At 37.1% G+C, this 72089-nt stretch overlaps 4 pseudogenes; all 4 read right to left on the reverse strand.

Annotated features, from left to right (window-relative positions):
- Window positions 1–20266: 20266 nt before the first annotated feature.
- LOC129243337 (U2 spliceosomal RNA) lies at window positions 20267–20454 on the reverse strand (annotated as a pseudogene).
- Window positions 20455–20694: 240 nt separating this feature from the next.
- LOC129243218 (U2 spliceosomal RNA) lies at window positions 20695–20878 on the reverse strand (annotated as a pseudogene).
- Window positions 20879–29006: 8128 nt separating this feature from the next.
- Window positions 29007–29194, reverse strand: LOC129243338 (U2 spliceosomal RNA; annotated as a pseudogene).
- A 240-nt stretch (window positions 29195–29434) lies between these two features.
- Window positions 29435–29618, reverse strand: LOC129243219 (U2 spliceosomal RNA; annotated as a pseudogene).
- Window positions 29619–72089: the final 42471 nt, after the last annotated feature.

Here is a 72089-nt window from a genome sequence, read left to right on the forward strand (position 1 = left end):
TGAGTTTGTGTGCATGAAAAGCTCTTCACTAACTCAAGGTCAAGTTCAACTGTTGCTTAATGTCACGAATGGAGCGTGTGAATTACATACACACACATACATACATATATTCAATGTATGCGCTTAGGTATGAAAACCATTAGGACAATGAAAAGGGTTCGACCGCAAATCAAATTTCAAATGTTTGTTGGTTTGGCATGTAAATATATGGTACATTGGGGAAATTCCCGATCATAGCTGCTAAATACTCGTACGAACGTACGACAGTTCCTGTGAATGAGGTGTTATTATAGGTCATTAACTTTCTTAAATGCAAATAAGGTTTGCAGGGCACACATTCTTATTTTTCATTTCTCATTCATTGTTCAATCAATGTATGTATGTATTCCTCAGAACCTTTCAACACAATTTATTATTCATAATATTCAAATTAAAGTTAAAACCACTTTTGGAAAATATATTATGTTTATGAAATTTTAGTCAGTATGGAGAACTGCAGTGAAGTGATTCCTCCGTTGTTTGGAAACACGCGTACAAAATTCATTTTACGGGCCGTTTCCTCAATTACTTCTTGCATAATAATTCACTTTATCATAGCAACAAACTTATTTTCGTTCTCTCAAAAAAATTTTAAACTCTACATGTACTGAAAGATTAGTTGATGCCTTCATTAAAATTTACTAGCTATAAAATCAAGTATCGTCCAGTGATTGAATATTTATTTTTGGAAGGTTTAAAAGCAAAGGAAACTTATGAACGAATGCTGAAATTGTATAAGAACTTTTCGCCATCAGTTAGTATAGTAGAAATACGGGTTGCTGAACTAAAAGTGGTCGTAGAAAGTCTTGAAGACGATCCCCGTCGGGGCCGTCCAAAAACAGCAACAACACCAGAAATCGTAGGAAAAATACAGGAAAGGAAAAATACTGAAAGAGATTTAGAAGAAGCCCTAGGTATTTCATTAAGCAGTGTAAGCAATATTTTGACTAAAGTATTGGGTTTCAGAAAGTTGTAATCAAAAACACATTCCTATGCGACTTTCTCAGCAGGCGTGAATCCGGTTATTCGGCTACGAAATGAGTTCGTGTCCAGAATTCGGCCAAGAATGGGTTAGTATAAGAATTTTGGGGTTCGAAATTTTGTTGGGGGAATACTGCGAAAAAATACAAAGTTTGCATTTTGACAACGGCTAAAAAAATGAGGTCCATAACAGCTGTGGAAGCGTATTTTGCAGCCCTTTTAGATGCTCACTTCAGAAATGGAATTCATAAATTGGAATCTCTTTGTAACAAGTTTATTGATATTCAGGGAGGATATACTGAATAATAAAGTGTATTCCAAAGCATAAAATTGTGTTTCTCTTATCGAACTGCAAAACTTATTGAACAACTTAGTACAGTGTGAACAAAACATACCGTATTGCACTGATGGCTATTATTGACGCTAACAACTCTTGCGCTGGCAAATATTACATATTATGAATATTTATCATATTGAGCCTTATCCTTGCTATATTATCATCGAGCCCTTTCTTTTCGCCAAGACTTAGCAAGTAGCGAATAGATGAAGCAACTGGTAGAAATTAACATATGTCGGCAACGCGGGAAGAGAGCTGCTTTAAGGGGGTTTCAGCGAAAAAAAAACACTATTTTTGGGAATTTTTTTCTTAAATATGGATTGAGCAAATTTATTAAAACCTTTTGTACATTATTAAGCATACTTTTAAATATATTCTGTAATTTATTCAGGCGGAAATACTTAAAAATAAGCCGGTGGCAGACCATTTCCGGGAACGTCTTAAAAAAAAACATTTTGCAGTGATCACTGTATCTCGGTCGGAAATTATCTGAAACCAAAACCAAATCAAATTTAGTCAAAGTATCATTAAATGTTCCCCCCAACGTTTTCCGCTTATTTTTTTCTTCGTTTAAAAATTTTTGGCGGCGGTCTAAAGTGAAAATTTCTATTTTCAACGAAAATTTCCGCCAATTGTGGGCGGGAAACCCTCTTCATGTAAAAAAAAAATATAAACTAAACGCTGGGGGAGGCATTTTATATGAAGAAAATGTGTGCCAAGTTTGAAATGAATCGGTCAAGTAGTTTTTAAATGGCAGTGATCACCGACTTTCAAAAAGTAGTTTTGAGAAAAACGCGTTTCAAAGTTTGAGAGCCGCGCTGCCTTCCCGAACGCTCGCACCTGTCAGAGCTAAGACACGAGACTAATTGGACAATAACTCCAAAAGTTTTGCTCAGATCGGCTTAAAATTTTGGGAATATATTCTTGAAATGTTAAACAATAAGATAAGACACAAAAAAATCTATTTTTTGAAAGTGCAAACCCTGGGATTCATAAGAAAAGAGCACAGTTACCCAGCGTTTCACTGACCAATTGGTGTGAGCTAAGTGAATATGCTTTTATTGATTCCTTCGTTAAACAAATATCTTTTTAACTGCCGTATAACTTCTTAGTCCACCTGCACATGCTCAGCTTTGTATAGTTCTGCTGCTTTCTTTTAAGTTTGCTAATTCTTTCAGAATGCTTCTTTAATTCTAAAAGAATTCGTGAGTCTTCTTTTTATGTTGTAGGCTTACGATGCCCTTTCTCGATAATATGATTCCATGGCGTCATCTTTCCTGAACGTGCTTATTGCGAAACATGCTGCTTTTTTATGAAAATTTTTTGCTGATGTTTTTCTGAGACAAATCTTCCTTGTAACCGTTACAAATTTTTATAAAAATTTCACACTTTTCAGAATTTTTAGAAAAATTTCTGCTATGCAGTTTTACAGCACATTAAATTTCGGTATGATAATGCGAGTTTTTAGTGATTCGAAATTTGCGTTGATTTTTGATAATTTTTTTGCTAATGGTGTTGGGAGTTTTCTTCCATATAAAAAAATTTCGAGCAGTCGCTATAACGAGAAAGTGCATAAGATCGCCGCAAAAAAAACTTTTCAAATTCAACGGGCTTTTGGAGTCCTTTAAAAATTGCTTTACTTTATTATACTTACTATAAAACTGCACACTTAAAATTTTTCTAGAAATTCTGAAAAATGTGAAATTTTGATGATTTTGAAATTTTTATTTAAATTTGTACAAATTTGAAATTCGGATTTATATAATTAGTACACATAAAAAAGTAATTTTTCATGACCAAAATGTAATGCATATGTATATAAGTATGTGAAGTACTTAGGACCAACAACTTAATTCATGGAGAAGGGTTAATAACTTCGCTGAAGAAGCCGTTTACTTTCCTTCGCAGGCAGACAAAGTATGAAAGCGAGACCCTGGATTACGAGATTTCAAAACTACTCACAAATCTTATAGTTAGATTGGAAGATTTTATCATCTCTTCAAATAGAGTAATCTAATAAGCTGGACTGTTGACGGGGCACTACCCAATTTTCGCGCATGCTTCTAAACTGTGTGTGTGTTCATCGATTGGCAATCTACGAATTGGCGCTACCTAAGCCTGGAACCGAAACTTTTCAAGAGACCAAAATTAACATTCTGGTTCGCTAAGAAGATATCTGTGCTCTTGATTGAACTTGGCTATATACAGGTACATATGTGCTTGTTAACTTAGGTCTTTGGACTGCAATTAATTATTACCCAGCCAGCTCTCCCTCACCTAACCTATAAATAAAGTAACTACATTGCCTGTGCTTACTTCTATCGATTTCTTATCCCACTAACACTAAATCACTGAATACTTTTCCACTTTGAGCCGAAGTTAAATTTAATTAGTGTGAATATTTTCTTTCTCATTTTTAATTAAGATAAATACATTAAAATCACTCGTACATTGAAATATGACAGAAGAGTAAATAAATATAAAAATTTAATCAAGTCAATTTGGATTTTTCTGAGCGCATCTGTAGCAATTTTTTCCACATACCACTTTTTTCACCCCTTGCTTGACGCTTCTGCCCTCCGCTCTAACTCGCTCATACACTGACATAGCAAACCTTTAAGGTTTATGTGCAAGTAGTGATATAAATATATGTATGAATGCAATGCGTTGGATGCAATAGAAAAATTTATGTGTAGCGAAAAGAATGATTTCAAATAGTTAGAGAGAATTAAAAAGTTTGCATGTATTTGTACTTGTAGAGTGAAAGAAATATAGTAGAAGTGAAGAATGGAGAAAAAATTTAATTTGAAATTCCATTTCGTAGATTTAATTGAGTTGAAATCAAATTAAAAGCAATTTATTTTCAACCCTCATTTGTATGCATGCACATATTGTTGTTGTGTTGTGACTAGAGTCGAAGAGAAGGCGAATTTTTGCAATACACAAAAGTGCGTTTGCTACCTAACTAGACGCACGCACAGTACACCGAGTCAGATGAATTTGATTGCAAATACATACATACATATACACACATATACAGGGTTGGCCATATTAAACTGACCCATTGAGTAACCCTATAACTTTTTACTGTAATTTGAAATCTAAGGTTTACGTCAACAAGCCAAAGACACTAGGCGCACTTAAGGCCAATATCCGACGGGAAATAGCCGCCATATCGGCCGAGACGCTGGCCAAAACTATGGAAAACGCCGAAAAACGGGCACATTACGCTATACGAGCTAAGGGCGACCACTTGCGCGATATCATATTCAAAAAGTGATGTAAACGAATCTCCTTGAATTAAATTAAATGTTTTTCACAATGAAACACAAAAAAATGTTTCTTTTTCCATATTTTTTTAATAATCACATGGGTCAGTTTAAGATGGCCAACCCTGTACATATCCAAATATGTGCTAAGGGCGACCACTTGCGCGATATCATATTCAAAAAGTGATGTAAACGAATCTCCTTGAACTAAATTAAATGTTTTTCACAATGAAACACAAAAAAATGTTTCTTTTTCCATATTTTTTTAATAATCACATGGGTCAGTTTAAGATGGCCAACCCTGTACAAAACAGACTAGACTTATTTACGAACAAGCCGATGTAAAGCTTTTATATACCCACATACATGTGGCATATAGAGCATACATACATATAGTTTTTGCCTTGCAAAAACGTGCGCTTCTTTCTACAGATTTTTTCTTTAATTTGTGCTGCCATAAAAGTGCGTAACCAAAGACAGACATAGAAATTCAAAGAATTCAAAAGGATAATGCGCTGTTTTTATCTTCTGTATCTTTATTTGGTATGTGTTAGCTTTACTTGTCTGCGGCATACATTTTTTTTGTTTCTGGTCTGGTAGTATTTAGACTTGGTATGAACTGAAATAATCGCTAGACAAACTCTATACTTGCGATAAAATGTTAAAACTGGAAGCCCATGGCAGGAAAAGCGGGCATGAAAAAAAAGTACGCTTATAATGCCACAAAAAAATGGCGTACTCTATTGTATGTATTGTATATAGTTAGTTGCACGTATGCAGTGTACGTATGTGCCACACGTAAGTCACCACCATGGAAAGCACCCGCACAGGCAGATTAGTATTAATGGCAATCAATCGATGCAGACGGCAAGGATGCTGAAACTGATTGAAGGAAAAAAATAATAATTTTAAGCTATAAACTAAAGTAGAAATGCATGCGCATGTTTGTTTGCATGTGTGCATGCAGTTGTTGGCATGTGCTGGCGCATTTATTTGAATCGTTATTATTGGGTAAACTGTCGTTCAACGTTTGCGGCAATAAATTTCATACAATAGCAGCAATTGCCAAAAATGGCATGCAGTTGCCTTAAAATCTGCACATTTGGCTTTGTGTGAATTTCGATGATAAATATAGCAAGCGTGCGCATTCAGCTTGTTTTTCCATTGTATGCATTTGATATGAGCAAGGACATGAAGCAAAGAGCGCAAGAACCAAAATGAATAATAATAAAATCAACCCTAAAACCGTATTTTGATGAAAATTGTAGAAGCCGCTAAAAGAAATTAATTTGGAATTTGGAAAATGTCGACAGTTCTGGTGTTCTTTCATTAACACGCCTCGTTACATGTGTGGCTGGCGTTGGCATTAAGATAAATATTTCGAATACGTATATTGCCCGAAAATAATATAATGAATGAAGTACTAAGCACGCATACGCGTACAAAGGAAATGCTGCAGCAAATAATTATAATAAAATCCCAAGTAGGTGAATAAAGTGCGTTGAAGGGCATCAACAACGATGCATCCAGCTGCACCACATCAGGCGCATTTGCTTGCAACATATGTAGGTGCGGCTAACTGACAAGGACAAAGCTGGAGCAATGTTGTGCAATGCAGCATTAGGGCAGCGCTGAATGTACATAAGTGTAAGTTGGCTCAAAAACAGAAATTACAATTTTAGCATTTTTAAAAGTGTAAGCCTAAGAGGGGAGGAAAGCAGTGTTTGAATTCGGAAACACTATGAGCCAATAGTTACATACACATGTATGTACAAGTTGGTGCAAAATCAATCACCCTATAGGAAGATTTATACGCTTTGCAAATGGCATCTCACGCCAATCATATTTTCCATTACTACAAACAGAGGTAAAAATATAGATTCCTATCACTCAAAATTATTTTTTTTTATTTAAAAAAAAAAAACTTATCCATAAACGAAATTGGATGATTAAGTTTGCGCCACCTTGTATGTACGTAACATCACCAGCCAGCAGGATTTTTTTGAGCTCTTTTACTTTTTATTATATGACGAAATGACAAGTCCGTCTCTGAAAATGATTCAGCCAACAAAAATCCTTAATAAATTAATTTTTTTGTTGGAACCATTTGAAGAGTGAAGCGAGTATCTTTGGGAATTGATAATTCATAAGCCAGAAATGAGCCTAATTACCAAAGTTGATTTTAGAGTACATATAATAAAAAGGAGGGCCTATCACTTCAACTACTACGACAGCCGGAGTTTCCTCCACATATGGACGGGCAGAATATGCAGGAGCTCATGCGATGAGGAGAACGTTAGCCTGATATAGTAATTATTGATCCAAAGTATATTCCGCCCGGGCAACATATAATCATATTTATTATTTCCATCTTCATACAAGCAAAAATTCTACATTCTCCTTACGTAAAACAAAAGTTCTTACACATTTTTTTTTCTCTTGAATGGACAACGCTCCCATAACATTTTAGTTCTCTCATAAACTCTGTCTTTCTCTGTGTCTGTTGTCAAATTCGCTGCATTTACTACTGGAGCTAAACAAATTGCTTTCAACGACATTTTCAAACAAAGTTTCTTCAGAGGCATGCTCCGATATGTGATACTCCAACGAAATTATTGAGTAGGTCAGGCAAGCCAGTTTCTCTTTATTGATGTTAATTTATTTATTGATGTTAACAATAATAGGTATCAGTACTCAGATGATTAAATATATAAGAAAATAAAAATGTGTCATTCGGAGTCGGCTTAAAACTGTAAATCCGTTTGAGCAAAACATCAAGGTGCACACCACTAACAGGGGGAGGAGCTCGGCAAAAGAACAAAAAGGCTGTAAGCGCCAATTATATATATGTAAAGGGTCCTCCAAAAGTGACGCCTAGTAGTAAATAATTCTTAGACGTACCTTTCTTTTATGTCATCTTTTGCATTTGTCAAATAGACGGAAGTACAATTTTGCACAATAGAACAACGCGTTAAAACTATTCAAACTTATTATGAAAATAGTCGATCTTTAAGAACGCCAGATCGGAAAATTCTTTATTTTTTTTTATGGAAATAATCGTTCGGATGAGTTGAAAATTCAAAGGTAGGTGAAAAAAATGGCAAGAAAATGGTTTTGTGAAGCATAGGAAAGAGGACTGGTGGATCAAAAACTGCACGTTTTGTTCCAAGTTTTGCTGCTGTGGCGCAAAATGTAGCTGAACAACCTTCAACATCGATACCTCGACATTCTCAACCGTTGGCCCGCATGAGCCGACTATTTGGCGAATGTTACTTGTAGATTTGCTCATGATAGACATTTCAATGATGCCATTTTTCACATACAATTCATAAGATCCGTATTTTGAATAAAACAGTGAAACCTCAAAGAATCTTAATTCTTATTGTATATGTTTTCTTTTAGAACAACACCTAGACGCATCTTTTCCAGGACCCTTTATGTAAGTATGACCTACCCCACCACACCAATGCGTTGTTACAAATATGAGAATCTAATGATTCTCGAAACTATTTTGCTTAGTTTCCTTTATATAATATTTACGCCATTTCAATTAATTATTTATTTAATATTCATTGCGATTTTCAAAGATAATATCATCTTATACCAAACTGATACCAAAACATTGTTTTAACTACATACATACATACAAATACATTTGAAAATGCACAGCTTATAAATGAGAATATTGCTTCTCTCTGATATTTGTTGCTATCTTTGGTTACATTTACATCCATTTTACTGCTTCGCGTGGCCAACTATTATATTTGCACATAATGCTTGCAGCAACTCAAAGAACCATTGCGACACAATGCAAATTCAGTTATCTCTAAATTACCACACCACTGCATTATCCTACGTGTACAGAAGAAAACTCAAGTATTACAAAGCCTTCTCAGTTCGGAAAGGGAGAAAAAATGGTGGAAAACTTTTCTTTAATTTATGTAAAAATACGCGCGATGAGCAAATGCAAGCGTATAAAATTAATGCGCCAGCGATGTTTGCTACGAAGTCATCTCCGCACGCACCAAGCAAACGTTTGTAATGTGTGTACTGTATGTATGTATGTAATAAAGTTTCAGTTGAAATTATCCTTTCTCTTGCGCGCTTCACGCCTTCCCGCATCTTCGCTTTACACGATCTAACGAAATTTTATTTACTCTTTGTAGCAGCGCATGCGATATCACTACCACTACCACTACCACTACTACATATGTATATGTATATGTATATGCACATACATTCTCAACTCGAACGCCAATTACAATACTTGGCAGCTGCTGGCAGACGCGAAGGTGCACCGTTGCTTTGTTGAATGCCAAATGTTGCATCTACGTTTACACTGTGGTCCTGACAGTCAGCTCTGTGGCACTGTGGCACAACACCAACTCTCATACCGAACTGCAATAAACAAGTATATAGTATATACTCTTGAATTTACGCGCTCCTGCGCTTTCATTTCGTTCCGCACGTTCCATATCCAACTTTGCTTTGCACCGAACGCTGCTGTTTCACTTCTTTTTGTTAATTTGAGCGCGTCACACAACTGAACTCCTTTCCATACGAATGCGCTTTCTATTATGCATTTTTGCTTTACTATTTTATTCATCTTATTTTACACTTTTCCCTTAGACAAAAAAGTTATCATGCAAAAAAATGAAAAATAATACGACGAGAAGAAGCCAAAGTTAACTTGAAAAGTGGCTTTTGTACGTACATTGACCTACCAACACAAAAAAATGTGCTTTGTTCCACAAAAAGGATAAAGTAGAATGCAAAATAAAAGAAGCATTCACGTACTACAACGTAGCGGTATAACAGAAAAAAGTACGATAAACAAACAAACAAAAAATACGAAAAATAAGCACAGAAAACTGAAAACAGCAAAAGTATACAAAATAAAAGTAAACGAAAAAGGGAACACAAAAAGTGGAGTTGCAAAAGCAGAACGCCGAATGCACCGTACAGAATATGAAAGTGAAAGAGCGCATGAAATGGTTTCTAAAGTGGGTGGATAGGTGGCAAAGACAGAGTTCAGTAAAGTACATAACGAAACCCGAGTTGCAGTACAGTGGTGGCAAGTTCCAGCTGGTGTTCGAGTGGTTGCTGCAAGCGAATACCACCCTGACATCAAGTGAAGAAATTGCTATGCTTTCATGTATGCATGTGTATGTTAATGAAGGATGAAAACAGAAAAGAAATTGGCACAATCCTGCTTGCAGGCAGGAACTTTTTCATCACAGAATGAGAAAAATTTAAAGAAAAAATTAACGAGTGAATTGAAAACATTTTTCAGTAATAAATTTTATTATGGTAGTTGGAGTTGGTACAGGATTCAGTCTATTTATTGGTAAACTATTTGGTTCGATATGATTTATTCTGCAAAACTGCTGGACTTGGCGTCCGGAACTAAATGAAGAATTAAGCAATTTTTATCTGAAGCTATCCCTATCTGTCTTAAAAAAACCAGGTATCGTAATTTCACCAAAATTCGGGAAATCCCAAATCCCATTCATTCATATATCTCCTTCTTAATTGTATTTAAAAAAAATTATGAAAGAATTTCATCATCAATCGTGCATACTTTTAGTATTAAAACCCGTGTGGGAGAGAGAATTCATCAAAATTGGAAATAGATTTTCCAATGGAAGGTTTGCCTTCAGGACCCCTCTCATACTCCTTTTTTACTTAATCTATAAATATACCATATGTGCATATGTAGATAAGACTTTCTTATATTAAAACACAGTATTAGTTACCTTATATTAAAAATTAAAAAAAGTCATTATTTTACCACCAAAGCTGCTTTACTACTCATATCCACAGATTTTTCTTTTCTATACTAAAAGTCAAACGTAGGTAACAATAAATAAGATGTCGAGATGTCTCACGAATAAACAAAAACCATTTTATATGTCTAAGAAGCTTAGAAATGGTTTAGAAATGCAAGAATATGGTTTGTTAATAAAGGGTTTTTCAAAAGTGATGCGTAGATGCCTGTAATTAATAATTGAATTCAATGCAATTTTTAGGTCATCTCTGACATTTGTCAAGTATACATATGTATATACAATTTTACACAATGCAAATACACGTTTTAACTATTGAAACTTGTTATGAAAATAGTCGATCTTTAAGAGCGGCATATGGCAAAATTTGTAATATTTTTTGGTGGGAATAGACATCCAAATGAGTTCACAAATCAAAGGTTAGTTAAAAAATTTCAAGATACTGGTTTTATGAAGGATAGGAAAAAGGACCGGCAGATTAAAAACGGGACATTCTGTTCTAAATTTTGCTGCTGTAGCGCAAAATGTTGCTAAACAACCTTCAACATCTATATCTCGATGAACTTCAACAATTAGACATTCATGAATCAACTGTTTGGCGGATTTAATTAACACAAGAAATGAACCCAACAAATCATTATCAAGAACATGATGCTGGTTTTTCACACAAAATTATCTTTAATGTCGAAGCTCAATTCACACTGGATGGATTTGTCAACAAACGAAGTTTCCACATCTAGGCAGAGGAAAACCCTCGGGTCGATTAATTTTACGAAATGGTGGCATAAACCGGCCACCTAGATCACCTAACTAAAGATACTGGACTACTTTTTGTGGATTTTTTTTTTAAATAAAGTCTATATGAATAACCCAACAACGATTCAAGAGCTTAAACACAACATTCGGATCGGGATTGCTGCTGTCACTTCGATCATGTGTGAACGAGTCCTTGAACATTTTAATTCTCTAAACACGTTTTTTGAAACACCCTATGTAAACATATGTAGATATCCTCTCTGGTGGCTGCCGTAGCTGGATAGGTTGGTGCGCCACTATCAATTGGTAGTGCGTAGGTTCGAGTTTCCGTGCCTGAAACACCAAATATGGGTCGCCCCTCGGTAGGCAATGGCAAGCCTCTGAGTATATTTCTGCCATGAAAAAGTTTCTCATGAATAAATCCCTTCGGAGTCGGCATAAAACTGTAGGTCACTTCGTTTGTGGAACAGCATCAAGACGCACACCACAAATAGGAGGAGAAGCTCGGCCAAGTACCCATAATGTTGTAAGCGCCAATTTTGTTTATATCAGATATTTTTTTTATTTTAATTAAGCTTATACAATGTTAATAACTATTATACAAACTGGGTTGTCATGCGGCACTAGCATCAGAGGCTATTAGCTGTCCGGGAAGTATGAACGGTTTTAAATTCTTCGGAGTAGGTCAGCGTCGTTTAGGAATCCATACATTGTTCTTATGTTTTTTTCAGAAGGGTTCATAAGAAGTACGGTGGGGTCTGTTCCAGCGAAATCCTGTTGTCTTTTGGCATCGAGTCCTGGGCAGAAAGCAATTAGATGGAGAACGCTTATTGGGGCATTACAAAAGGGCCCCTTTCTAGGAGATGAGGATGTGTGAGTATGGTGTGTGCGATTCGGAGCCGTGTCAAAGGTGTGAGCATGTTTGTTGGTATGGATGAAGGGTAGTGAGGTTTGGTCCAGGTTGGGTTAATTGTGGAGTAATGATGGTTAAGAGTCAAGAGCCAGCTTGGTACGTCTTTTTTGGTTAACTAGGCGATATATGTCGCTCTTGATGAAGAGGCTGGATGTGACTGTCGGAACGAAAGTGGTGTCTTTAGACATTTTGTCTGCGTAGGTATTACCGTCGATGCCGGTGTAGCTTAGTACCCACATTATCTTTATCTTATTTGGGTGGGAGATGAGATTTATATCAGATATATTTTGTACGTATATATGCATGTATTTAACACACTTTTGTATGTACAATTGCCAGGTAGATATTATTATTTGCTATCGCGCCGGCTGGGAGCGTAAAGTGCTCATACAAATAAATTCCATTAGGGTCGATTTGCAGCTTTTGACTTTATCTGCGGCCAAGTGAGCGAGTTGTCAGATGTAATTCTTTATACAGGCCTCGTCTCCATGTTCTTTTCGGCCGCTCTCTTCGGCGAAAGCCTTGCGGATTCCAGTCTAGGGATATCCTGCTGATGTCAGTCCCAGGCTTACGAATTGTATGACCCATCCATTTCCACTTTCGTATGCGTATTTCTATCTGAACAGAACTTTGTTTGCTTTGAGCAAGGAGCTCGTCATTAGAGATCCAGTTATCGGGCCACCATATACGCAGTATAGTTCTTAAACAGCGGTTTATAAAAGCTTTTTTTGTTGTTGAAACCGCTACGGACTACGTTTTGCAGCCATACAGCAGCAGCATATTTCACATTCTAGTTGAGGTAGTTGAAATGGTGCTCGAAAAAAGGCAATTAATTTGTGACTTTTTTATATCATAGTGAAAACCGTTCCATTATTTATTGAAATGCTCTAAGGAGCCGATATATAAGGAATTTTCACCTCTACAATACTTTTCAAGGCTGCACAACTTCATACGTGCATGGAAAATGTAAAAAAAAAATAATTATGTAGCTCATTTGAACTTCTCTTCCAATTTGTGCTGAGCATCTTAAAATGATCCGAGAACTGCAAGTCCTCCAGTTTTAGAAGACTTAGAAAAATTTGTTTCTAACCTGTTTTCAAACTTAAGGCCTCCACATAGCGCTATATGAATATTACTTTCTTGCTCCTTATTCAATACTTTCAGTACCTTAGGTTAATTTCTGCGCTCTTTTTATCTCCTTACCCCTTTAACATGCACCAAACACCTAAAACTACATATACCAGCGCGAACTTGCTGACTCTGCCGACAGAAGAATATACGAGCACTACCACTATGGCGTTAGTGAAAACAACAACAACAAAAAATGATCACACCAAGAACCACTGTGACAAATAATGAGCTTTTTTGGCAGCACGTTTTCATTGCATCAAAAAAAACAAGCAACAAATACGAGTACTACAAGAAAATTTCTTGTAGCTGCATGGATTTCAGTTTCTGTGCCAGGAGCTCTTTATTATCATTGCTCCCATCTTCTGCATGCTTATCTACACAATTTTCTTCCTCTTGCAAGGACTTTGACAACTTTTGCATTACCAGCGAAAGAATGAAGTTTATGCTTGAGTAAGATGTTTGTACGTGCCACATTTCAGTGCTGTGCATAAGTCGCAAACTTTGGGGTTAGCAACTGATTGTTGCAAGTGCACAAGGGCATATGAAAATAGTTGTACATAAATACATGAATTTCGTATGCACCTATACATACATGACAAAATATAATATAAGCAAAGGTACATAAGCAGGAACTTGCACGAGGCGAGGAAGCTACTTAATGTTGCAGTTTGCCCGCTTCTCGGTAGAACGCTGTCATTGCCAATAGCACAAGTTGCTCGTAGTAGTGGTTGTTATTTATGCTTTTGTTTGCTGGTATACATATACTTATACTCTCATAGTGTGTATGTGCATACATACTTCATTCTTTGTTTGTACCAACAACGCCGCTTCTCTTTCTGCTAACGAAAATTACAACAATTTGCATGTTCCCTTTCTTGCTACACAGCGGAACTCCTACTTACATAAATTGATTCACGTCGAGTTCGTTGCCTGTCCCTGGCTTTGTGCTTGCATCTTGATACAGTTATTAAAAAAAATGAATTGCAACGTTCTTCACGACGAGTAAGTCGTTTCGAAATAGTTGCAACAGCTTCAAAAATGTGAAGTACTATTTTGATTATGTTTCTACTTTGCTTTCACTGTAGCTGCATTTTCGCATTTTCACGCTTCCTTAACAGTTTGAGACGCTTCCTTATCAGTTTGAGTTGAGTAATTTCGGCTATCTATTCGTTGTATTTGTACTTTTCGCAACAGTAATTTGATATGTCGATTTGCTCTGTGATCAATGGATGCAAAATATTTTTTTATAAATTGCATATGCATGACTTATTAATATTATTACAATCGGTAAATATATCGGTTTAGACAAAGGGAGAAAGGCGAGAGTGCTGCGGACTGGATACAGCACACTGTTTGTAAGTATGAAGCTTAACGATTTTTAAGCTATTTGTTAAAGAAAAGTCGCTACAGAGATAATAAAATCTATATGAAGCTGATCTGCTGTGAACATTCTAGAAAGGTGCATTATCCCAAAACAAATCGAGATCAAACTTCTAAGAGTTCCATTATTAGATGAAAAAAAAAATTGAAATTGAATTGAAAATGAACCCTATTTGAGATCTCTCTACCATTAACTATGTGGCCACTGAGTTGATAACTACACGGTGCGCCATCTTTTATGTCGGTATGTAAACACTGAATAACGTTGTCGTTTACCAACCGATCGACTTCAACATACAGGTTTTCGATACTTCAATTCAGTACTATTTCAACCATGGATCGCTTTACACCGAAACAACGCGAAATCGACGCTGTAAAATCCGAAATGCTTAAAAAGGTGATGATAATCGTGGCCACTTGATTGACATTGTATTCAAAAAATAGTTTTAATAAATTGTAAATAACCAAACCAAATACAAATCACTTGTTTTTTTTATTCAATGTACCGACTTAAAAGATGACACACCTTGTATAAAAGAGGCTGTGCTATGGGTCAGGGACCCGCCTGCTGTAACTCAACCGATCTGTAACTACTCTGAAAGTTAAGTGGGGTAAAATCTCTACAGTGATAGATAAAATACTTCATCCAACATAGGATCCGTAAGTAGAGCTATTCAAATCTGCCACGAACGTTGTCTGGGTCCCTGGACACCACCCCTTTATCGCCAAGCATGCTCTGGATCAGGTCAATCTACATCGCTGGCCCGCAGACCAGTAGATGGGCCACAAAGCCTACATGTGCCCATCATATTTCATCATTTATTAGAGAGATGTAGTGGTTTCACCACATTGGACATTAGAGGGTGAATTTAAGCCCAAATAAGGGTTGTTGCGGAACAACCATTCGGAATTCGGAGTTCGTCGGATCGAATCTCCGTAAAAAACCAAAATGAAAACAAAGATTTTCTAAAAACGATCGCCCCTAGTCAGGCAATGGCAAACCTCCGAATGTATTTCTGCCATGAAAGAGCTCCTCATAAAAAATGTTTGCCCTTCGAAGTCGGTTTAAAACTATAGGCCCAAATAGGAGGAGGAGCTCGGCCAAACAAGAGATAGTGCAAGTTTTACCAGGCCAGAAAAACTTTTATCGTTTGGTTTTAGTTGTCCGTGTGAAACAAATTTTCCACGTGTAAACATTCTAACTTTCTTGCATCTATCAACGTGTGAGCATATGTACCAAACAAAACATTTAAAGGAAATCTTGTTTTTATTTTTCTTTCCATAGGCGAGGAATGTTCTGAAAAAGCGAAAAAGTTCACAGACGAAGATTTAGAGCCAATAATTAGCGCCAAAAGCAAGCAGAGTTTGTAAAAGCATTGGGAGTGAGTAATCTCCAAGTTTCTGAAAGCATTGAGATTGAAGATGAAGACTTCCAGAACCTTAAGGCTATTTTACATATCACAAGCCCTTATTAAACGCTACAGAAGGAACATCTATCTTTTATGACAACCCCAAGTGCAGGAAGCTCGGTCAACGCGGCACATTAGTTTGGAAATTGAATATTCACGGTGCGAAAGTGATGTGGGATCAGAAATTAGTAGAAAAAATACTGGGAGCTATTAGAAGGCCATCATGAATTGATTCGTTTAAAAAAAAAGAGCATTGCCAGAACAACGAAGAAGTATTTGCTCCGAAATATAATAAAACATTGCAGTATAAGACAATGTGAAGAAATATTTATTCCAAAAAATAGGATCCTTTCACACCGGTGGTCTTTTGCACGACCTTTCCTTTAATTTACAAATCATTGCGGTTAAGAAAGAAATAGGCGCCAATGAAGTGGCTAGAGCTTTTGAAAAGGTTTCAACATCTCAGACGATAAAAATAAGGAGTACGGTGGACTTCGCAAAAGTGAATTCCCAACTTCCGCTTTTTTTTTAGATCATTTGAACAGCAGGGGTCAAGAAGAATAAAAGAGACATTCCTATTTCACACCTAACGCTGCTTGCGTCATCATATTTCGTATGTTGTTATCAATTCTGTCGAGAACGCTGCAGTTACTATATTGTTTCACCTGGTTACAATAACGAATAATGAATAACTCATTTGCTGATCCAACCAATAACACTTCGCTTACGGTTCTCGTAAATAACTATTTTTTGACGTCACTAGCTATTTGATGCATAATTGGTTTCATTCTTTGACGATTGCGATAATGCGAAGAAGCTTTATTGCGTCTGCCTAGCAATAACCTACTGGGCGGACCTAATTTTTATACATCACTAACTTCTGAGAGTTAATTCCACATTACACCAGTTCAAACCCCTCGACACTATAGCAATTGTACAATGATGAGTGGGTTTCACACTATTTTCAATAGGAAACCGACGCTATTGAGCGTAGATTTTGGAGGACAGATTTTGAGTACTTTTCCAATGATTAAGTTTGTGTTGTGAAAGTCATTGTAAAAGAGGTAGACATTTGGTGTTAAATCAGCCACCGAAATTCTTATTAAACGAATTTTATTTACAAATATTCCCAGAAATCGCGTAACTTTTTTAATTATTGCGCACATGTCTTATCGCACTGATCGAACAATTCATATCGAACGACATATTGGAAGAATATCAAGACGCACAATGCAAAATGAACAAAAGGCTCGACTTAAAGTAGACAAAATTTTAGTCAAGTGTTGTTTGTAAGGAAATTCCACCTTCATTGAATTTAATTTATTTAGAATTTCCGTATTCCTTTCATTTTTAATTTTCACTTCTTTTTCCCGCATATTTCTTCCAGTTCTTTGCCTAACGTCGCATGAGACCAACGCTAAATATATCAGATTTTTAAGCACTTCTTTTGGAATTTTGCCGCCTACGACGTGCTCTGATTTCGTTTTCTTAGTCGGCTTTGAAAGGAAGTAAGCAAAAGGAATAAGTCTTCTTTTTGATTTGCCATTTTAGCTTCAATCCATACTCGGTTGTCTTATTGTGGAACTAAACAAAGTGATTAAACTAAAAAAAGATGTTCCTGCACTGGCTTTGCTTTCTTTCTTTCAACCAAGTAAACTGGTTTCATGTAAACTGGCATGTACATACATATGTATGTATTTATGTGCGATAATATGAGTGTACGTATGTATATGTTTTCGCTGTCTACTTTACGGATGCGGGTAGATCCTGTCCACTTACGTCGGTTAATTTCTAAGTGTGGGTGCTTGAAGTTCGACGTGTTTGCATGTATGGGTAAATACGCCGGTTAAAGTGTATGTAAGGATATGAACACATACATACATATACAAGCAAATGCATGTGGCTGGTATGTGCTTTTACCCTTGGCAAGGACTTTCGAAGCTGTTGAGTTTCGTTTTGTGTGGGTGTTTTTTTTTTTTTTTTTTTTTTTTTTGTAAAAAGAGAAATAATAACTGAAATAAGAAGTTTCCTTTCATTTAATTTATTTTTATTTCTTTACACTCGATTTTTAGCAACTTTTTCCGTTGTCCTGCTCGCTTCAAACCCATTGCTTATTTCCTTTTTTCATCTTTCTTTTTGTTGCCTTCTAGTTTTTTTTGCCTTAATGTACTTTTCTTTTATTTTTAACTTTTTGCAGTACTTGCAACTTGTTTTCAATTGCAAGCATGCAAACATCGCCTCATTTGAATATAACCCTATTCAATTACACATACATACATACGAGTGTTGCCGCTTCCTGCTAACCACTCACTGCACTTGCCAGCTATCCGCTTGCTTCCGATTGCAATGCTGTTTGATTTCGCATTCAACCCTCTAGTGCTATGTAGTATTTGTCCACTCACTTACTCAAACCTTCACTTTTTTGTATACTAGAAGAAATTTGTGTAAGTCACACTCTCGAGTATGAGTATCATGAGGAATTTAGCACATTTAACTTTTAGATTTTTTTGTAGTTTATTTTTCATCGTATTCTTTTTCTTGACTTTATCGAGATTCTTTAACGCTGTTTCTTCTTTTGTTTCTTTTCCTTTACTTTTATTTTGCTTGGTATAGTAACTTTTCGGGGACAATTCAGTGAGGCTAATTTAGTCTACAGCAGCATAAAATGGTCTATAATGCGCGAAACAGAATTGCAGCGGTCAGCAGGTAACGGTTTGATGGGTGGTGAACAGCTGATCTAATTCGTCGGAAAATTCGGTTGGTGAAACACAATTGCGACGGACGGTGTTCATCTGACATTTTGAGGTTATAAAATTCCGTTTGTAGTGAAAGTTTTTCTTAGCTATATTTCTAAAACAACCCGTTCAAGTTCATTGTTAAAGCTAGCAACTCCTTTCGAAATTATTGATATTTTGCGGGTTTTCCTGTTCACAGCGCTGCTGCTGCTGTTAAACAAACACATTATCATCAAGCGATTAGAAAAGCAAACCGGAGCCTCCGATCTGGCGGAGAAAATAGGAATTAATCGAAATATTTTCCCGCCGTAAAAACAACCGACGCCAAGAAAACCGTCCCCGCCGCAGTTTTGAGCAATTCCATGCGACTAAATGTGTTCTAATTTTGACAGCGGGTACCCATCGGCCCGTTATCCGCTGTTGGGTACATTGTTTGCATCTTGAAATGTTCTTCTGAGGTGAGTTGAACATATACATATTTGAATAAGAAATTATATTTCCAGTTCATATTATTAATACTTTATTTGATACCAATTCTGTTTTTTTCAGTTTCATTGACATGTTGAGAACTAATGATCGATCATCATTGATATTGATATTTAAACTATTTTTTATAGAAAAATCGCTACTTCGATGTAAAGGATGTTTTTTAGCTGCGCCAGAATTATTGATAGCTATGGTTTGATGGCTGAGAAAGGCAAACTATATTGGCATTTCTGTTCAGTCAGGTGTGGCAAGTTAACATCAATCGTTTAGCGTCAAAACAACGCACAGCTCCACAGTTTGGAAGGAAATAGACTTTGAAAAAACAAATCTTTTCGCGAAGTTCATACAGTGTTAAAGAAGACGCCGAAATGTGGATTCGTCGTCGTTATCAACTTGTTGGCCTTTGTCCTTCGACTATGTGGGAAATTTTACGTAAGGATCTTGTCTTACGTGATTATAAAATATAGCTGGTGCAAGAATTCAAGTCAAATGTCCATCGTTTGCGTCGTATTTTTGTTGATTGGGCACATTTAAATTTTTTAACGAAGTGGTCAAAACTTGGACTGATCGAATGGACCATGTGACTTGTAGGCGGCGCGAACATATGCCGGATATGATATTGAAAAAATAAATGCCATGGGATTATCTATCAGATTCTAATAAAAAAAAAAACCAGTCTAACGGTTAGACTTGATAGAAGTGAAACCTTCCGTAAAACAAACTGAGAGAGAATAAGACGAAAGCAGCATTAGGAGCGGGATAATTATAGGTTCATTATAATATTGCTATAAAGTTCATATTTTATTTTCTTCATTTTATCATTATTCATCCTCAATGTTTTCAATTTCAACAAATGATACGAGTGGCTTATGATAGATAAAATATGATACAAATGCTTTGGTTCCGATGTTGTCAAAAAAAATACCCAAACGGACCGAAGAAACAGACTTACAAATTTCTTCCATTTTCGTCTACTTGTATTCATATAAAAATTTATGTCTCTTCCCACCAAAGCTAAATGTATTAGTATATTTCTTCTTGTATTTATTCAAGGCTGAAATCCCGGCGGTACTGCAATACCGGGTCAACCCGTGGCAGAGGTGGAGAGCAAGCCCCTAAAACACTCCGCCCATTTCAAAAAATTAGTTTAACATTTGTTGTCCTCCGATGGAGGATCTATCAGATGTTAAGCTGATAGGAACAGATACCACACTACCTACTTCAATAGATTTTCTAATAAACCTTTTGAGAATTACACTCTCACAAAAATTAATGTACGAAATATTTATACCGATTCACTTAAACTGACTTTCAGTATCTAAACCAAAAAACTGTTTTCAATAAATAATCAGAAATGTCCTACAATGCAAATTTCAAAAAAAAAACATTCCATTTTCGTCTACATGTATTCATATAAAAATTTATGGCTCTTCCCACCAAAGCTAAATGTATTAGTATATTTTTTCTTGTATTTATTCAAAGCCGAAATCCCGGCGGTACTGCAATACCGGGTCAACCCGTGGCAGAGAAGGAGCAAGCCCCTAAAACACTCCGCCCATTTCAAAAAATCAGTTTAACAATTGTTGTCCTCCGATGGAGGATCTATCAGATGTTAAGCTGATAACCACACTACCTAGTCAATACATTTTAAATAATAAACCTAATAAACCTTTTGAGAATTACACGCTCACAAAAATTATTTATATCAACATATAATATAACGCTTCGTAACTAAATAACTTTTAGGCCAGCGACGACAGCATGGCGCGGTAGCCGAGCGACTAGCGATGTGAGCTTCCGATCCAAAATCCTTGGTTCGAATCACAAAAAAAATAAAAGTTATTTTTATTTAGTTCGTCGCTACTTTTATATCAACATATAATATAACGCTTCGTAGCCAAGTTGGTCGCTTTTTTCGTTTCACTTTTCCTCAAATCACTCCCAACGATTCTAAAGAAGTTTTCACTTCAAAAAAGATTTCATTCCAACAATAATTCTGGTTTGTATTATCATTTGAAGTTCACAAGCTCGAAAACACTGCCTTTAATATTAAAGTTCTTTTTCTTTTTCGAATTGCTTAGATCGTATATGAGGAATATATTCACAAAAACCCGAACTTATATACCCATATCGGCGATCCATACAAAAGAGATGAGTTCAATAACTCATCGTTCAATAATAGAAATCGTTTGCTGTTTCTTGCGCCGCCAACATTAGGAAATATTATTCATAACGACTACTACTACTACTTTTTAATACCTTTTGTGTAGTATATTCTCTATGTTGTCCGAAGCTTAGCCTATTGTCAATAACCACACTTGAATACTTCATGTTCCATCTTAGCATTTTAGTAGCTTCTTCCGACTACTGGCTAAGACTTCTTTGGTTTTTTCATTCGCTAACTACAGACCCACCATTGTCTTCCACTGTTTAATATTTTCAATGGCGGGGTTTTCAATCCATTTAACGTCGCCTAGATTTATTTTTATTAAATTTGAAGTACCTTCCTAAAATCTAATCAGCTATATAACTCTCACTCTCAGCGTCTTTGATAGAATCAGCTGATTGGCTGACGTAAGCGGAGTTACGTTGTTCCCAGTGACGCGGCACCCGAAGTTACTCTCACAATCTTGCTTTGGACGGCCAAATCTGATAATATATCATCCTTGGGGAGTCTACTTAGGCCACAAGTGAGACTACTGAATAAGCTATCCATGGAGGGCTAAACCTAAAAATATATATACATATATAATTGGCGCGTATACCGCTTTTGGGTGTTTGACCGAGCTCCTCCTCCTACTTGTGGTGTGCGTCTTGATGTTGTTCCACAAATGGAGGGAACTACAGTTTCAAGCCGACTCCGAACGGCAGACATTTTTTTATGAGAAGCTTTTTCATGGCAGAAATACACTCGGAGGTTTGCCCTTGCCTGCTGAGGGGCGATCGCTATTAGAAAAAAATTTTTCTTAATTTTGGTGTTTTCACTGAGATTCGAACCTACGTTCTTTCTGTGAATTTCGAATGGTAGTCACGCACTAATCCATTCGGCTACGACGACCTAAACCTAAAAATATACATTGAAATAATTTTAGAAAATAATTGCACCTTTTTTAGGTGTTTTTCAATTTGCAGGAGTTCACCATACAAATTATTGCGTAAGTCTTGCAATTTTAAGCTGGCATCCACGTGAACCTATATTTTCCGCAAATTCTCTTTTTTATACTGCATGCAATGTGCTGTTGCTAGGCGGTAACGACTATAAGAGATTCAATAAACAGAGTCTGGGGGCGGTTAGTTAGAGTTAGGCCATGTACGCATTTCACCCCTTTGCAGCAACACATAATTTTTTCACAATTTTAAATTTACATACTTGCATACATACAACCACATAAAAGGCAGAAATTGACGCATTCCGTATTTTTTTACGTACATATTTCTTTCCAAACTCACTGATGGCGACAAAATGCGTAGCTCACATCGGGCAGCTGTAGTCGAGCCTGGAGGAGTGCAGGAGGGAAAAGTCTGCAGCCAGTATAGAAATTGCCGGGACTAAAAAAACCAAAGGGCTGGAGCTGAAGCGCTTAGATTTCAAATATGCGTATGACTCAAGAGTGCACGCACATTTGCACAGGCATCCACAAGCAAGCGAACTGTTGAGGATATGCTACTTGAAAAGCAAAGCACAGAATGCGTATATGTCTTACGCATTTCCTTGTGTTAGCTTAGCGGCGCCAACTGCCCACCTGCAGATTGCCTTACGAATGTACCGCTCATACTAACGTTTGCCACCCACCTAGCGTTTGCTTGGAGAAACTGTTTTGTGCTCATTGAAGCACACATACACACGCATAAACGCATGCAGGAAAGAGTCTTTTGTATGCTGACTTCTTTTGCTGTTGACTCGACGTTTTCTTATCCTTGCTTTGGTCCTGCCACAAGTGAAAACTGCGGCGCAATAAAGTTGGTGGCACAGCATCAGCAGAAACTTTGCTATTGGGTGCGTGCAACTCGTGACAAAAGCAGAATAACGGCCGCACTGAAGGGCGGGCGGGCGGTCGCTCGGCTGAGTGATGCACAGTTGTTGACTCTTGGCGCCCTCTTATTTAAGTAACTTTTCGTTTCCTAGTTGTTGTTGTTATTGTTGTCCTATAGCAAAAGTAGTTGTGTTTTTGCCAAAGTCGTTTCTTCAACGCTCTTAGTTCACTAGCTACCCTGCCACATGCCACTTCCGTTCGTTTGAAGCTACGCACTTCCCTCTTATTGATGTTGCAAGCTACATAACGAGTGCGAGGTATACTGCATGTGACGTGCGGTATGGCAGGGAAAACTTTATTTCTTTTGAAGTGCAGAAAAATGCGAAAAGCAGCTGCCATCGCTGCCAATGGTGTTACCACAAATGCAGTGCAAAGAAACCGCCTCAATGCCGTGTGGTGGCAGGAGGGAATAAACATAGTTGTAACAAAAGAAGAAGAAGAATATGATGACGTTTTAAAGAAATTGTGTAAAAGTTGTTGTGGCAGGTGGCTCAAATATTGGTTGCATCATGGCAAAGGAAGTGCTGAAGCGTGCGGAGGTGAAACACACCACAGCGCAACCCGCGGTAACTTGCAACGCACTCTTAAGGGAGAGACGCACAATAGCCAAGACGATACAGAAGCACAAACAGGCGTAGAAGACGTTGGCTTGAGTAATTGCAATAGGGCGCGAGCGTGTCAAAGATGCACCCCAACAACAGCAACTAGAAAGCAGATATGCTCGCAAAAACTACGTGGCGTGGATGGCGGCGGTGGTGGCGGAGTTGGCGTCATTGGCAACAGCAGTTGTGCTTTGCCGGCGGTGAAATACGAGCAGCATTGCACCCTCGCGATTGGCTTGAGTAACGGCTGTGTGGCAAATGAGAACGGCAGTGACAACCATGGTGGCAGTTGGGGCATCGCATGCTTTAACCCATCATTTTAGCGCCGTGCTGCACTTGCGATTGCTGCACTACTTTTGCTATTCGTTGTTGTGTTCGTTGTGCTGCAACATAGACGGTAGTACGATAAGCAAGTTGACGCAGGACTAACCGCCAACCGCTCTGGCAGCCACCTGCTATTTGCCACATCGGTGCAATGCAACGCCGAGCGTCTTGAAGATGCTGACAGCTGATAAGCTGCCACGCAGTAGGAAATATAAAAAGGTGGTGTAGGGGTGTCAGCTAAATGGCAGAACGGGATACGATGGTTGCTGCAGAGATAGTGATATTTTAATTTGATAATGCCAGATGTTGCAAGTTGCAACTAACAAATATTTACTTGAATCACTTTTATTTAAAATGTAGCAAGTGAAAGAGTAAACTTTGCACTGCCATACGGGGAAACTTTTCAGAAAATACGGGAGAAAACAAATAAATTTACAATTATCTGCATCAAGGAAGAAATTTGCATATTTTATTATTTTGCGGTAGGGAGAGTTCCAAGCATACATTCTTCACAAAGCAATAAAAAACTAAAAGTAATTAATTGAGTTAATAAGTATTGTTCGAGTATGCCAATATATTTATATGTATGCATGTAAAAAATATATTTTTATATATCTCAAATTATATACTCGATTATCGGGATAACCAAATAAAGCCCCTTCGTGTAGGCTTGCGTAGCATAGAGATGCATGGCCGATTCAGTTCTGTTCGAACTACTGTTGAAGGAGTGCAGACTTAGAAAGCTGTGCTTTGGATTTGGTCGTACAAATGAAAAAGGAAAGACTTTCTTTATAGGAATGCTGCTAGAAAAGCTATGCCCATACTGATAAACTACGTTTCCGACTTCATTAATGCATGACTTTATATTAGTTTTAACATTCACTACTTTACTTTAAAAAATTAAAAAAAATAATATCAAATAATATCCTCTTTAACCTTAATATTTCATACTGTTCGTTGCTTCGTAAAGTCTTGAGCGAACTTCACATAAATTAAATATATTGCATAAACATTTACGTTTCAAAGGAAATATTCCTGTACCGCCAACAACTTCTTTTAACCATGTGACGGACCAAGAGCATTTCTATCTTCTTGTTTTAATTGTTGTATTGTAACAATGGTAGCCAGAGCAGTGCTTTTATTTCAGCGCCAAATTTTACGTCGAATTTTTTTTAGAAAATCACTCACTCCTTGGCCGAATACGCCTTATTTTTGCCGCCGATCAAGATGCCTCAATAATTATCTATAGTGACTGTTTGGCTTGTCTGAATTTGGTATCCCCGCAAAACTAATACGGCTATGTAAGATGACGTTGCTCAACACCAGCAGCGCGGTCAGAATTGGGAAGGACCTCTCCGAGCCGTTTGATACCAAACGAGGTTTCAGACAGGGTGACTCGCTGTCGTGTGACTTCTTTAACCTGATGTTGGAGAGCATCGTACGAGCCGCAGAACTTAATCGCTCAGGCACAATTTTTTATAAGAGTGTACAATTGCTGGCGTATGCCGATGATATTGACATCATCGACCTTAACAACCGCGCTGTTAGTTCTGCCTTCTCCAAACTGGATAAAGAGGCAAAGCGAATGGGTTTGGTGGTGAACGAGGACAAAACGAAGTACCTCCTGTCTTCAAACAAACAGTCGGCGCACTCGCGTATCGGCACCCACGTCACTGTTGACAGTTATAATTTTGAGGTTGTAAAAGACTTCGTGTATTTAGGAACCAGCATTAACACCGATAACAATGTCAGCCTTGAAATCCAACGTAGAATCTCTCTTGCCAACAAGTGCTACTTCGGACTAAGTAGGCAATTGAGCAGTAAAGTCCTCTCTCGACGAACAAAACTATATTAACACTCTACAAGACTCTCATCATGCCCGTCCTAACGTATGGCGCAGAAGCTTGGACGATGACAACATCCGATGAAGCGACGCTTGGAGTGTTCGAGAGAAAGATTCTGCGTAAGATTTTTGGACCTTTGCACGTTGGCAACGGCGAATATCGCAGACGATGGAACGATGAGATGTATGAGTTTTACGACGACATAGACATTGCGCAGCGAATAAAGATCCAGCGGCTTCGTTGGCTGGGTCATGTCGTCCGAATGGATACAAACGCTCCGGCTTTGAAAGTATTCGATGCGGTACCAGCTGGTGGTAGCAGAGGAAGAGGAAGGCCTCCTCTGCGTTGGAAAGATCAGGTGGAGAAGGACTTGGCTTCACTTGGTGTGTCCAATTGGCGCCGGTTAGCACGAGAAAGAAACGACTGGCGCGCTTTGTTAATCTCGGCCAAAATCGCGTAAGCGGTTATCGCGCCAATTAAGAAGAAGAAGAAGAAGACTGTTTGGCTTGATGAAACCAATTTTTTAAGCGGAATCTTTCAAATCTTCACTTTTGACTTCCCAAACGAATTTTTGTTTTTAGGGGACTTTCTCTTCCAGGATAGAATTCATGACCATGACGTTGGCTATGACCTTGTAAACCTCTTCTTTTAGTTATCTGCCAGATTATGTGTCATAAAACCTGAACTGTCAACTATCCTTTGGAATTTCAACCACCGATTTTTTGAATTTGACACCTAACAGACCGACATCTGTGATGTGTCGGAAATTTAGTTTACGGTTGGATATTTACTGTGAGAAAAGCTTTTCGCCTTTTCACAGTTTGAATTCACTCCATGTTTAATGGTAATGTCTACTCACTTCAATAAAAACAAAATCAATTCAAAATTATTTTAAAATATTCATGCGCTTTTTATTTATATTCCAATTAAATTAAATTCCAAAATTGAAACACCAAAATTACGCAAATTTTTTTTCTCATACAAAATATCTGCCGTTCGGAGTCGGCTTGGAACTGTAGGTCCCTCCATTTGTGCAACAACATCAAGACGCACACCACATATAGGAGGAGATTCTCGGCCAAACAGCCAAAAACAAGGTGAACGCGTCAAGTTTGAATTTCACGATGTCTAAAGCAAGAAAAGTACACCAGGTAGTAATAAAAATTTACTCTTGAGACGTGATTCAAGCAACTCAGCTGCATCTTGCGAAGACCGACATCTCTCATCAAATCGTTTATATCTTCTTGGTAGAACAATTTTGATCTAGTGACATCTTGATAGTGCCACCTTGTCAAGATCTCAAGACTTAAACAAGGGCAAATTTACTAAATCTAAACTCACATTTTTCTAAAAATCGTGACGTCTTCGATAATTTCAGATATCATTTTCGTTTTCAGCACATCAAATGACGTAAGAATCAGATGAAATTATTCAGACTGCATTTTGGTTGCAGGTCTGTGTGTTTAGCTGCATATCCTTATGTATATATAATAAATATGTACATATACATATATTTTTTTTGCCACCTTCTCATATCAAAAAGTGTGACTGATCTTCCTAGTACACTCCCAAGTTTTTTACATCTAGCATCATAAGTGCTTGGAAAAAATTAAACGCGGCACATGCATATGTATGCACACATACTTACATATATCGTACACATATGCAACAAGAAACGCATGCCCATGAGGCGGACTAAAGTGACTCATCAAACTTTGTGAATGATATTGTTTAGGGTGGCCTGGGAATAAAAGTATGACGAGTTACATAAATTTCTCTACAGAAGTATGCATGTGTGTGACAGGCATGATTCCGAAACCGCCTGCACTAAAATTATGCGCAACTTTCTTTCGCATTTGTGCACATTTAAGGCGTGCAAAATTTGGGCATAAAAATGGTTTTTGACTATTTTCACACCACTACTATATATAATACGAAGATATATACGTGTATGCATATCTACGAAAATATTATTAGCATAAAACAGTAATGCTACTCGTGGACGAACGAACAGTGATTCGCAGACACGTGTGCGAGTCGCGCGACTTATACAAATAAATTCATCAAGGGCGTATCCGAAAGTTTTTATTTAAAATAAGTTAAAAATGTTGCTTAGGAGAATATTTGTGTTCGTATCTGTAATAAAATCATCCATATGTTCATCTCCTTTTCCACTAGTTGAATTACCCTACAGTGACGTATTTACTCGATAGCTGCTTAAAAGGGTAGCTTTGCGTGAATATCAAAAACAACCAAACATAGTTAAAAAATTTGTTATTATTTGAAATATACTAAGTAAAGGGTTTTTTAATATGAGGTGTTATTTTGATATTCAAAGAAAAATGCTGATTTTTAATATAAATGATCCGATATTTATTTCTTTATAAAGAGGACGTTATGCCGTTAATAGTGGAAAATAACATCAGGCAAATGACCTCCACGACCACGCTTTCAGGACAATATCCTTTTCATGAAATTTTCCATAATCGAATTGCAAAGTGGCTGCCCTATGTCCTCGATAGCCGCAAGAATTCCATCTTAGAAGTCTTGAATCTACCCTGGGCTGTTGGCGTAGACCTTCTCTTTCACGTGGCCCCAAAGAAAAAAACCAGTCTAACGGTTAGACTTGATAGAAGTGAAACCTTCCGTAAAACAAGCTGAGAGAGAATAAGACGAAAGCAGCATTAGGAGCGGGATAATTATAGGTTCATTATAATATTGCTATAAAGTTCATATTTTATTTTCTTCATTTTATCATTATTCATCCTCAATGTTTTCAATTTCAACAAATGATACGAGTGGCTTATGATAGATAAAATATGATACAAATGCTTTGGTTTCGATGTTGTCAAAAAAAATACCCAAACGGACCGAAGAAACAGACTTACAAATTTCTTCCATTTTCGTCTACTTGTATTCATATAAAAATTTATGTCTCTTCCCACCAAAGCTAAATGTATTAGTATATTTCTTCTTGTATTTATTCAAGGCTGAAATCCCGGCGGTACTGCAATACCGGGTCAACCCGTGGCAGAGGTGGAGAGCAAGCCCCTAAAACACTCCGCCCATTTCAAAAAATTAGTTTAACATTTGTTGTCCTCCGATGGAGGATCTATCAGATGTTAAGCTGATAGGAACAGATACCACACTACCTACTTCAATAGATTTTCTAATAAACCTTTTGAGAATTACACTCTCACAAAAATTAATGTACGAAATATTTATACCGATTCACTTAAACTGACTTTCAGTATCTAAACCAAAAAACTGTTTTCAATAAATAATCAGAAATGTCCTACAATGCAAATTTCAAAAAAAAAAAATTCCATTTTCGTCTACATGTATTCATATAAAAATTTATGGCTCTTCCCACCAAAGCTAAATGTATTAGTATATTTTTTCTTGTATTTATTCAAAGCCGAAATCCCGGCGGTACTGCAATACCGGGTCAACCCGTGGCAGAGAAGGAGCAAGCCCCTAAAACACTCCGCCCATTTCAAAAAATCAGTTTAACAATTGTTGTCCTCCGATGGAGGATCTATCAGATGTTAAGCTGATAACCACACTACCTAGTCAATACATTTTAAATAATAAACCTAATAAACCTTTTGAGAATTACACGCTCACAAAAATTATTTATATCAACATATAATATAACGCTTCGTAACTAAATAACTTTTAGGCCAGCGACGACAGCATGGCGCGGTAGCCGAGCGACTAGCGATGTGAGCTTCCGATCCAAAATCCTTGGTTCGAATCACAAAAAAAAATAAAAGTTATTTTTATTTAGTTCGTCGCTACTTTTATATCAACATATAATATAACGCTTCGTAGCCAAGTTGGTCGCTTTTTTCGTTTCACTTTTCCTCAAATCACTCCCAACGATTCTAAAGAAGTTTTCACTTCAAAAAGTTGCTCAATCGACTAACCGTACAACTAAATAGTAAATGCCGAGAGAGAATAGCTCGAGCAACTGTGCCGCTGATTGCATAGTGTGTCAGCAGCAACAAAGTGAATATCAACTGCAATCGTTTGAGTGGCAAGCGTCATGGATATCTTTATACCAACCCGCACTTCTGCACAAGGGCAATGTAATTGTGTTCGCATGACGGTTGTTTGTAACAGCATATATGAATCGAGATGGTAATAGAGATGTATGTATGTATTGTATATACAGAAATTTTCAGAAGAACGAAAGGAGTCGATCTAGACTTGTTTGTCCGTACGCACCACAGCTCGAGCAATAATTTAATTCTGCGAAACTTCATACACAAATTACTCCTTGTTAAGGTAAATTGGTACTGAAAATTGGCAAAAGAGGTCACCTCTTATTTAATGGTATTTTGCCGGAAAGCAAAGCGGTCTGTTATTAACAAACGAAGCCTAAGTGAGAGGTCCGAAAAAAGTACGACGAGAGTAAAATATTCTAAAGTGGGTGGTGTACACTTTTGGATAAATGCGCGTATCTCGATAACTTAATAAAATTCGCCTAAACTTGGTACACGTACCTCATTTAAATCCATCATAAATATTATGGATATCGGATAAAAACACGCCTCACTTTTTTAAACGTTAGAATAAATTTCCGACCGTCCTGTTGTGAGCTTAAAGTCTCATTGTCAGTGAGTATGATTCCAAAAACTAACAGCCAGCCCAAATTAAACTTCACTAAAATGTGCGCGGGCATATAAAGTTCAGTCCGGACCGAATTTACCGAATCTTTACTTGTTTTATTTGCGTATTTGCACGCTTTCAGGATTTTTGGTTTATTTGTGCGCGCTTGTGAGGACTCAGCTGGGCGAGTGTTGGCAAGTTTATACAGCCAGTAACAACATTTGTCCAAGTGCGCATTCATACCTTCCTACCTACAAATATACAAGTACATGGAAGCTTGAATATGTATGTATATGTGTAAAAATGTACTTATTATCGGGGTGAAAATTTACCCTGTAGGACCTGATAAACCATAACTTTTCAAATATAAGCAAAAAGTCACGGGCAAACGCTTTGATGAACCATTTCACTGTTGGAGGAAGTTTGAAATTGAGACAAAATTTAAGCTTATTTAATTTAAAAAAAGTACATAACGCAACAATAAGTATCACAAGATTTTTTGTTTTAATATTGTAAGAATTTGTGAACTTGTTGGATATAATCTTTTATTACAAACAATAAATTTACTTTAAAAGCTAATAAACAAATTAATTTAAATCGACTTTATTGCTATAAACTAGTTTTAAAGTATTTATTTGAGGGATACATTGGAACTAGTTACAAGTTAGCCAACAATATAGTGTTTTTTGTGAAGTTAGTCGATTCGGTCGTTAACATTTAGTTTAAACATTCAGTTTTAATAAACTTTCCTACAGGGCATGTGTGCATATATTTGTACTATGCACATTGCTGCCTTACACTGGTGTTGTATTCGTGTCGGTATTTCGCTAAGTGCAAAGTCCTGTGCCACCGTCATTGCGGCTGCTGTTCCAGCTACTGCTGTCATTTCTGTTGCAAGGACCTTTTGTTATTCGTTCGTTCACTCGTTCGTTTGCTTGACAGCAGTCGCAGCGCAACACGCGATTTAAAAATGTGTTTTTGTGTTAGAATGCGCACTGTAGTAGTGAGCGCATTTTTTCTGTACTTCTTTCAATTTTTTCTATTACACACAATTTTCTGTTTGCACAATACTTTTGCTCTTTATATTTGCATATATGTATATATATATATACATATACATGTATAGAGTGTATGTATATTCTTATAATTCCACATTTGCACACCTTTGCGTCTCCCACAATCTCTATCCCATTTTATTCTCTGCTTTTTTTTTTTTTAAGGAGATCTTAAGTTATTCCGACGTTTTGCAGCTTTATAAATAATCCATCCCTACTTTTAAGGTTAAACGTTGGCAATAACATGCAACACACATTGTACGTTTCGCGGCTATCAGGACCTGATCCTTCCTGCTCGGCCCAATTTCAGCTAACTCTTTTTTAGAGTTAAGAGATGACTCAATGATCGTTAGGCTTTTTTACTTTTTTTGCTTCTTATGCACGCGCCCTCATGTGTAAGGGTATTATAATTTTGTTCACAGCATAAAGGAATCGAAATAGATATAATAGGAGTCGATTTAGACATGTCTGTTCATCAGTGTGCACGATACCTGGAGTAAAAATTAATGTATTTTCATGAAACTCGGTACGCACATTGCTTTTCGTCCAGGGTAGTTTGTTACTGAAATATATATATAATTGGGTGTTAGGTCGAGCTCTTCCTCCTATTTGTGGTGTGCGTCTTGATGTTGTTCCACAAATGGAGGGACCTACAGTTTCAAGCCGACTCCGAACGGCAGATATTTTTATGAGGAGCCTTTTCATGGCAGAAATACAATAGGAGGTTTGCCATTGCCCGCCGAGGGGTGACCGCTATTAGAAAAATGTTTTTCTTAATTTTGGTGTTTCACCGAGATTCGAACCTACGTTCTCTCTGTGAATTCCGAATGGTAGTCGCGCACCAACCCATTCGGCTACGGCGGCCGTCAGTACTGAAATAGGGTACAAATAATTTGGTACAAATAATGAACCCAAGAATAAAAATGTGACACAAGCAAAATTTTTACAGTTTTTGGGTAAACCAATGTATTTCGATAATGACTTAAAGAGACCCGGTGGTATAGAAATTTCAAAAAATCGATTTTCTGTTTTTTCGATATTTTGAGGGTATAGTATCTTAAGAATATTTAGTGAAATTTGTATGCGGAAATTCCCAATATTATAGCTTCTACAGCCTATTGACTAATTTATCTCGAAACGACGTTTTTCGACGTGGTGTTGTCAAAAAAAAAAAAAAAAAAAAAAAACAACTCTTCAAGCGAATTGTCTGAAATTATAATATATTGTTCACAACATCAATGGCCATCGCCCGTACTAGAATCATATTATTATTTCAATTATTTCGTAGTTTTGGATAAAAAAAATTAAAAAATTTTTTTTTGTTTTTCTTCTAGTACGGGACATAGCTACCGTCATACTGATTAACAATTTTTTGGTTTTTGTGTTTCAGATAAATAGAAAAGCCAAAATGGACAACACCGTCCTGGTCCAATTTTTCCGATAGGGCCAAGTTCAGCGGCATTTTTAAAATTATTAAAATTAAAAACAAAAAACAAATGTCTCACTTTTGTATGTAAAAGAAGTTAAATAAAAAGCCGAAAAAGTTTAAATATCGTTTTTCATTTTTTATTGTAAAAAAATTCTTCAAAATACCCTAAATTTTCGAGCTCTAGACCACCAACTCGCCCACACTTGGTACACATATTGCTCTCACCACACTTCAGTATTATTGAGATCGGATAAAGACCACACCCACTATTTATATGATAAAACTAAATTTCTGTCCGTTCGTCTGATACCAGCTGTAACTCTCATGGACAAAGTTTGTTTGATTCCAAAAATTAACAATCAGTCCCAATTGATTTTTCCTTAAATATGCGCGGTATTTAAAGTTCGGCCCAAATCGAATTTAGCGCTTTAAATTTTAGTTTTTTTACTTATAAAGAATTTTACTGCCCTAAAAATACACGGCTTTTATATTTTGTAATCTTTAACCACCGCAAAACATTTTATTTTATGAAAGTTATTTAAAACTAAAATATGCACTGCTCATTTAGCTAAAATATTTTGACGCAGCTATTCTTTCACAACTTCCAAAGCAGGCGTCTCGTCTTCGAAATGCTTAATAAGCACAACAGCACATCCGTTAACTTTACGCGGTTTGCCCCCTTTGTCAATCTTGCAAAGTTCAGACTTCTGATAGTGAGTTAGCGACACATTTGATTCGTCTGGAAAAGAACAAAGGCTCTTCTTCTAACTGTGTTAGTTCTCCAAAGACAAATGCATGGCATGCGTTTTAACGTGAAACTTCCATATTTTCATATTTTTGCTCTCACAGTGAAGTTTAACACATTCCCGCCGGCGACCGAATTTGTTGTTGTCGGCATCTGGCGGCTCTGTAACTCCAAGATTGTTTCATCGGACGTCGCTGTTGTAACCGCATATCGCTCAGTGAGAGCTGCCGACTATGATCGTGTTAGATGTAAACTATTTCTCTCCTTTTTGCTCAGAAAATCGTTATTAGCATTCTCAGAAAACCCTCCACCAATGGCACAAGCCGTCCAATGGGAGAGGCCTCAATGTACCACTTGTGGTACATGCCAGCGGGAACGTGTTAATTGTGCTAAAGTATTAACCGTTCATAAGCCATTCCCCACTCTATTTCTTATATAGGGACTGGACTGCTCTCTCCTACAACTACATTTAATCAAAAAGTTGATTAAGAGATTGAGAAGGACAGTCGGTTCTACGCTACCGGCACATTTATATGTATGTATTCTTAATTCAAAGTAGTTTAAGATGAATGAAAATAAAAACTAACTGTTCCTGATATAAGAAAATACTAGATATGATATTCCGATTTTTTTCATACAAAATGTTTGTGATTGCGGCTACTGGGAATTCTATGAAATAGAGGATTAATCGCACTAATACGTATACTTTACTCACACAGTGATGGTTTTATTAACTCTTTAGCATTTATGAATTAAGTGGCCAAAGACAGGTGAAAAATATCTTTGAGATTTTCTAAATTTTTCTGCCAATATACATATGTACATACTTTCAAAAAACAATTCACAAATTTTAAAGGCAAAATTTTAAACTCGCAACTCTTACCGCCAAAGCAACATCCATCCACAACGTGTATGTATGTGTGTATGTATTCATGTACGGGCAAATATTTCCCATTCAAAATCACTAGGCTTAGTTTAGTATCTGCTTTATCATTGTTATTTGCACGCCTTTTATTTCACCAAAAATTGACAACAACTACAACAATGTTCGCTTGCAATCAAAAATGAATTATTTTTTCAATTTCCTCAGCGAGAAATGCGCTGTTAAACAATTGATTTTCTATTTCTTGATTTTCTTTTTTTAATATGAAAAAATATTGCAGAAAAAACTTCAGAAAATCTTTGCTGGCGCACCGTTGACTTCTAAGCACAGCATAACAAACTTACGCGCCAAACGCAAAAGGCGCTGACTGTGCAACTTGTAAGGCCACCCCATCCACTTTACGCTTCGTCCGCTAAGTTGCGCCTCGTTGTTGGTGCTGCGTCTTCATGACTTTACGCGATTTGGTTTCGCCTTGACTTTTTCATCCACCAAATTTGGCAAAGTGAATTGAAAAACTCATCTCAGTAGACGACAGCATAAACGGAAAATCAGTAAAAATAAATAAATGGAAGGAGTCTTAAGAAAACCCCCAACCGTGGGCGGTGGAAAGCGCAATCTTCGTTTAAAATTGTTTTCTTCATTGCTGTTGTTTTACGTGTTTTTGTTTAAAGCGAATCTATTTAATAATAAACCAAATGTCAAGCGAGCGAGTGGAAAATATATTGTGCATAACTTACTTATATATATATATATACAGGGTTGGCCATATTAAACTGACCCATGTGATTATTAAAAAAATATGGAAAAATAAACATTTTTTTGTGTTTCATTGTGAAAAACATTTAATTTAGTTCAAGGAGATTCGTTTACATCACTTTTTGAATATGATATCGCGCAAGTGGTGGCCCTTAGCACGTATTTGGATATGTACAGGGTTGGCCATCTTAAACTGACCCATGTGATTATTAAAAAAATATGGAAAAAGAAACATTTTTTTGTGTTTCATTGTGAAAAACATTTAATTTAGTCAAGGAGATTCGTTTACATCACTTTTTGAATATGATATCGCGCAAGTGGTCGCCCTTAGCTCGTATAGTGTAATGTGCCCGTTTTTCGGCGTTTTCCATAGTTTTGGCCAGCGTCTCGGCCGATATGGCGGCTATTTCCCGTCGGATATTGGCCTTAAGTGCGCCTAGTGTCTTTGGCTTGTTGACGTAAACCTTAGATTTCAAATTACAGTAAAAAGTTATAGGGTTACTCAATGGGTCAGTTTAATATGGCCAACCCTGTATATATATACGAGGGCCGCTCAAATAAAATTTTAATTTTTAAATTTCGCGTGCAGCGTAGATTCGATTTTGTTATGTCGGTACAGATTCTCACAACAAAAGCTGACATTGTCAACAATTTTGCATTTCTGGTTTGTTTCCTCGGCCAGATAAAAATCCGGGTCGTTTCCGTAACGAAGAACCGACTATCGTGGGGACGACTGAGCAGTTGTTCCAAAACATTTTGACTAAAAGAACCCACTAAGCAACTGAGGACCAACTGAGCGACTTAGCTTTTGTTTCAAAACTGCTATATTTTTGACTAACAGAATCTTCGGTTCTTGAATGATGTCGTCCAACCGCTGCTGAATGAGGTCAACGACAACACAGGGTTGTAACTGTCGAAACATCGGTACACAGCATGAGAAGGTTTGACCAATGACACACCCTTATCTGGCTCTCAGTGAATTCGACAGAATCAGCTGATAGGCTGACGTAACAGGGGATGTGTCAAAAAATCAACTCAATGCCACTTCGTTGCCGTCTGAACAAAGACTAATTGGACGAGTGTGTGAATACTTGTGAGATGATTGTACAGAATCTGAATCCCCTGTGGCGTGGCAGCCGAAGTTTCCCACAAAATTTTGTTTTTCACCATAACAGATAGCCAACCCTTGTAATTATATCATCCTTGGGTATACAGTTATGACATCGAAACCACAACCCAATCATCCGAATGGAAGCGTTCTGAGGAGTCAAAATCGAAAAGGGCTCGTCAATTTCAGTCAACCTTTGCTCAGTCATAGATACGCTCTACTGGTTGCGGATGTATTTTTTCTTTTCGCGAATGAAATATTCCTTATTGTTGCTATGACTTTATGATGCATCACTTCATTTTAAGAGAAAACAAAAAAAAAACATTTGACTGAAGTGACGAGCCTTATTCGATCTTGAAGGAATGTTTAATTTAAACGAACCGCGCACGTGGGAACCGGCCCATATATTTTTCTTATGTCGGTAGGACTGTTGGAAAAAAACCCCATCGCTGAAGAACTTAAGGCCATACCAAAAAGCGTATTTTGGAAATGCCTCGAGTATTGAAAGAAGGGCTGGCACAAGCCAGGAATAAATAAATATTTTTCGAGAAAATAAAAAGTCACCTTTTTTAACAAAACAGGTCCATACATACATTCGTATATATATTAACATATACATGTACATATATGTACGTATTTTTGACATTCTGACATTCAGCTATTAATATTTCAGTGTTGCTCGTAGGTGTGTGCTCTACGCCTTAGGTGAGAGGGCACGGAAATTCAATTTAAGAAAATAAATGAAAAACAAAATATACTTACAGTTATAAATATCACCGAAATCGATTTAAAAATGAAAATGAAATATTTTCAAATTTCATTCGAAAGAAACGTTTATTTGTCGACAGCGAGTGGGGTCGTTCTTCAGTGGGCGATTGCGCTTGCAGCATTTACTCAGTGTAGTGAGCAGGGAAAACTGAAAACACAGAAATTGAAATTGCAAATTCTGTTTTTACTTAGCCTGTCTGCGTGGCCATTCACAAAGTTTTTGTTTGCAACTTTCACTTTGTCAGATATTTTCGAACTTTACTCTCGGTTTGTGTTTGCCTAAGACTTTACAAAGATAATACCACCTTGATCAAAAAGTTCCCGGAACAACCGCCAGGTGATGTGCTAAGTCTATTGATTTCATTTCTGTTTTTGGTTTTTTGTTGGGTTGGCACATATTTGATTAACATTCCTACCAAAATTTTATCAAAATTGCTTAATTCTTTTCGATTTTTGCTTTCCGACTTTTTACAGTTTTAACAATGGATTTGAATTTGCAACGAGTTTGTACTAAATTTTGCGCTAAAAATGGATTCAAGGGTGCGAAATGCTCAGAAATTTCGGCAATGATACTCTAAAAAAACGAATGGTATGAACTCAACATCAAAAACTGATGAAGGTGAATGAAAAGTTGATCAATAACCGCAAAGAGGACTTGAGCATTGTTTATTGATCCATTTAGGACATTGTACTCGCATTATCTAATCGATTTGGGTTTGGGAGGTGTTGGAACCAACAAAGCACCTGAATTTCATGCAAAAAAAGGGTCAATGGCATCGCCAAATACATGATTCCCAAAATTGCATCTGGCCCAATATTCATCAAAAGCATTATTACTGGAGACAAGAGTTTATTAGTACGAGACGAACTGCAGACATCAGGTTAGTTGTGGAGATCCAAGAATGAAACATGGGCAAAAAGCCACTTCGGTCAGTCAAAAAAGTAGGCGATGGGTTTTTAAGGATTACACCATATACCCTCCCGAATTTTTTCCAGAAGGTCAGTTAAGAATGTCTACTATTTGTTGGAACCGTCGCCCAATGCAATCATTAGCCGTGAATCCGAATACCATCCATTTCACCTATTATGGCCCTTGCGATTTTTTTGTGTGTGATCGAGTCAAAAAACCACTACGAGGAACGCGTTTTAAACGTTTTAATATCCGAAGCGAAGTAACGGAAAAATCGAAGAAACTGATAGCTCTGATGGCTATACTGAAAATCGAGTTTCAGAAATGTTTCTGGAGCTGGATTAAACACTCGCATAAGTGCGTTGCAGTTGATGGAGCATACTTTGAAGGCGATAATATCAGTTTTGAGGAATAAACTTGTATTTTGAATTTTCTGAATATTTTACGGGAACTTTTAGATCAAGGTTATATTCTCGACTGGTATAGACAGGACATACAGAAGTGCAATTAGTATGTGTACATGCTTCTATACATATACATACATACAAATGCTATGACTTGCTCAATATGATTTTCTTTTTTTCGAAAATATATTGCTTTTGGTTTCTTTTGTCGCTTCGGTTTGCATTTCTTTTGCAAGCATTTGGGTATTTAGAGCTTATGAGTTCACAAATACATACGTGCAAAAGTAATACTTTTCTTGATTTGATCTTTACTTTTTTCTTTTTGTTGTTGTTTTTTGTAAATTTCCATTTCTTGCCAGGTTATTTAATTCCACTATGAAGTGTGCATTCAGTTGCAAATTCTTTTGATGATAGGGCTATTTTTCTATTGAACTAAATGCAGTTTATTTTTTTGCTGAGTAACTTCTTTATTATTGATTTCGTTACCATTTTGACCACAAAGCATAACGGGGCACAAATTCTTAGGTCTTGAAATCAATATAACTAAGTTAATCAAATTCATTTGTAAAAGACTTGCAAAAGTTTATAACAAATAGCGTTGAAGTGAAATATATTTAATTTAGTACACTGAAATGTTTATTTTCTTTCATGTTTTTTATATCCCCGCGCTCTTGTGGACCGATAAACGGACAGGCATGGCTAATAGACTCCTCTACTCATTTTGAGCTTTTGGGGATACAGGAGTGGAGAGGTGTACCAACATCTGTACTGTAACAGGCTCTCAGCGATTTTCAAGCAATCAACTGATTTACTGGCATAACAGGGAATATGACAGCGCTTTGTTTGCAACGAAACTGAGATTGTATTGGTGATAAAAGAAAAAATCAACATCAAAATATTGTTATATAGGGCAAAATTTAATCAAAAACCGTTACTATAATCAATTTAAATTTACGCTCATTGTTCAATATTTATATATTTATTTAGGCCTAATACTTGTAATGCTAGTACAGGATTTCCGGTGGTTGAATTGGGCTTTAATTTAGAGTTTCTCTCTAGCCGCTGAGTGCACTAAAAGAAAATATCATTCGCGAGGTTAATGCATCCTGACATCACTTATCAAACATTTAGAAGAAATTGTTTTTACAAAATAAAATCCGCACTTATCTTCTTTGTAGTTGTTAAAGAAATAAACTTTTATCTTTGGTAATTATTTTTTAATTTAATTTTAATTAACAAAATAAATAAATAAATAATACCATATTCATTTAGTTGGGTGCTATAATATTAGCTAAGCTATTAAGGCATTCCTTAATGGGTGAAATTTACCACAACTGTATTAAATTTTATTTCAAAAATCTAGGCTAAATATTATAGATATGTACTAAACAAATATATGAATAACAGATGTGTACTAAAGTTTTGAGCCATACAATGAGAGACGAAACCAGAAAACAAATGCAAAGCCATATTTCAGTATTGCGAGCTGCAATTTTGATGAAGAAGAAAGAACATATTTTTTGCGGATTTTTGTAGTTGTTCCATATGCAGTTGGCGTTGTGATTTGGCATTGTTGCAACACTATGTACAAGTAGTCCTTAGCTGTGGGGTGTGCCCTTGGCCGCAGTGGCTGATTGACGGCAGTAAAATGCAAATGTGAGCTCGCGATCTCATTCAAACCAGATTATTGTTCTAACGAAGCATTTACTGTATGCAATTTTGGGAAATACAAAACATCATCGATGAAAGTAAAATATGATGATTTGTGTTGCATGCAACGCACAAGGACACAACCATTTCATTTTTGCATATTTGAAGCAAAAATCGACACACTTGCCTGCATTGCTATACTCGTATACACATGGACTGGACGCTTATACTCAGTGGTCAGGGAATTGTCAATATTACGTGATAACAGAAGAGCATACAGTGGATTATTCCACCATACTACAAATACAATATTCCAGCATATTGTATGGGTGTGTGTATGTGTGCGCTCCGCATACGATGCACAAAAATTCTAAACGATATGTGCTAGCGTGTTTTTCCACTTTAAATTGTTTCATTTATTTAGTTCGGAAACGGCACAAAATTTTCATTTCCATCTATTAGCAAATGGACCACTAAAAGTAAACCAACAACAACAAAATAATGAAAGTGTGAGAGACAAGAATAATTTTCAATTGAATGCTAACAAGGATGTGGAAATTATTTCTGATTTAACGAAACGCACAATAATCATATTTGATAGCAACAAATAATAATGGCTGAGCTGTTGTTGCTGTTGCCAGTGCTGGTGCTGGTGCCGTTGACGGTGCTCTTCTCAAGAGCACAAGAGCACAGCGCACCACCAGCAGTAGTAGCAGCAACAGATCGCCACCGGTGGACAGTTGGTACAATGGCGCATATGTATGTATAATTGAGGTAGCACACAATTTAACAGTCCGTCGGTCGTGTAGTCAAACCATGCGACATTTAGACAGATTAGCGCTTGAATGGCTGAATGATTTGTTCCTCCATTTAAGTGGTCTAGAAAAAAATGAGCAATATATTGTAAGCATTAAAAGCGAGGAACACATGTATGTATCAGCATTTGCATGTGGTGTAGCAATTACAACAACAATAATATACACATTCATGTGTACAAATGTAAGTATGGTAGAGCCGCGGCGGACAGTGTTGAACTAAATTGCGCAGACACAGTTCTGATTTGTTTTATTATTCAATTTAAGTGTTGTTAAGTGTATCTAAACAATAACAACGACGACAACAACAGAAACAACAACAGAGCAATTGGATGCAATTACAAACCACATCCACATATAGGCATGTGTATGTATAGAGCTAAGCGCGAGGAATACGAATTTGCTGCAAACTACGATGTGAATTTTGCGCATTGATAATAGAATATTTTCTTCTTGGTTGTTAATCCAAAACAGCGCTAGATTTGAATGGTTCCATGGTTTTCAAAATTAAATTTATCCTTACTTTAGTGAGCATGGCAAACGACTAAAAACCATATCCGATTATTTTTGTATATTCAAAGCTTAGATTGATTAACGTCTGCCTACTTTCGAAGTATAATTTACCAGCAAGACCCAGCGACCCAGACCGTTCCACGTTACCGGAACAACCCGGATTTACATCCGGCTACGGACTGTCACTCCAGAGGCAAAATATGTTTATTAAGTGATTGGAATATTCAAGGATAGCAACTTTAAAGGACATTTTTAGGTGTCTTACCACAGACTGACTCTGAAAAGAATCGGAATTTTTGGTTAAAACTAAACATCATAGAAGAGCATTCGCAGATGGACTAAGAAGTTATGGGGCAGCCACAAAGGCATTAATTTCACGAAAAAATCAATTAAAACAACATCAATTTGCTTTCCTACTGCCTAGGACATGCTTTAACATTAGAATTCTGTATTAAAACCACTGATGTATAACAAGTGGTTGACGATTCCTTGACCGGCCCCCACGAATCCATGACAGGCCCCCTATATTGGCGGAATTTTTCCAGGTTTGTATATGTAAGTACATACTATTGGAAAAAAGTATAGAAAATGAAAAACATGCATTACATACTTGTTTGGCTTTGGGTTCCTGGAAAATAAAAAAAATGGGAAAATTATTAGATGATGTATTTCAAATAAAAAATATAAAGTAAATAAAGTAAAATTTTAACTCATAAAAATATACAGATGAAATAAGAATGTGCATGTGATATGAATATACATACATATTGGTGTACGTATTTGTTTATAAAATAATCCGTGGTTTTATTTCATAACATCTGACGCTAATTGAATACTGCGTCTTCTGCACTTGTGGGAAAACACTTCGGTCCATACAGATTATACAGGCTTACAAAAATTAATGCTTTCTTTACCCAAGAAACAAACGATCCCATTCCCATGTAAAATTCGGAGCAGAGCCTGAACGTGCACATACTTTTTTTGCCATGGAGGCAGCGCCAAATAACGGTTTTGATTAAAGAACAAATGGTAGTTATCTCTAACATCTAGAGAATCCATTAGTTGATCAAAAACGTGATATGTCAAATTAAAGCTAATTAAATTTGTTCTTTCTCTTCTGCTTACTTTTGCATTGAAATCAAACTTTTTAAGATATTTACAAAGTAAAAAACGTTTTAGAAAAAAATATATAAATTTTTGATTTCAGAAATGTATAAGAAAACAGTTTTCGAACATTTTCTTTACAAATTTCTTGAACCTAATGTACACATTTATCTAAAAAATTTATGACATTAGAGAAAACGACACTCCCATAGAAATGAAATATTTTCGCATTAGAATAAAAATTCCCAATTTCAAAAGTGGCCAACACCGAATCGAGTTTCGTGATAACTTTAGCCGATTATCCTTACTATCTTTAGTTCAATCTATCAGCTTTTCCGGAGCTTTTCCGACTACTTCAGGCTCGGCATTAGATGCTCTGATTGGTCTACTACCACTTCATGCTTTCATCCAAGGAGAGGCCAACTGCAGGCTGAAACACAAAGGGAACTGTTACGGCCCCTGTCCGGCATTGGAAAACAGAGAAGGCATGGACTTCGATCCAACGATTCTCTCCATGCCCCTTGACTCCATGCCATCAAGAGTCGTACTTGAAAAGAGATACAGTGTAGTGCTGCCAGAGGCTCAGTTGTGGTCAAACTGTGAAAATAATGGCTCCAGGTCCGAGCACGGCTCCGGCTCTGGGGTCTACGTGGAATCCAGCAGGACAAAACTGCACTTTGCTCTTGGAATGCATGCATCTGTGTTTCAAGCGGAGGTGTATGCTGTTCAAGAAACGATGAACATTGTTGTGGAAAAAAGATGGAGAGGCAGATCTATATGTGTCTGCAGCCAAGCTGCGCTCATGGCCTTAGCCAGCCCCCCAACCACATCAGGAGTAGACATAATAACCTGATGCTAAGATACGTGGATATCGTGGGTAACGAGACCTCTGACTCCTTAGCTATGATGACTCCTGACTCTGACTCCTTTAGCCACTCCCTTCTGCAGTCATCAAAGTCACGGTTAGCAAATGGGTAACTACAACCCACACCCGCACCATGCTCGATTGACTGTCGCAAGTCATCCTGCCATTAAGCAGAAGGGACTGCAGACAGCTTGTTGGACTGATGACGGGCCACTTTCTGTGGGCGAAGCACATGGAAAAGGTTATTCATCTCAGACAGTGTACTCTGCCCAGCTTGTGAAGAGGAGGACCAATTTCTGTGCGTCTGCCCCGCCTTCGCTCGAATCAGGTTTGAGGTCTTTGGCACTGATGTGTTAAGAAGCGACCGCCTTGGCTCCTTGGCACTACAAGATCTACTCAGATTTCTTCGGAGATCGGGTAGATTTAAAGAAAATTAAAAGGCAATCCAAGTGTAGTGCAATGGACTTAATTAATGTCTGAGTGCTGCACCTGCTAGTTGTCCCGACAAAAAACAAAAAAAAATACTCCTGCCAAAACTAAGATTTATGCGCATTTATGAAAAATTCGGTCCGGCGCAACCTTACTTGTTATAATTTAGATTCTTATTAATTACTTATGTATATATAATATTAACACCGTATACAAATTTATCTCCCTCAAAAGCTCTCAAATCGTTGTTACACTTTTAGCCGATGCTATAGTTGCATGTGATCTCAAGGGCGGGGTCTAGACTTTTCTTCGACCATGAAACGTCGTGATAAGACGAGTTTTATGGAAAATCCGTTGCTTCACGACATTAAATGGCACATCTCGTTGTTGGTTCTGCATTAAAAAAACGTATAGAAATAATCAGTTACTCGGGGATGTCGAAAAACTGGCTATGCTGAATATTTTTGGCCATTTTAAAAGTTATTTCTTAGGTTACAAGTTATTCCTTTTACAAACTTTTCCGCTGATTCACTATCTATAAAACTCAAATCAGTAAGTGGTGTATCTTTCTTAGAAAGGCGCACAAGAGAAATATATAAAAACCATTTAAAACGTCCTCGCAAAAGCATAATGGGTAGTCAGCAAATTTAGTAAAGAACTCACTCAAATCGAATATATACTTGCAAAAGCCATGATATGTCATACAAGCACACTACAAAGCGCCAACAAGAACAACAGAAACAGCAGGAGAAAGCGAAAAGACGGAAACAGTCAGCAAAAACAGAAATAAATAAAAAATCTGTTGAAAAGGAAAATGCTTAGAGTGGATGTAAGAAGCTTAGAGGTATGAAGGCAGTAGACACTAGATTTAGAGCAGCGAACGTGCAACACAGCAAAGAAGATGCAACAAACACACCATCAGCAGAAAAAGAACGTCCATAAAATTAAGTTTAATGGTTTGAGTGATTGACTTCATTTGACGCTATTGTCCTAAGGATATTTTCTCAAGTGGACATGGTATGCGATATTTTTTTATGTAGAGCTGCAACAATCTTCGTTACCGTGCTTAGTTTCCTTTAGAGCCTTACATTCGGTTCGTCACTGCGTTTTCTTTTCCAAACAATTTTTTTTGGTACTCAAGTCTTTTTGATTTAATTTTTATTTCAGTACTTTTTACAACGGTTTATTTACTTTTTTTTACTTTGTTGCGTCATTATAGTCATTTGCCGTTACAGTCAGCTTTTGATACCAACAACATTTCACCACCAGTTAAGCTGCCAGTTCAAAAAAAAAATCATTAGCAGCAGTACACCTGCCACAATTTGTGGTAAAATCGTTGTATTGCAAGGAAACGGCATTGGTTGACTTGGCTGCTGGTTTATTTGTCTGCGTCGTCATGTTGCAGTGATTTTATTCTCTGCCACAGGAAATGCGGTAAAAAGAAGTGTAACGAAGAAAACATTCTTAAGAAGCAGCTGAAAAAGTTGTGAAGCATAATTGAAAAAATGAAAATATTCATAAAACTGTGAAGGCAAAGGCTGACATGACGCATAAAAAATGTGATAAATGCGGTATAAGTTTTCGTTTGCTCACCACAAATACGTGCAAATGGAAGTCATTACGGTAAAAATAAAAAGTGAAAAGCGAAAATTAGGGAAAATCACATAACGAATGAAGCGATTTTTGGTAGACTGATTGCAGATGACCAAAAAATAATTTGTGGTTGCGCAGGTTGATGAATTTCAGTAGTTATATGTACAAAAACGGACGCCATAGCCCAAGGAGTTGTCCCAAATAATAAGAGATGGTTTGGATATAAATCAGTGTTTTCCACGTCTACAAGTTTGCATGAATAAGTTTTGCTCCAGCTAAAAAACACCTTGCATTGGTTCATATTTCTGTGACTGTATGTGAATAAATATTCAAATCGGAAGGGTGAACTTGGAGACTACCTGCATGAAGAGGTATAATATTATTTATTATATAATTAACGAGAGAATTTTTTTTTTCATTGCATAGCAAAATAAAGAAGTAAACTGAAATCCGCTGAACAGTTCCAACACCTCGTACATATAGCATTTACAGATTAATTTTTTGTAATTTCTTTTTCTTGTGCAAGTCAACAAAAAATTTTTAAATTTATTTTAAAATAAACAAGGCTGAGCTAAAATTTTTTTAATAACTTCGAGTTTATTTATTCAAAATAGTCCCCTCTGGCCCCGATAAGCTGTAAGCGCGATCTAAAAGCTTTTCAAGAGTGTTTCAGGTCGTTGATCGGAATGCCCTTCAGGGTGTCGGTACAAACCGTTTTCCTTTCATGGCCGAATGCAGTTTTCCGAATAGGTAGAAGTCACAGGGAGCCATATCAGGCGAATACGGTGAGTGATTGATGGTTATTTTTTTGTATTTTTTTTTTGTCGGGACAACTAGCAAGTGCAGCACTCAGACATTAATTGAGTTCATTGTACTACACTTGGATTCCCTTTTAATTTTCTTTAAATCTACCCGATCTCCGAAGAAATCTGAGTAGATCTTGTAGTGCCAAGGAGCCAAGATGGTCGCTTCTTAACACATCAGTGCCAAAGACCTCAAACCTGATTCGAGCGAAGGCGGGGCAGACACACAGGAAGTGGTCCTCCTCTTCATAAGCTGGGCAGAGTACACTGTCTGAGATGCCCAACCTTTCCATGTGCTTTGCCCACAGAAAGTGGCCCGTCATCAGACCAACCAGCCGTCTGCACTCCCCTCTGCTTAATGACAGAAGGGTTTGCGACAGTCGATCGGACATGACATTTAACATCAGTTTTGTCCATTGATGGTTAAAATGCGATTTCTAGTCAAAAAATCAGTCACAAGAGTTGATCGATGAGATGGTGTATTATTATGCAATAAGATCCAGCTTCCTCCTTCGCGGTGTTCAGGGCGAATTTGACGAATGCGATGCAACAAACGCTTCAATGATTTTGCACGAACGCCTTGTGGACAATTCTCTTGGAATCGAATGAGCATCGACTTGATTTTTGACTTCTCCAAACGCGATTTTTTGAGTGGTGGCTCGTCTGGGGCCTTCCATTCGGCACTTTGACGCTAAGTTTCAGGTTCATGTTGGAAACACCACGTTTCATCATTGTTGCAATGTTGTAAAGGAAGTTCTCGTCTTTTCTCGCCTCTTTAATGAGGTATTTTGAATGTTGGATTTGTGAGCAATTTTTTGTCCTCAGTTAACTTGTGCGAAATGAAACGTGCACATACCTTTCGTAAGCCCAAATGATCAGTTAAAATGCGATAAATCGATGTTTTGGATTATGATTTTAGGGCGTTACAACTTGGGAATACCCCACATATACACACATAATATATACATAATTGCCGCTTACACCCTTTATTCACTGTTTGGCCGGAACCGGAATCGGAACTTATATAATTAGTTTTATGGCGCTTCCGAACGGCGGATAGTTTTTTTTAAGGAACTTTTTCCTGGCAGAAGTAGACTCAGAGATTTGCCATTCCCTCCCGATGGGCGATCACTATTAGAACAGATTGAAGTACATTCAAACCCATCCGCACGATGACCGCTAATGTGCCCAGGGTGTTGAAAAAGAAATGTATGCAAAATATTTAATCCTAGAAAGAAAAACCCCATTAGAAGCAAGCCTCGCCAATTTTACGACTATTAACTTTTATACCTGTTTAAATGAAATTATATTCTCTTTCAAAGTTCCAAGAAAGTAATTTTATTTCACAGTTCTTTTTAATTATTAGACTTGAAAGAAATTCAAAGAATTTAGAAATTTTTAGTACAGTTATTGCAATATAACTGCTTTCGTAAAATTTACAAGTTCTACCTTTCTAGCGTTAAAAAGTATGGACCAAAAGAATGAAAAAACTTGGATGTGCAAACTAAAGGATTTGAAGATATGGCCAAATTGTTTTTCTGAAATTTATATGTACATGCAATCACCTCTTTATTTATTATTTACAAGTAAACAAATAAAGCAAAAAGCCAAAAAAACAGGGCTACACAGGATGTTCAAAGTGCCCTCATTTCTTTTCCAGCCAGACGCTCTCAGTGAATCCGAATTGTTGGCATTTTTTATTAATTCGCAGCTGCAGCCATATTAAAGAGAAAGTATTTTTTCACGGATAAGCTGAAATTTGAGTATAATTTCATAAAAGGCGAAAACAATTGAAAAATGGTGCGAAAATATGTGCAAAACTTTATTTTCCATCGAGTGGCTACTTTTATACTGTGCCGACATTGTGAATACCTTCGCAGTCGGAAAACCACAAGAACGCCACGAAGTGTACACAGGAATCTTCAATTCCGTACTTCTGAGGTCACGAATATCGTGAGTTGACAGTGAGAGGCGGCAACTATCGAATTGCAATGGATAGTAAAAGAAAATTAGAATGCTTATCATCGTGTAAAACACCACTTAAATTTTAATGCAGCCGATTGCTTTTCCAAATGAATCGAAAACTTTTCTGGAAAAATGTGCAGACACAACTCAATTGGCTGTTGGGATCGTTGGGCTTCATATATTTTCCGAAGTTCTAAATGAACTTTTTAACCATCCTTATACGCTTCTAATAGACAACATTCAAAGTGGTTGCCCATCATCGGAAGATACTTCAGCTCCTGAAGTTAGACCATGCGTTTTCATTTGAATGAAACACCCAGCGAAACACCGGATATCTTAGCAGAACATCTTTTGGTGGTGTAGCAAGACAGGGGCAAAAAATGTTTACGGGAAAGTGGAAAATGAACCAGGTCGTTCTATCGTGGCGTTGACAATTAACTAGTAGACTTGGAATTGAGAATTGCAAAAATCCGCAAATAATGAATCTGTTTGTACGCCCGTCTATGGGTATCTGACTGCCTCAGAAATGGATGTCAACACCTTACAACCTTAAAAACTTCAATGAAAAGTTTTATTGACGGTTTTTGTTCTTATTTTTTTCAGCAATGTAAATTTTCTATTGTGTGGTATTTAATCTAACTCTTTCTTCAGATGTGTTCATAAATCGATCCAAGGTCACTTCTATCATCCCCGTTTTTAAATCGGGTAGAAGGAGTGCAATAAGCAATAAGAGACCAGTACCTAAATTAATAAGTAGTTCAAGAAAGGATTACCTTCGTTACAAAACCTATTTTAGAGCCGCACCATCACTGACATTTTGACAAATATTCGTACATTAAAAGAAATATGATATACAGCAGCTACACCTTTCAGCCTTATATTTTGCATTGGTCTTGCCGCAATCGTTGCCTAAATTTTCTTTGAATTTTCTTTTAGCTGCAGGAAATTGTAGTAATTAAAATTGCATAGCAAACAAGGAAATTCCAATTAAAATTTTGTATTTTGATTTCCCTCAATATTTTGTGATTATTGTGCGTGTTTATTTATGATATACAGACATGCAGTACGTCCTTCATTCGCTACCCACTACGTTTGCCCTCGACAGGCAATGGTAAACTCGGTCTTGGGCAAGTTTTTCATAACAGCCATCTTCCTTAGGATACTCATTTGTGATGAAACCATGAAGACAAATACATTCACTTCCAGGAAAAGCTTGGCCTAAACACCTTTCAAGGATGTATTCGCCAGTCTATTATTATTATTTCATATTTAATTTTGTATTTTAGTTGGCATTGAAATGGGAGTATCTATGGATATGCTATGTTGCACATACAGTTGTGAACACGAAAATAGCAGAACAAAAAAATATATCCTTTTAATTTTAAATTAGTTTTAAATAAACATTTTTTCAAAAAAATTGTGCCCAAGTTTATAAAAAAAATTAAGAAAAAACTGAATTGAACAAGTTTGCAGATACAAATTTGAAGCTATTACGTGTGCAACTAAGTTCTCGCTGTTTGACAATAGATGCCGCCAGCAGTGTGTGCTAGTCAATTCTAACACAACCTAAACGATTTTGTTTTGGCATCATATAACGGGTGATTTTGCAGCTATTATCTTTTTAAACAGTTGGTTTAAACAGCTGACGCACGTTTCGTGTCACTGTCAAACATCTTCAGTTTGGTCTATAATTTAACCATGAATTGTCTTACAAACGAACAACGCTTGCAAATCATTGAATTCTATTATAAAAATGCGTGTTCTGTTAAGAAACTTTATCGCGCGGTTCTTCCATTTTATGGTCAGTTTAATCGACCCACTGAAGCGGCTATTCGTGCTATTGTGACTAAATTTAGAACCAAACCAACAGGCTTTATCGGTCAGTGTTAATGATGATCATCAATTATCGATTCGTCGCCGTTCGCAGCAATTGGGCCTCTGTTACTCAACAACTTGGAAAATTTTGCGAAAGGATTTAGGTGTGAAGCCTTTCAAAATACAACTGGTGCAAGAATTGAAGTCGAACGACCTACCGCAATGCAGAATTTTTGGTCAATGGACTCTTGGAAAGTTGGCCGAAGATCAAATTTTTTAATGGAAAAATTGTGTTCAGCGTCGAAGCTCATTTTTGGATCAATGGGTACGTAAATAAGCAGAATTGTCGATTTTGGAGTGAAGATCAGCCAGAAGAATTGCAAGAGCTACCAATGTATCTAGAAAAGGTCACAGTTTGGTGCGGTTTATGGGCTGTAGGCATCATTGGACCGTACTTCTTCAAATATGCTGCGAATCGTAACGTAACTGTGAATGGTGAGCGCTACCGTGAAATGATATCCAACTTTTTTTTGCCCAAACTGCAAGAGCTTGATTTGCATGACATGTGGTTTCAGCAAGACGGTGCCACATGCCACACAGCACGCGTAACAATGGACTTGTTGAGAGGCGAGTTCGGTGAACATTTTATTTCACGTTCGTGACTGTCAATTGACCACCCAGATCGTGCGATATAACACCTTTAGATTATTTTTTGTGGGGCTATGTTAAAGCTCATGTCTATTCAGACAAACCTGCTTCAATTAACGCATTGGAAAACAACATTAAAGCATTTATATGTGAGATACCGGCCGACCGCGGAGTCAACATTTGCATGAAATAATCTTCAAGCATTAAATTATATGGACTGTCTGATTTATATTAAATAAAAATTACATGCATTTTTCTGATTTTTAAGTATATTTTTTTGAAAAACTTTCCTTCAGCTCTTAAAAAGTCACCCTATACTTTTGGTTTTGTGAAAATATCTGATTTGTGCCGAATAATCGTCATTTGCGGGAAGTGTTGATTTTCCTCTTTCATTCGAAAAAAACGGTGGCTGAAGCGCATCAAGAGCTACAAAAAGTTTATGGAGATGCTGCTTTAAGTGAAACAACGTGCTGCGATTGGTTCCGTCACTTCAAAGACGGACGATCGTCCGCGTGAAGAAAGACCAAAAACCTTCGAAGACTCTGAATTAGAGGCATTGCTCAATGAGGATCCGTGTCAAACGCAAGAAGTGCTTGCTTCAGTATTAGGAGTTACCCGCCAATTCATTTCCTAGCGATGGCATGATTTAGGAATGATTCAGGAACAGGGGACTTGGGTTCCTTATGAGTTAAAACCAAGGGATGTTGAACGTCGTTTTTTCGTCTGTGAACAACTGCTCCAGCGGCAAAAAAGAAACGGGTTTCTTCATCGCATCGTGACGGGTGATGAAAAATGGATTCATTACAGCAATCCAAAGAAAAGAAAGTTACTGTCTGGTCATGCTTCTACGTCGTCACCTCGGCCGAATATTCACGCTGCGAAGGTTATGCTATGTATTTAGTGGGACCAAGTTGGTGTTATTTATTAGGAACTGTTAAAACCAAGCGAAACAATTACTGGGGATCGGTATCGACTTCAATTGATGCGATTGAGCCGAGCTCTACGCGAGAGGCATGAAAAAGTGATTCTACAGCATGACAACGCTCGGCTTCACGTGGCCAGACTCGTTAAAACCTACCTGGAAACACTGAAATGGGAAATCCTACCCCACCCGCCATATTCTCCAGATATTGCGCCGTCCAATTATCACCTGTTCCGATCAATGGCACATAGTCTAGCTGACCAGCAGTTCCACTCAAATGAAGACATCAAAAAATGGCTTGATCCGTGGATAGCCTCAAAAGGTGAACAGTTTTACCGCGACGGTATACGAGACCTACCAGAAAGATGAGAAAAAGTAGTAGCCAGCTATGGGCAATAGGGCAATACTTTCAATGATTCATTGTAACCATTTTTTCAGAATAAATTTGTATTTTCATCAAAAAAACAGCGAGAACTTAGTTGGGCACCTAATAATATTTAGTTGAATTTTCAAAAATTTCCTATTACGGCAGCACCAATCGCTCAAATCGCGTCTTCAGAATCTCCAGTCTTGCATCTTTAGTAATTTCCAAAGTTGTTCATTATTACTCCGTTTGGCATTGGGGTTTCCCACAGATTTTTTAAAGGATTCAAGTCGGGAACTGAGCTGGCCATTCCGTAACTTCAATTTTATTTGCACGAAACCAATCCATGGCCTTCTGCGTCGTGTGTTTAGGATCATTATGCTGCTGGTAGACTCATTTTATTGGCATTTTCCCTCTGTAATACGGCACATAAAATTCTGCGTTATTTCCACATAAATATTGGTGTATTAGCAGGTTAAAGCCTTAGTGCAACTTTATAAGCATTCAAAATAATAAATCAAAATTGGAAATTGGTTTATAATTTCATGACTAAAACAAATTATTGTAGTTTTGTATAGTAAGATTAGGTCATCAAGGTAACCTTAGTATCATTCATCAGCGGATATGTTTAGGTCTTCTGCTGATATGTTTAGGCCATCCGCTGATGAGCGATAGTAAGGAAACTCCTACTGAAAGAAGTTAGCGGACTACCAGACTACTGCAGTATTCTTCAAGCCGATACATTAGCATTGTGCCTTAGCAGGTGATTATGATGAATCTCATTACATCAAAACTCGCCTTCTTTATAGACATTCAGCCTACGATCAAAGTCATTCGGTTGGTAACGACTAATATAGACCTTACGGGAGCAATATCGAATTTGCCACTGTATTGGCCGCCAAAAGACTGGAATGGTTTAAGGCTATGTAAGAATCGAACTGGGGAACTTTTTTGCACACCGGAATTGGTCTTTCTGGCCGTATAGTGAGCTATTTTTAAGAACAGAGTATTCATCTTAGCAGATCTTAATGAAATATGAATTTTAATTAAGGCCAAGATAGTATTAATAGGATGTTCTAGAGAACCGAATATGGGAAGAACTACTTACGCATCTGTAGGTTTATGTTGCAGGTGAGTTAAAACTGAAATTAGCACCATAACGTAGATATTTGTTAGCAGACATGCGTAGTTTAGTTCATAAAGTTCAAATGGTAGAAGCTTTTGAAACTATAATTAGCAGGAAAAATTTAGGGTACTATTCGACATTCCAGCAAAGAACATCTTAATAGTGAAAATCCATGAAATAGTCATTTAAAAGTTGAATATGAAATTCGGGCCACTACAACAGCTACTAAACTACTTTCGACTTTCATTACACTCCAATAGAAAAATATGAACAGATGCAAGTAGTAATCGTATACGTACGTAGACAATCGGATGCACATTTGATGCGAGGTCTGCTATTTATATTTCTGACCTAACAATGCAGAAATTAGCACTGGCGGTTGAAAACAACTTAATTGTTTTACAAAATATTTTCTTCAATGTAAATAATTATTTTTTTGTGAACAAATTTTGAAAGCATTTTGTTCAGTCGTTTTTCGAGGGCTTTTTTAAACTTTGTGGGAGCCATCGCGAGCAAACCGTTTCTAATACAAAGTGGTCATGCCAACCCTTATAGATGCTCGCCATGCAAATGCTCAAGGATGTCTCAATTCCACGTTAGGTGACATGGTGATTGTGCTCAATCATGCCCATCGATGCTGTGGGCTTTTTCTGGATCAACAACTGGTTTACAGCGACCTTCCGGAAATTCATGAGAGAAAAAGCCCATTTCAGCAGTTTTTATGGTTCTGAATGATGGTGTTTACGAGCCGTATAATTATTTTAGTTCATCGATGCATTCTTGTATTGTTCATCCACGTCGAATGTTGTGAAAAAAGTGCAAGAAAATGTTTAATTCAATTTCATTGTCGAGATGAATTTTTAAAGCTACCGTAAATAAGGCGAATATGGCTTACGCAACAAAGGTTCCTAGTGCGAAAAAGTGGCGTTTATGTTAAAATATTTCAAACTTTGCAATGAAAACGTCAAGTGGCGGCTGATAACACCAGAAGTGACCAAGGACAGTAATATAAATAGCAACCCTCGCAATGCGTGTAAGCATATGAAATACACACGTACGAAATATTATTAAATAGTAAATATGTTGGTGTTAGTGTATGAAGTGCAATGCTCCTTTAAAATGTCATTCGTGGCATACTCTACTCTCAATGTGGCTTTGTGCTACTGTGCTACAGCTGCGTATATGCTTTAGAGATGTACTTGTTGTTTTTGTTGGCGATATTGTTTTTCGGATTTATTATGAACACTGATATCCTTGATGTTATTGCTGTTGCTGCTGTTATTGTACACTTTTATTCATACGTCCTCCACTTAAGTGGTTTGCTTGGTATTCCATACTTGACGGAGAGTGCACGTGAAATGTGTATGAAAATATACTTATGTACAAATGTATAATACATATAAGTACATATACACGGATGCATATGGATTTTACTCAGTTACATATATGTACATACATATATGTGGTATGCATGTATAAGTAAATACGTCTGTATTATCGACTAAAGGCGAAGCGAGTGCGAAAAATCCAAAATATCATAATAAAACACGTACGATAGCTTCGATTCAAATGAAATGCATATACCCACTCAAATGCACATACATAAGTATAAATCTTCATATCCACATATGTACATATGCATTTCTGTTTATAAATATGTAAGTCCCAATATATGCGTATGCACATCCAATCGCAGCAAAATCAGAATATGTATGATATAGAACCCGCTGGAACTTGCATTGCTATGTATAAATTGTAAAGGAAAAGGAATCAGGATAATTCACGCAACTTTATGCCACATCATGTCGGTTACAGTGTTCAAATTATGACTTTGTGCGTGTAAAAAGATCAAAATGGTTACACAAAAACTCAACTTCTTGCTTTTTTTCGGGCATTATAAGTGCCTAAATGAATGTGACTGGAGTTACAATAATATTATTAGATTGAGTCAATGAAAGTTAATTCCAATATCTTCAAGTAATTTTTCATTGCCTCTATTCTTTCATCATCGCCGGAACTAAGTAAAAACGGGGGAAAACTTTTCCAAAAAATTTAAAATCATAAATTTCGATGTATTATCTGTTTTCAGATTTCTCCAATACAAAGAGTAGTAGCAATAAAGAGAAATTAAATGGAAAATTAAAAAAAATTTAATGAAACAAAATTGGAAAAATGTTTAAATTTAACTTGCACTTACACGAGACAATGCTCTGAACACAATTGAAAAACCGTATTAGCTGTCATAAAAGAGAAACATTTAATGTGTAATCCAGATTCACATAAACGCACTTTTCAGCAACCGCCACTAGTGTTGTTTCGTACCAATTACTTGCTCTGACCTCATTATTTTGGCTTTACATTTGAGTGCAGCGTAGTTGTATTAATATTTTGAAAACATTAAAATCTCCAAATTAAAATAGATTTTTCCGGTTTGTGCGCTATTTTCTTATTATGAATTACAACATATCGTCACCGAATTAACCAGTTACGCCAACTTTACTTTCTTCGAAAAATCATAGCCAGTGACGAAGACAATGAGAGGGTTGTGAATGTATTAGTAAAATGTGTGCATATATTGCTTTTGGTTGCAAAAGTGCTCCGTGTAAATGCCAAGTTAGGCACAATCGAATTTATATAGCCGGCGACCAGTTTCAGTCATTTAGGATTATGTCTGTAACTTGAATGTTGTTTGAAATGTTAAATGAAATTGAATTTGTGTTGCTTTATGACGCCAAGTCTTTGTGCGAATATGCCAATTAACTGAGGCTACTAAACTTTAAATTAAATCATTGAGTTTAGTGTTGACGCACACATAATTTAGCTTACTATTATTATTATTACATATATGGCTTTATGAAAAGTTCGGTGTGAAGAAAATGAAGAAAAAGCTTGTTTTGAAACGATTTTCTTCTTTATTTATAATATTATAGATATATTGAACTTTCCCAGTCAATATACAATACGATCGACTTTTGATTGCAGCCCAACTTTGTGCACCAAAGAGACGAACAACTTGCTAATTCTTGAACGTTTAAGGAGGCAGCAGCAGCATTAGCACAAAATGCAACTCAAAGATCGTTGTGTAAGCTAGTAAATGAAATTAAAATAAATAATATTTATTATAGAGTTTCCCATATTATATTGGGTTGGCAACTAAGTAATTGCGGATTTTTTTAATGAAACTAAATAATTTTATTCTGTAATGTATTGCCCATTTTGATCAATGACCTTTTGCCATCTTTCAGGCAGCATCATAATCCGACGTTTATAAAACTTCCGGTTTTTATTAGCAAAAAACTGAATATGGTACGATTTGACATCATCATCAATGTTGAAATTTTTACCATTCGAGGAGTTTTGTAAAGATCTAAGCAAAAAGTAATAAGATGGTGCAAGGACAGGACTATATGGTGGATGGGGCAAAACATCCCAACCAAGCTCTAATAATGTGTCATGATGCAATACAATACCTTTACGATTTGTCAATTCGGGTCGCTTTTCTTTCGTGTAGTTGTTCAATGTAGATATCTGGATTGATCGTTCGGTTGGGTGGTAAGAGTTCAAAGTAGACAATTCCTTTGTAATCGCACCAAACTGATAACAAAACCTTCTTTTGATGAATATCAGCTTTTGATGTTGTTTGAGTTGGTTCACCTGGCCTGCTCCACGATCTTTTCCGCTTGATATTGTTGTAAACAACCCATTTTTCATCAGCAGTTATCAGTCGTTTTAAAAATAGATTATTTTCATTACGTTTCTTTAGCAAATCGCTGCTGCTAATGCGTTGCATTAAATGCGTTTCTTTCACTTTTTGAGGAACCTCTGTATCGAGTTTTTGAACATAGCCAAATTGTTTTAAGATATTTTCAATGCATGAATGTGATACATGAAGCTTCTTTGCAATCTCACGTGTTGTACTGTGACGATCCGAATCGATTATTGCTTTGATTAGGGCGTCATCAAATTCAACTGGACGACTAGAGCATTTTTCATCCTTGAGTGAAAAACACCAGAACGAAATTTGGCAAACCAATTTTGACACTGCCGCTCTTTTACTGTCCTTCGTCACTGATTCTTTCCATTTCAATTCAACCGGGCTATTCGGGTCATGTTCTTCGATTTCGATGTAACTCAAATATGTTGCTCTCTGGTCAAAATAATGAGACACGTATTTTTTTGTTCGCCCGAAAAAAATTTTTTTCAAGAGTTATCGGCAATTTTGTTTTTCGGCTCAAACTCGATTTTTTTTAATTATATAAGAAAACATTTTTTTTAAATGCTCATAACTTAGTCAAAAATGAACCGATTTTAATAATTCTGGGTTTAAAATGATCGTAATTACTTACACGAGCGACTTCGTGTAGAAACAATTGCAAAAAAGTAATCGAAAATTTTTTATTTAGCAAAAAAGAAAAAAAAATGAAATTTTATTCGAAATTCAATATTTCAAAAAGTGTATTTTGTTTTTATAACTTTTTCCAAATCAAGAGGACAAACTTCAATTAAGCTGAATGCCCAGTAGCTAAAATGAGTTGGTTTTGAGTAATGAATTTTTGAGTAAAAAACCTGTTTCGCACTTTTTGGTTTTTGCAAAATAAAAAATTTTCAACTACTTTTTTGCAACTGTTTCTACATGAAATCGCTTGTGTAAGTAATGACGATCATTTTGAACCCAAAATTATTAAAATCGGTTCATGGAACCGATGATGGCTCTTATTTACAATATTTTGTAGTCATTTATAATTCAACATAAACGACCCCAAATTCACTATAGGAACTGCCTTTAAAAAATTTTTGTTACAACATACTCCTGCTGAACTCAGACGAGTCAATTTTCTTTCATTCACGTTTCTATTGTAAAAACTAAAACAATATTTTAAAACCTACAAAATATGCCTGCGTGCGAAACCTGTTTTAGTTTGAGAAACACCAATTTGTAAATCAGATGTATCTCTAAAAAACGGAGCAAATGCAATTTCTTCGAACTGTGTTTCTAGTAGAAACTCAATTCAAAAATTGTTTAACAGTTTTATCGTAAGCATACATTTTCTCATCTTCAAAATTTACACAACCAACTAAAAAAGTAAAAATTAAAACTGCACAAATTAATGCACTGTACATCATATTGGTGTCATGTATTCAGTGAGGATAGGCTCACAAAGGACTTTCAATTGCAATCTGATACATTAATGTACGCAGAAATACACATACATATATCCATACAATCATTTGTAAATGCATTTACATGCTGCATGGCCGTGGTTCTTTGTATAAATAGCTCGTTTCTCTGTCTCGAAAGTGTTGTGAAAATACCCAGTAAAAAACCTAAGTAGTGCAGAAATTTCTTGCTCAGTACGTGCACTACGAATCTACTTATATTTCAATATTTTCGCACAAAAACTTTTGGCTATCAAAAATAATCACAATATAGATAGACCTTTGTGTCAAAAGGTTTATTGATTATGTTGTTGTTGTTGTAGCAGCATAAATATTCCCCATACTTAGATACGGGGAATGCTGCTGGAGTGACAGTCCTTGGCCGGATATAAATCCGGGTCGTTTCAATAACGTAGAACCGACTGTCGTGGAAACGGTTTATTGATGATCGAAAGCTTCAGTCATTTATTTAACATAAAAACCGGCTCTGTCGTATTTGGCCCAAGTCGACTTATTTCAGAGACGTCAAAGAAAGAATTAATCCAAAATAATTAAATGTCAAATTCAGCATCAAAACGCGTACTTTGGTAGATAGAGCGTCAGCCCTTTAGCATAAAGTCCTCCCTTTCGAGTGCAGTATCTCTCGCTTTTGTGAATACATAAATCTATCGCAGCGCTCACTCGACGGATCTTGAGCCGTGCGACTTCTATTTATTCTCAAAAAGCAAATATGAATTAAAATGAACCAGACTTTCTGCCCTGCGTAAGCGCATCAGGTCAACCAAATTCTCGCATACCTTATTAAGCCGCCACAAAAGTACTGCTGAGGTTGAAATATTTCTCAATGTTGTTGGAGTATTAGGCGACTAATTTGCTTAAATTTGATTTTTCTTGTATCTGTTTCCCATCCTACCGAAAGGGATTTTTGAAACCATACCTCAGCATAACTCCATTAAGGACTCTAAATTTGGGCTACTACAAGGTGGCGCAAAATCAATCATCCAATTTTGATTTTGAATAACTTTTTTACGAAATACAAACAAATTATTTTGAGTGATGAAAATCTTTCACCATTTGTAAAAATTATAATTCGTCAGATAGGGTGAATAATTTTGTGCCACTTGGTATATGAAAAATTAGGTAGAAGTAATAAAGAAGCAGATTGAAATGAATATCCTAGGTGCACTGGCAGTATACTCGAAGCTAGTAAGGGAATGCCTTGCAACCTTGTGGGGCAAAGATATCAGGTTACAAAGAAATTAAGGCGAATTGTGTGGCTGATCAATGGACTAATGTACAATGTGTATCACATCGAAAAATTTTATCGAGCGGGGACTATAACTAGAAAAATGTAAGTATTTCTTATAGTTATTATAGATCGTCAACCGTGACGACTCTATTCTTTGCGTTCGAGGGCTGGGAGAGGTATAGTTATGTATCCAAACTTTAGACATGTTTTTCTCAAAACTGTATTTTTCGATCTCCCTAAAATTTTGCACAAATCTTTTTTATGATATTACTTTCTATGTGAATTTACACGTTTTCGAAAATTTTTCGAAAAAAAAATTTTTTCGAAGCAAAAATATGAAAATTCGCCACAAAATTCCTTTTGTTTTTTTTTTTGTTGAAGCATTTTATTCCATTTTTTTCAATTTTTTTTAAATTCATATAGAAATTATGACATTAATAAACAAAAAATGTTTGGTTTTTTGTATTCAGGTCACTGACGCCGATGCTACAATGCCCGACAATTGAGAAGCCTCGCTGCGACTTTCCTGGAAGAATTGAGTGTACATCCGCCATTTTAAACGAAATGAAAGAATGAAAAATGAAATTTAAAAAAAAAATTGTTTATATTATTTTAATGTATAAATAAACTGTATACGAATTTTGAAAAAAATATATTGACTTCTTCACTTTAAATAATTTTAATGAAAATCAGGGAAAATATATAAATATATAAATATATATATAAAAAATATACAATTTTTAATGAATATCCTGTTTTTTCTTTTGTTAAAAACGTTTTATTTACTTCTAGAGTTATTTATATGTATAAGAAATAATGTTTTGTTCCAGGAAAATAAACATGGAAAAATTAAAAAACCAACAAGCCAAAATTTCATTTTATATTACTTAAAAAATAATAATTTTTACAGTTTATGGCACGCACAGTAAAGGATCTTTTTCGAAATAACGATTTTGATTGTCCCGCTAAATAAGCTGATAGAGCATACAGTGGCCTAAATACTTAAGTTAATTTTAATTTTCAAAGCAGTTTCAAATGATTAAGACACCAAGTCATTTTGAAACTAATGTTAAGCTTGCTTGCTTACATTTGTTTGCAAAAATGAAAGGAACACACTTTTTGTTGTTTTATATTTACAGACTTTGTATGCGTATGTATATGTGTGGGCGCATAGATTACGTTAACGTGCGTGTGAGCCTTAAAATGAATTGAAAATAAGCCACAACAAAAATTCATAAGCTTCAGTTATTTCCTTCACAAACAACATTTCGTTATGTGGCAGGATATGCGCCAACAAATGCAGCCCTACAAGTATATAATTAGTATGCGCATGCATATGTGCCCGCAATGCTGCCATAAAACTCAATTTACACAAACCCCGCAAGGAAAACATATACATACACACTTGAACTTGTTTGATTGACTGTGTGTCATAGCCACCCTCGTACGGAAACCAAAGGCCACCCAAGTTCAAATATTTAATTTCAGCACCAAATAAGTAGGTAATCCATTTCCACGCTGCTTCGAAAAATAATGGGTCCATGATGCTACCACTAAAAAATGTACACCAGAAGGGTCTTACTTTGAGGATCGCTGGCTTCTGAACAATAGCGTCTAGGTATTCCGATGCCCAGGTGGGACGTTTGTTAGCAAAAGTACCGATATAAAAACGCGCCTCATGCAGGACTTATTTTTGGTACGTGTAAACATACAGCTTGAGCAAAAGTGGCTCAAAAGGGTAATCGTGAGTACTCATTGCTCAACATTAAAATTGTATTTCGAAATTTTATTAAATTTCGATAAAAGCGTATTCTTCATTTATCTAGAGTCTAATCTATTCATCCACAAAAATAAATTATATTTTCATTCACCATTTTTATGCTAGAAATATTGTTCTATTCAGTTTTCAGAAAATCCTTCGGTTGGTTCGTGTTCCGGGTTTATTTCTTAATTTTCTGGACAACTCCTCCCAAACATGCTCGATTATATTGAGATCTGGTGGCTGAGCGGGTGTTAGTAATAGTTTAGGGAAGTTGTAGATGAACCATATCTTGGTAATTTTGGAACTGTGCAGCAGGTATTTTTCCTGATAGACAATCGAATTGTACAATATACCCAACCGTTCGACACTTTGCCAGTATTAGCCTTAAGGATGTTCAGATATTGAAATTTATCCATATTGTCCCGCACTAGAAACACACCCCACACTATCACAGGACCACCTCCATGCGTTACAGTAGCCTTTGTGTACTACGGCGAAAATTCAGTATGGGCTTTCTCCAATAATACAACTTTCCATCCGACCCTTTTAAATTATATTTACTTTCATCAGTATTCGAGTATAATACCTTAAAAAAAGTAATGATTTAATTACATATATTTTACCGCTTTCCAGAAATCAACTATACATCACTCAGTGGCGAATTCCATGCGTGCGAGTGTTAGAATTCAACATTACTCAAAATGATACCTGTATATACTTGTACTTGTATTTACTTACACACAGATATGCAATATGGAGGTGTTTCGAATGCATTCCTTGTATCTACATACCTATGCACTCGCATGTATGTATGTGTGTGTGTATATGCAATTTATTATTTATTTCTCATTATGCAGTATTATGGCTTGGTACTCTCTATGACGTCGTCTTGTAAAATTTGCAGTTTAGGTGTAAGGAGCTATGTAGTAACGGGGCCATATTCCCAAAGAGGCCACTTTTTCTGAATCTGGTCATTTCTCTGCAGGGAATGTGCTCTCATACACATACATAGATAGCGTGCATGCAAGTGGCTTGCTTGTATGTGGTTCTTGAATTGCAACGAAATGAATGTCGATTGCAATATTTTCGGATTTTCTGTTGTTTTTGTAATTGAGTCCTCATCTGTTTCGGTGCTTGTTTTATTTTCCATTTTTGCTGTTGCTGCTGTTGTTGTTGTTGCGGGGTTGTTGGCTGACACAAAAGTAGGAGGTCAATGCACGTTTTTTATTGTCTTTGTTTTTTTTTTTTTTTTTGCTTGATCCGCTTCCTTTTGTTTTATTCCCACATTCATTTTTTTTCATTCCTTGCGCCTTTTCCTTTTTATAAATTCGCCTCGCTTCAGTTCGCTTCACTCGTATTACAGCCGGTTCAGCGTAGTGCTTGTGTCCCAGCTGTTGGATGCGCGCTTTACAGTTTCTCGGTATGCCCTTTTGAATCCTCGATTCTGCTTTCGGCTCTTATTCCACCAGCTGCTCTTTAACAAGCACCTTATTTTATTATGCCCGTATACATACTAGTACACTAACACATATTCATGTACTCGTACGCTCTGCAGCATTTTCAAATCATATTCACATTCTGCTCTTCAAGTGCATTCATCTACATCTGCTCGCATTCAAAAGGCTCTCTAGTTGTTGTTGTGGTTGCTCTTCGACATCACCGGCTGGTCGTTTCCTTTCGTATTTCAGTTGTCACCATCGTGGCGATTTGTTTGCATTGCCTGCCTTTGATTGATCTGGTGACCGACTGGAAAATGCCACTCGTTTAATAATTACATAAATCTCATCTCGCTTCCTCACTTCTTTCGTTTCCTTTACATGCACGTCCGTTTACCGCTCTTTCAACATCCTTTATCAGACGTGTCTTTCTTTTGAGTATTTCATATTTTATTTGGATAAATATATTTACATATATTTCGATACCTGAACAGGGGAAAATATAAAGTTGAAAAATAAAAATCGAAACCCTGCAACTCATTTGCACCTGTCATTCGTGTGGCGCTACATACACGTTTGCGTCATTTAGTTGCTGGTGGTAAATAACCAGTATTTTTATTAAATAATTTTTAATCATAATTAAGTCAATGCGTGCACGCTTTCCAACATACTATTAAAAAAGTAATAAACTGATGAAGTGCATGCAAATTTTATACAAAGGTAAACAAGCCGAGCGCGCGCATTGATCCTTCGCAAAGCAGGCACGTTTGTTCAACTATGTAGTTGACACAGGATTTTTCTTTATGTTGATTTTTTCCAAAATGTTTTTATTTGATTTATACTATTTACAGGGTCCGGCACTTGAAGTGTAACCAATTAAAAAGCCCATAAATTTAGTTCGGAAAATCACTTTTATTCAATTCAAAGTAAAAAAAAGTGTGAAAATAATACAAAATTAAGAAATAATTTACTTTTGATCGATATGACCACCTTTTGCCTTGACTATGGCCTGAGACGGTCCAGAAAGGAATCGCAAGCTGCTCGAATGTGACTTGCAGTTATTTTGGCTCATTCGGGGGCAATGGCTTTTTTCAGCGCCTCGAGACTGATGAATCTTTTAGTTCGGACTTTGCTCTCCAAAATGGCCCAAAGAGAATAAACCGTCGGATTCACGTCTGATGAATTTGAAAGCCATTGTCATTTTTAGCCATTTTTGGTTCACTCGAGCTTTGTGAGACGGTGCCAAGTCCTGTCGAAACGTTCATGGTGTGCCACCGAAATGTTTGTCTGCCCACGGCATCAAAGCAACCTCCAGAATACTTTCCCAATAGTATTTCGCATTTAACTTGACGCCAGGCTCGATAAAAACTATTGGGAAGCGCCCATCTGCAGTTATAGCGGCCCAAACCATTACTTGTGGCGGGTGCTGCCTCCTGGTGGCCAATCGATAACTCAAATTCTCGTATGAATAGTGCGTCAAATAAACCCTATCGTTTTAAGAGTTTACGAATTGCTCAATTTGAAAAGCACACATTGCTCGTCAGAAAACACAATGTTCGGATATTGACCGCTTCCGGCCAAGCGAAGCAACTCCTCCGCTGACTTGTTGCATCTTTGGTGTGGGATCATGCGCCCTTTAGGAATTGTAAGGCTTGACTTTGAGATAATTTTTCAGTATGCGGCGTATGCTACGGCCAGATATTTTCAGTTCTTTCGCCATTTGATAGGCACTTCGTCGGGGATTTCACTCAAGTGGTTTCTTCACTTTTTGAACCATTTCATATGACGTTGGAGTAATTTGACGAGCATCTCCATGACCTTCCGCGATGCTACCAAACTCATTGTAACAAGGAATGGTGTAATAAACAAAAACTTTATTTACTTCAAGGTTCTCGAGCTCACGTACAATCACTGGTTGTGATTTTCCAACCAAATATAATGCAATCACACTATTACGTTTGAAATCCATTACTGATTTTCTCTTTTCGCGTTTACTCTCGGCAAAATGCTTTCGAGCGCTTGTAAACAATACTCTGGACTGTCAGTTAGCCAAATAACAGGCAGCTGGTGCCCGTGGATCAGCTGTGCGAGCGGCCTGAATTCGGTGACACTTCGAGTGCCGGACCCTGTATTGTATGAAATAGCTGCTTTTCCAAAATTTGAAGCTTTGCTGAGGGCGTATTTTTGAAATTTGTATTGATATTGAAATTTGAAGCTTGGCTGATGTGTAATCAGTACATTTATAGTTTTCTTGAAATTTTTTTCAATCACTAACGACGACTTTCTGGTTTAGTACACATTCCAAGTCGAAAGAACTCTTTGTCGTTTGAATTGAGAATCGATTTATGTATTATCGTAAGCAGTCTCTTCATCACAAATATCCTTAAATTTTAATGCAACTTACGGTTATGGTTAAAAACGTTGGACAATACTTACAAACTTTCAAAGTTTTAAAAATTTCGGAATAGTTGTATTTCGTACACACTTGTAACTCTATCAATATTCTGTTCAGCATTTGTGATATTTGTCCACACGTGCTTTCGTTGTTGTGCGTATTTGAATTCATTCCTAAATGTTGGAATTGTTCACGTCGCATATTGAAACCCATGTAAGTTTAAGCCGATTAACTATGCAATTGCAACAGCTGTTCAGGCAGCATTTATTACGTAAATTTTGCTGCTATGCCAGTTTATCAATGCTAAGCCTGCCGTGCTGTTTGTAATCCATTTTTCCCGTTTTTTACGGGTGAATGTTTCACTAATTTATTTTAGTTATCAGAGCTACTGTGGCTATTGCTTTGCTGCTGACGTTGACGAGTTGAATGTTTCTACTTTAGTTGTCGCGTTTTTCTTGCAATGGTAGCTGTTGTTCTGATTTTATGAATGTATGTATTATATTTGATTGCTAAGTGTTTTTTTCCAGCAATTGCAGAGCTTTGCGATTTTAATTTGGTGTGCGTACCTGGGCACTGTATCCTAGCAGGTAACGGGGAGGCAAGAACTTGCAAGAAAGAATGCCTACGTACCATTTGGTCTGAAAGTTCTCACATTAAAGAATTCTCCCTCAAATAATGGTGTATGGAGTGGAAACACGTTGGTACCGTTGGCATAGCCAGACTTGTGTGAAAAGAGTGGAATAAGAAAAAATCACATCAGCTCCTCTCTGTAAATCGGAAAGCAATTTCTATAGTCATAGGTCTATGTACAGCCCACATTCTTATTGAGACACGAACAGAATGGATAAGGGCGCCCTCACATGGACGTTTGCAGATACTGCGTTGACGAAGAAAAGCCGCAAACTCTCGTGTTTCTTCTATGCAGCCGCCCTACACTATGTACACAAACGATTGAGTACAGTACAGCAAGTCAACTAAGCCCCTACAACAACAACAATATGGTAGCTGCTCAGGCTAGTTGATTAAACGAACTGGTGTAAGGAAAATTAGGTGTTTGGATACATTTGGTATCACAAAGACTCTATTTGCAGACCTATGTGATCCCACCAAATTGTCAGTAGTCGTCGTAACAGTCTCTTGACTCCAGGATTGATACGAACTTTTGACGGACCTGCTTGTCCTTTTACACTAGCAGCATTCACATCGCAGAGCTACAAGTGGGAGATTTATTATAATCTTCCTGAAAAAATGTTGTCAAACCGGATCTAAAAGAAAGGATAGGAAATACCTGTAGCCGAATTCCGAAAGGAATTATTAAATGATAGAAAAGAGTTTTTATAATAGCGGTTGCCTCTCGGCCAGCCAACGGCGAGAGTATCTCTCCTCATAAAAAACCATCTGCCATTCGTAGGTGGCGTAAAACTGTAGGTTGCTGCATTTGCGGAACAACATCAAGATACACACCCCAAATTGGAATGAAACTATTATTTTCACACACGAGGAAGTGTTCACTGTCGCAGAAGTTTTTAATAAGCAAAACGACAAAATTTACGCTAAAATTTCTAAAGGCGCAAAAAATATTTGTTCAGCGTGGCCACCATCCAGCCTTCATAATGGTTTGGTGGAGAGTGTCTTGTAAAGGGGTTAAGACCGGGGCAAAAGTGTACCAGGAGAATATCTTAGAATGCGTGGTGAAGCAGTTGAGCAGTACCGTTTTCAATGGAGAGCGTTGGATCTTCCAGCAAGATTCCGCTCCAGTCCATAAGGCAAAAACCACCTAACTAAAAAATAATACGCCTGGGTTCATCGCCGCAGAAGATTGGCTGTCTGGAAGTCCAGATCTGCGGCGTCAATATTAATGGAAACCGTGCGTGCTGCAATAGCTGACTAGCCTAATCGTTTGAAGGCTTGTGTAAAAGCAAGTGGTGACCAGTTCGAATGAAAATTTATGATGATACATGACTAAAGAAAAACTTGCTGCATTAAAAAGAGTATTATAGTTTCATATCTATAGCGCACTTAACTTGTAACTTGAAAATATTTTATCAAACAAAAACAATTAGTAATGATCGCAAAATGCAATGCACCTTTTACCACAAGTTTGCAAGTTCAAATGTCAGCGGCCTTTTTTATTGCTCAATTTAGAGCAAAATAACAGTTCTTCGAAATACAGTTACCAAAATATTTGCAGCTGTCGAACATAAAATGCTCAAAATTCACGAAATACTGTATAAGCCAGTTTTGAAAAAAAAAATGCGAATAAAAATGAAATAAAACGAATTGAAGAAGAAATCAATAAAAGCCTGAAGAAGACCGATCACCATTGACAATCGTAAATAAAGACATGGGAGTCAAAAAGTCACAAGAAAAAGAGATGCCAAAGATTGCAACTGGAAAACAAACCAAAAAAATTAAAGAAAACAAAAAACCATACATACAAGAAACGCGCAGCGGCTTTAAAATTACGTCAATATTCATTGATACTGAGTAATCGAAATCGACAACAAAGAGAGCAATGTGTAACACTAACATTAAGACGAGTAACCGAGTTGAAAATCAATGCCCGGCTAGGCAGGACGCTCACATGGAAAATTTAGTGCCTTTTTATTGCAATATCACCAGCTGCAACATGTGTAGCAACAGTGTAAATTGTTGAACGCGATTGCATGTGTATCAACATGGCAACAAATCGCGCTTTTTGTTTTTTATTTCGCAGCCGAGGATTTTTTACATTTGTATGTACATACATATGTATATGAGTAAGTATGTATGCATGTAGCTTGTTTTTGCGCAAGCGCAACGCCACCTTTGCATGAATGAATGAATCGGTGCGTCAGCCGGCAGCTGTGTTTTGCAAACAGCGCACAATTTTTCACGCCTGCAACAACAATAACAATACCAATAGGCAGTGAATACAAAAACAATATCTAAAGCAGTTAAAACGAAAAAATACTTATAAAATTAATGGCAATATATTTGTCTTCTTCCGAGCTGTCTCTGCTGGCTCCACTTACCAGTTGCTCGGTTGTCCGCTTGGCCGTTACTTTGGCACTTCGGAAGTTGTTGGCCGAAGTTTTTGTGCGCCTTTCCGTTTCGCCAATCGCTCTACGTTCCACATGTCTATGTATGTATGTGGTATGACAGCATTAAGTCGCGCCAATTTTTTAATTCGTTTAAATTTTTTCTCTTGCTTGCCATTAAATTTTACATTAATGGTTGTAGGTATACATGTGTATGTGTGAGTATGCGTGGCACTTTGTTTGCTCGTTTATTTTGTTTGTTCGGCTTGTCTGTCGGTAGTATCTCTCTCCTCATTGTGCGCTTGGCTTGGTTCGTATTTTATTGCTTCGATCGCCAAGTCCAAAGAATGCATATAGTGTGTGTACAGAATTATTTCAATACTGCTGCCTTTGTGTGCATATGTATATGTATGTGCAGGCATGGCGGCGGGTTGTTACTGAACGATCGCTGTATGATTATGTGTACATACATAAGTGTGTGTTTGTTTGCAACTTGTGAACATCTGCTCGTTGGTTTGCTCAACAGTTGTTGTTGTGGGCATTATTTTTTCCTTTCGCTGTTTCGCCGTTCCGGCTTGCCTGTTATTATTACTGGCTTCATTGTTAACTTTGTGTTATTGTTATTGTTGTTTTTGTATTTGTATTAATTTTTGTTATAATATTTTCAAGTAGTTCTTTTGTTATTATTGTTGCTAAATGAATGCATGTTTTAATGAATAATAACATAGTTGGTTCGCAACCTTAGGCTTTTATCTTTGTTCTACATATTTTTTGGCTTTGACAACAAAATACTTTTTCTTTTACACACATACACATATTGCCGACGCTTACTTGTATGTGTTTGCATACTCTTAAAGTTCAGTTAAATTCCAGGAAGTTTTACCTGTAATATTGCGCAACTTCAGCTCTTGGAAATAATTCACTCTATGGTAGAATATATTGGATATTCCCATACGCTGATATTACTCCGACTGAATCCGGAACAATTTTCTTCTGAGAAAACCAGAGAATTAAAGTAATCCAAATCGAGATGCCTGAACTTTGGTCCATCCTACTCTCAATCTCTTCTTTTGAGATTTTGTAGCATTAATTAGGGCTGCCATGAAGTATTAGTGCAAGAGTAGGGCCGTACGTATAAGTTTTATTAAATTAGGAGCACGTGATCAAACAAAAGTTTTAAAGGAATGATTTCTTTAACATATAGTGTCAGAAATAATCACAATTAATCGAAATACATATGTATGTAAGTTTTAGCTATACAGCCATTGAAAAATACTTAAGAACGAGGCGTTGATAATCATATATCCGCATGTTTATTGAGTACGGTGCCCTAACGGTACTTTTTGCGCTTGAATATATTTGCTGTGACTACAATCATTTAAATGCGTTTATTTATCTATTTGTCTTGAAGCGTTCGCATTGATTTTTTGCGTGCTAGTAGGAGTACTGATATTTTTGTTTTTTATTATACTTAAGAACGATTCGATCGTCGTCCAAAATGCTGTGAATTGTTTTCTGTTTTATCTTGTAAGTAAGTAAAAAACAAAAAATTTATGTTTCTGCAGTATTCCTACAGCACTTTACTTTAATTGAAACGATTCAATAATGTCGAAAGGGAAAAATTGCTCCACAGCTCTCCGAAAACCAATCCTAAGACTGTAAAATACTGGTTTCAATGATATTTCAACACAATTAAACGTTTCAAAACCGATGGTTTTAAACGCTTGGAAATATTTTTCTAAGAATAAAACAGCAGGAAACGTTTTCAGGAAAAATAAAGCGCAAATATTACTAACCAAATTGATAGGATGATCACTAGATTGTCAAAAACAAAACAAGATCCCAGGAAGAGTGGTACTGCTAACATCGATCCATTTATTTTTCCTCACCTGGTAAAGCCAATAACGAAAAGAATAGTTAAGCTTTGATTCCCAGAAGAAGGGCTTCACGGTCGACTGGCACAAAAGAAGCCATTGGTAACAGCATCATAACTACAGCTCTGAATTGAGTTTGTCCTGGAGAGAGCACTTATCCTAGACTCAAAGTCAGTGGCATTATATTTTATTCAGCGATAAAATAGAGTTGAGGCTTCCGCTGCTAAGCCGTGGGAAACTCAAATTTCTGTTTTTCATATTCATAATCACAACTCTTTGGAGGATGGTTCCATGTGTAGAAGTCCACGCAAGTGGGGAAAGTTACTGATCGCCAGTCACTTGGGAGTGGCCAGGACGATTCTTCTACATATGGTTCAAGCAGCTCACAACGTCCGGGATTAGCCCACGTATCCTCTGGTTAGCTTCCGAACACCCGTTCGGGAGTGAGCTAACGTGAGAAGGCGAAACATTCCAGGATAGCTGGTTGTGCGCTGGGTTTGGGACCCGCCACTTAAAAATCCCCCCCAATGAAAAGATTAAAAAAGCCTCGGATGAGAACTGCCTTTACTGATGACGACCCCTGCAAACGAAATAAGGAATATGATTTGAGGGCATGCACCTGGAATGTCCGGTCCCTTAATGGTGAAGGTGCCTCTGCCCGGCTGGTTGATGTCCTCGTGAGAGTAAAGGCTGACATCACTGCCATCCAAGAGATGCGATGGACGGGGCAAGGTAAGAAAAACATAGGACCTTGCGACGTCTACTACAGCTGCCATGTAAAGGAGCGCAAATTCGGTGTCGGATTTGTTGTGGGAGAGAGACTTCGTCGCCAAGTACTGTCGTTCACTCCGGTGGACGAGCGTCTCGCAACAATCCGCATTAAAGCCAGATTTTTCAACATATCGCTAATTTGCGCCCACGCCCCGACGGAAGAGAAGGACGATGCGACCAAAGATTCCTTCTATGAGCGCCTGGAACGTTCCTATGAGCGCTGCCCCCGCCACGACATAAAAATCGTGCTTGGCGACTTCAACGCCAGGGTGGGCAAGGAGGGAATTTTTGGTCCCACAGTCGGAAAATTCAGCCTGCACAACGAAACATCCGGTAACGGACAGAGGCTGATCGACTTCGCCGGGGCCCGAAACATGGTAGTCTGCAGCACCAGATTCCAGCATAAGAAAATACACCAAGCTACCTGGCTGTCTCCTGATCGAAAAACGCGAAACCAGATCGATCATGTTGTGATAGATGGAAGACACGCTTCTAGTGTATTAGATGTACGTACGATCCGAGGACCCAACATCGACTCGGATCATTACCTTGTTGCAGCCAAACTGCGCACCCGCCTCTGTGCAGCAAAAAACGTGCATCTACCTACGCAAAGAATGTTCGACATCGAAAAGCTGCAATCACAACAGACAGCCAGAAGATTCGCCACTCGACTCTCACTCCTGCTCTCCGAAAGCACTGCCCAACAAATCGGCATACGCGAGCAATGGAGCAACATTTCTCGTTCCCTACGTACCGCCGCCGAAGAAGAAATCGGATTCCGGCGAGCCCGAAAAAACAATTGGTACGACGAGGAGTGTCATGCTGCCGCAGAAAGAAAAGATGCCGCCTATAGAGCCACGCTGCGATCGGGCGCAACGCGAGCCATGTGGGATCGCTACAGAGAGCTGAAAAAGGAAGAGAGACGTATTATCCGACAGAAGAAACGAGAGGCCGAAATACGTGAGTGCGAGGAGCTTGAGATGCTGGCCAATAGGAACAACGCCCGAAAATTCTACCAGAAAGTTCGGCGGCTTACAGAAGGTTTTAAGACCGGGGCGTTTTCCTGTAAGAACAAAGACGGCGATCTGGTGACTGACGTACAGAGCAATCTTAAA

Source organism: Anastrepha obliqua, chromosome 3 (genome assembly GCF_027943255.1).
Source record: "Anastrepha obliqua isolate idAnaObli1 chromosome 3, idAnaObli1_1.0, whole genome shotgun sequence".
Lineage (NCBI taxonomy): Eukaryota > Metazoa > Arthropoda > Insecta > Diptera > Tephritidae > Anastrepha > Anastrepha obliqua.